Source organism: Lethenteron reissneri, chromosome 48 (genome assembly GCF_015708825.2).
Source record: "Lethenteron reissneri isolate LAM-NWPU_2019-01 chromosome 48, ASM1570882v1, whole genome shotgun sequence".
Classification (NCBI taxonomy): Eukaryota; Metazoa; Chordata; class Hyperoartia; order Petromyzontiformes; family Petromyzontidae; genus Lethenteron; species Lethenteron reissneri.
In genome coordinates, this window is record NC_083826.1 from 1,230,274 (window position 1) to 1,302,362 (window position 72,089).

General features: G+C 53.9%; 1 protein-coding gene, 1 long non-coding RNA gene and 1 pseudogene across 2 annotated transcripts; 2 read left to right on the plus strand and 1 right to left on the minus strand.

The window, feature by feature from the left end:
• Positions 1 to 1,973: 1,973 nt before the first annotated feature.
• LOC133354690 (uncharacterized) lies at positions 1,974 to 31,160 on the minus strand. The gene is made up of 3 exons (XR_009756611.1): positions 31,027 to 31,160; positions 29,791 to 30,433; positions 1,974 to 2,118 (listed from the first exon to the last, which is right to left on the minus strand). It is a non-coding gene; the product is annotated as an uncharacterized LOC133354690 (long non-coding RNA).
• LOC133354782 (U6 spliceosomal RNA) lies at positions 19,475 to 19,552 on the plus strand (annotated as a pseudogene).
• Positions 31,161 to 46,896: 15,736 nt separating the features above from the next.
• On the plus strand, positions 46,897 to 59,240 carry MYMK (myomaker, myoblast fusion factor). The gene is made up of 6 exons (XM_061571727.1): positions 46,897 to 47,041; positions 49,568 to 49,702; positions 50,548 to 50,662; positions 52,621 to 52,769; positions 53,436 to 53,552; positions 56,496 to 59,240. The coding sequence occupies exons 2-6, from the start codon at positions 49,568 to 49,570 to the stop codon at positions 56,646 to 56,648; spliced, it is 669 nt and encodes a 222-aa protein (XP_061427711.1). The 5' UTR covers positions 46,897 to 47,041; the 3' UTR covers positions 56,649 to 59,240.
• The last annotated feature ends 12,849 nt before the right edge of the window (positions 59,241 to 72,089 follow it).

The following is a 72,089-nucleotide window of genomic DNA, read 5'->3' on the forward strand; positions in this document are numbered from 1 at the left end:
ATTTTGTTCCGGGTTCTCCGGGTTTTCCCTCCACATTTAGAAACGTGCGTTTAGAGTATGTGGCCGCTATAAATGTCCACGCGATAAGCCACTTCGTTGAGCTATCATTTGCGGCCAGGTCGCTTCTGAAAAAGAGCTACATAGCTCAGTGGGCCTTACCTGGTAAAATAAAAATAGTTTTAGTTTTAGTCATCAAATACTTCACCCCCTCGCCTCTCCATGGAGTGGCAGTTGTGGAGCGAGTGACATTTTAATGCCAGGGCAGTGCGGTTATAACCATTTCTGATTTGGTAGCAGAGGTCTGACTCCAAGTCAGTCGAGCGGAATAATCTTTTCATCAGTTTGACACGTAGGCTTTCGTGACCAATATTATTCACGATATAAGTTTTGGGGTTGGATCGTGTAAATATAAATGAGTAGTTAAACAAGTGACGACGTCACATTTCTCCCTCCATTTAAATACAGATTGGAACAGGAGGAGGATTTTTCACCAACTCTGGCTGTCGCCTGATGAAGCTGGTTGTAATTACCGGCGAAACGTCAGGGTACTAGAATAATAAATGTTGTTGTGGGTTTACTCTCCAACACACCAGTGTGCTGTACTAGTCACAAATTGCAATGTTCTGTTTACGTAACAAACCTTACTATTTGGTGGCAGGTTTAACGACACATTTATATTTACACAATCTAACCCGAAAACCTCTATAATGGATCTATTCATCAGCTGCGTAACCCTGCTGTGTGGAACTACCTGGCCCATCGCTCCACAGGCAGCTCCCTGTTCTTCTCGGCCACAGTTACGCCATCCCTTATCTTGTGAAGGAACATCTGCACCAGCTTAAAACATTCAGGCTGGCCTGCCTATGACCCATCCTGGGTTTAACCAAGTTGGAGTGTGTGAGGAGCTCACAGATTCTCGACAGATCTGGACACAGTCCCATCAATGAGCTCCTCCGGCAGGCGAGGCTGCACTGGCTGGGTCACGTAGCCCGCATGCCCAGCTGCCGCACGCCCAAGCAGCTTCTGTTTGGCCGCAACGAGTGCCATTCACGGGCGCGGCACGGCCCGGGGGAGAGATGGAGAAATGTGGTATAGGAGGACGTGGAGCTGACGGGACTTGCCAATGACTGGTAGCGGCGGTGTCAAAATCGGCCTCTACGGAGGAGGGTGGAGGAGCGAAGCTCACAACAAATGAGTGGAGCGCCGGGTGGATAAAATACAGCCTTGCTGATGGGATCCTGTCATTGGGGGGGTGGGGGGGGGGTCATTTGACCCTGCTGATGAGAGCGGATGTGCGAAGGTGGGACACACATAGAGACACGGGCACATACAAGTACAGTACAACAACTGATTTTGCCGTCGGTTTTCCACAACGCGGCCCCTGGTCATGACCCAAACAAACTGGTGATGCCATCTAACCACCACCACCTGCACCACCAGCACCACCACCAGCACCACCACCAGCGCCTCCACCAGCACCACCACCGGCACCACCACTGCCACCACTACCACCGCCACCAGCACCACCACCAGTACCACCACCATCAGCACCAGCACCGCCACTCCAGTGGCAGCTGTCCTTGTGTGGCACCACGCATCGGTCTGCCATACCGGTTGGCCAACGTTCACCGCTGTACGCAATCACAATCCACTACATCTTCGCTGCGTATATATATTTTTTTCGAAATTGGCAAATGTCTAACTATGATTCCGGCACGCAAGGGCCTACTGATGACGTTAGGGGCTCTTCGATGTCCACCGTACTATCATTACGTAATAAATGAGTGTAATTATGCTTAATGCACACACACACACATCAGGGATAACCAGGACGGCCCGGCGGGTTTGAACCACGAACCTCTGCAAGAAGCTGCGAGCCACGACCCCAACGCGGCGCCTCGTGCAGCGCCCCGGCACCTCCGAGCGGCCGGCCGAGTGCGAGGCGAGAGCGGTGGCGGCGGGGGGGGGGGGGGCGACGTCGTGGTGCCTGCGGGGGGGCTGGGGGGGGGGCTGGGGGGCGAGTGGCGAGATGGGCCGAGGCCGCCGATGCCGCGTCGCGTGCAGTCACCTCGCTCGCAGTCACCTCGCTCGGCCAGCCGAGTCACATCTGGTCTGCATCTTCACAACGAGTTCAAAACACACACACACACAAAGATAAAGATCCCCCGTATAGCCTTAACAGACTGTGGGGGAAAGTGCTGTTAGTGAGCACCTATGAAGGCCGGAACGGCAAACGAGGGGGTGGGTGGCCAGCACCACGCCCAGCTGCCTTGGTCTCCCTGGTCGCAATGTTTACACATCGAACCCCGGTACTCATTTGAGGCTGAGTCGACCTAGGAGAGGCCCGGGACTGGGTTCCGACAATCGTCGCTGGTGTTGGCCATAAGCCGAAATCGATCTCGGGACGCCGAGTTCCTACATTGCTGTGCGCTACCACTACACTGCCGCTTCCCATACAGATACACACACATGCAACAACAAACAAAGACACAGATCCCCGTATAGCCTTAACAGACTGTAGGGGCAAGTGCTGTTAGCGATCACCTATGAAGGCCAGCACGGCACACGAGGGGTGGGTGGCCAGCACCACGCCCGACCGCCTTTGTTTCCCTAGTGGTGATGTTTACACACCTCACCAGGTACTCATTTGAGGCTGAGTCGACCTAGGGGAGGCCCAGGACCGGTTCAGATAATCGTCACTGGTGTTGGCCGTGAGCGGGAATCGAACTCGGGTCGCCGGGTTCATAGCGCAGCGCTAACCACTACACTACCGCTCCCCACAGGCGCATGGACACGTGAACCGGTAACCGCTGCATAGCGATCGGGACAACGACGTCGAGTTGTAGCGGGTCACCATCGCGGAGAAATTCGCTCACTCTCGAAGAGCGACGCGAAGGGCATCAGCGACGTGGCCAGCCGCCGCCACCCCACCCACCACCCCAAGCTCTGTGGTCCTCTCTTGATTAAGGTGTTTTCGGCCAATTGATGACTGTTTATCTCCGTCCATTTGTGTGCTTGAATCTCATGGAACAAACAAACTAGAGGCTCCATTATTAGACTGGCTTGACAGTTTGTCGAACAGAAATTGGCCTTTTCCCAAATGCAGATTGCTTGTGTTGCGATCGAAACGTCGTGATTTGTTTGATTTTATTTCTAGCTACGTGACTTTACCGAAAGAACAAAAGAGTAATATCAGAATTGCCAAGCCTATGGACATGAGCGGTAGGCTGTCGGCTTTTAAATTTAAAGCGTATTCACGGCACCCTGATTTTCAGAACCAAACCGCACCGCTTCGTGAGATGTTCCAAACTATTTGGTGACGCTGCGTTGGCAGAGTTGCACGAGCACAAGAGGCCGGAGGGGCACGATAAGTCCCCGTTCAATTTGCAAAAATGTTAAACCGCTGATTGGTAAAAGCACGTGCTTTGGGCTCGTTACACAACTGAAGAACTGACCCCAATCGACTGTACGATAGCATCGCGACCACCGCTACCGTCGAGCTGTACGGAAGAAAGAAAGAAAGTGGATAAAAAGGCGCACGAGCGGTTGAAATCTCACCACCCCCCCACCTCCTCCTCCTCCTAGAATAACGAAGTGCGCGCGTGTGTGCCGCGGCGTGAATGACGATCGCCGCCGCGTTGGAGTGTAAACAGTGGGGAGCGCGCCAGTTCGTGACCAGCGTACCGACGATGACCTCCACTGACCCACGGCCGCTGTCTCAGCCGCAGCAGGTCGGGATTCGTCTCCGCATTCACCCGCCTTGCTGTTTGACGCCCCGAATTGGGTGGACGCCTTCAACCCACGAAGAGAAACGGAATGCGTCGCCTGGTCTACAGGAGGTCGTGGGTTCGATCCTGACCCTGACGCCTGCTGCTGTATATTTGTAGTTTGCGTTTTTCTCTCTCTCATCATCATCACGGTGGCTAGGAGATGTTAACTACCTCGCCTGGTATACAGGAGGTCGTGGGTTCGATCCTGACCCTGACACCTGCTGTATATTTGTAGCTTGCGTGTTTCTCTTTCTCATCATCATCACGGTGGCTAGGATATGTTAACTACCTCGCCTGGTATACAGGTGGTCGTGGGTGCGATCCAGACCCTGACGCCTGCTGCTGTATATTTGGAGTTTGCGGTGTCCGTCTCCCCCGTGGTCGTGCGGATTTTTCTCCGGGTCCTCCGGTTTTCCCCTCCACGTTTAGAATCAACATCACGCGTTCAGGGTATTTGGCTGCTATACATTCCCACGTGATAAGCCACCTCGGAAAACCTATTCTCATATGTTGGTACTGGCAAAGGAGGTCCCATGATGGAGATAATCCACCTCGCTGGGCTACAGTTCACCGGGGCCTGAGCTGGTAAAGCAACCGCGGACTACGGGAGCTGAGGGGGGTTGAGACCGGAGCACACGTGGATGCATAGCAGGTGGTATAGGCTGCGCAGCTTAACGCTGTAAATCCATGCTCCCACGCGTCTGCTCCCCGCCCTTCACAGCCTCATAGTGACCAGCTCGGTGAAGTATGGTCAAGTAACCCCTCCCTCCCCCCACCCACCCACGTGGCAGTCACAGATCCACTCCCCCACCCGTGGCCAGTCGCCTGCGATGATTGCTGTGAAATTCACTTCATGTTGGTCTACCAGGCTGGACTGTTTGGTCTCGTCCTTACTGTGTTAAACCACCACACTGCAGCCCACAACAACCCTCACTCACCACACTCCAGGCCACAACAACCCTCACCCACCACACTCCAGGCCACAACAACCCTCACCCACCACACTCCAGGCCACAACAACCCTCACCCACCACACTGCAGGCCACAACATCCCTCACCCACCACACTGCAGGCCACAACATCCCTCACCCACCACACTGCAGGCCACAACAACCCTCACCCACCACACAGCAGGCCACAACAACCCCCACTCACCACACAGCAGGCCACAACAACCCTCACCCACCACACTCCAGGCCACAACAACCCTCACCCACCACACTCCAGGCCACAACAACCCTCACCCACCACACTCCAGGCCACAACAACCCTCACCCACCACACCTCAGGCCACAACAACCCTCACCCACCACACAGCAGGCCACAACAACCCCCACTCACCACACTCCAGGCCACAACACTCACTCACCACACCGCAGGCCACAACAACCCTCACCCACCACACAGCAGGCCACAACAACCCCCACTCACCACACTCCAGGCCACAACACTCACTCACCACACCGCAGGCCACAACTGCTATTATTCTGCAGCTTGGGAATTCCCTCTCGCCGCCGTCTCTTTGCTCCCAAGCTCTGACCATAAACCTGTCAACTGCCACCTATTACGTTGTGCTGTCTGTTGCTGGCCGCTGGACGTTTTGCCACTGTTTCCGCATGGTGAACTTCTTTTGCACCGTACGTAGCCAACCGTGTTTACAGCACACAGTCACTGTGCTCGAAGCAATGCCACGGGGAGGCTTTCACGCAACTCCCGATGAGCACGGTTGGCGACGTACGGTGAGAAATAAATTCAAAGACAAAGATCCCCCGTGTAGCCTCAACAGACTGTTGGGGCAAGTGCTGTTAGCGAGCGCCTATTAAGGCCGGAACGGCAGCACCACGCCCGGCCGCCTTTGTCTCCCTAGTACCGATGTTTTTACGCACCGCACCAGGTACTCATTTGAGGCTGAGTCGACCTAGGAGAGGCCCAGGACCGGTGCAGATAATCGTCACTGAGTGTTGTCCGTGAGTGGGAATCGAACTCGGCTCGTCGGATTCGTAGCGCGGCGTAGCGCTCACTGCTGCACCACCGCTCCCCGCGAAATAGATTCGACGCACGTACATACACACATGTGGCCGTGACAAAAGCGTGAAGCTGACCGTATATCTTGTGCCATGTCACACGAAGAAAGGACTCTGTTCTAGCCGCCTCCGGTTAGCTTTTGCGTGAACCCAAGCGATCACATCGCTGCTTCGATGAACCTTTTTGCGTAAAAAGTGTAACGTCATTTAGTGATGCTGCTGCGGCTGCTGTGTTGGCAGTGGTACACGAGCACAGTTAACAACAACAACAAACAAGTCAACATATTCCGTGTCAACAACAATAACTACAAATGATATTGCGCCATAACATGGCAAGCCATGACAAGGCCACTGAACAAACAACAACACCACTGAGAGTCCTCAGTCATTAAACAAATCACTTGGTGAAGCTGCTGACGATGCTGCTGCTAGACTGGTAGTGGTGCACACGCGCAATCATAGCCTTGAGGAAGGGCCATCGCCCGAACCGTCGCATATTTCTATTGATTTATTTAAAGGCCACACGGTGCGACTGAGGAATGTATCAAGTGTTCCTCGTCAGTCACTGGTCCATTGCGGCGAGAAATGCACTGTACGTTGAACTTCTTTCGCGCCGTACGTAGTCAACCATGCGAATCGGGGGGAAGGTCAACAACGAAAAGACAAACACACAACAATGGACGTGGGAGCCGCGTGTGACTACTGACGAGGCGGGGAGGTTGGAGCCAGCCTCTGATTCACAACACAGACTCGGCAACTCGGAGATTGGAGCCAGCCTCTGATTCACAACACAGACTCGGCAACTCGGAGGTTGGAGCCAGCCTCTGATTCACAACACAGACTCGGCAACTCGGAGTTTGGAGCCAGGCTCTGGTTCACAACACAAGACTCGGCAACTCGGAGATTGGAGCCAGCCTCTGATTCACAACACAGACTCGGCAACTCGGAGATTGGAGCCAGGCTCTGATTCACAACACAGACTCGGCAACTCGGAGATTGGAGCCAGGCTCTGATTCACAACACAGACTCGGCAACTCGGAGATTGGAGCCAGGCTCTGATTCACAACACAGACTCGGCAACTCGGAGGTTGGAGCCAGCCTCTGATGGGCTCTGCAGGGCTGTGGACAGAAGGTGATCACCAATGCCTGGATGCTTATTTGGAACAGGAGCATCGCTGACATTAATTGTATCATTCCTATTGTGAGTGTGTGGGAGGGATGGGGCTATTTTCTTTTCTTGAAGGATTTTCAAGTGGGGATAAAGTGGCAGCTATTTGAACTAAACAACGTGGATTGGAACCCGAGCTACGAGATGATAATCGAGTATCACGTGCGCGTGTGTCCCTCTGCCTCCATGTCAGACGTCGTCATCGCGATAGAAGCGTTGCTTGAACAACATAACACACTTTGTCAATAACAGTGCGTGTGTGTCGCCTTGAAAGGAACGTTCTGGACAATAGCCCTTGCTTATAGCGCGTAGAGAGGTCAGAGAGATGGAGTGGATGAGAGGTGGGGACTGCACTTTAACACCATGGGGCCTGATGAGAATTACATAAAAAAACACGTGTCAGTAATTAATGGTTTTAAATTGGCATACTGTTAGTTACAACTTTAGTAGCTATTGAGTAACATGGTTCATACAATATACAGGATACATTTGAATATTACTGAATGTAGGAATAAAAAGCTCGATATTTCAGCCAAGCGAAATGTTGAGTTTTACAGAGAGAGTCGTAAATATTTGTAGAATATAGAATGGTGGTTGTGTGGCCGGTGCCAGATAACAGACCCGCTTGGGTGCAGTGAGCCTTGTAACGTTCTTACCCCGTGCCCCGACTGGACATCTGTGAAAACGAGCTTTATAGCTCATCGGATTCCTCCAGGATAAATACATATTCTGATTCTCAATTGAGCTGCCCTCCCTGGTGCCAGCCGGAACACTTCCCACTCCCCCCCTCGGGTGCCAACCAACTTTGTGGCTGCCACATTCAGCGGGAGGGGAGCGTGCGCGCGACGGTGCAGGCCTGGAGCGTCTAGGAGACGTGGTGTTGCCTCGACGCAAGGCCGCAATATCTGATGTGTCGCCTGGTACGCAGGAGGTCGTGGGTTCGATCCCGTGTCTTTCGCCACGTGCTCACGTGGAATTTTTTACCGGGTCCACCTCCGATTTGCACGGTTGGCTACGTACGGTGGTGCTCAAGAAGTTCAGCGTACAGACACACATTGAACTTCTTACGTAATAACCCAGTGGAGGCCGGGGGCCTCAGGAGGACGATCCTGTGTCAGAGCCGGCACTGCTGAGATCCTGGGGTCAAATCCGGGTTCCAGCCACCAGAGATCAGACCGGCTTCTCAAGTGGAGCGTAGCGAGTTGATGGCCTCGGCCTGGCCATCAATGACGACACAACAACGACAACACAAGCAGGCTCAGCACACGGGGCGGCAGGGTGGAAGCGCAGTGGTCGCATCTCTGCCTCACAGCACGAAGGGGCCTGGGTTCGATTCTTGACTCGGATGCCTCTTTGCGGTGGAGTTTGTATTTTATCCCCCTGTTTTGTTTCCTCCGGGATCTCCGGTTTCCTCCCGCATCATTGGTGCTGGCCAAGCATCCCATTGTAGCAGCTCCCTCCTGAACACGAGACGCGGGACTTGGTGCGACTTTCCTGAGTTGACAAGTGTAGTGCAACAGCGCCGGCTGGTGGACAACAGCGGCAGCTGTGGTGGACAGACGGCGCACACGCCGGTGAGGGCGTGAGCACGGGGTGTGGGCAGAGCGGAGGAACTGGGGCAAGGGTCACGGAGGACCCCGTCTGGAGGCCCCTGGAACCTGCCGGCGGGTTCGAGAAGGAGGCGCTGGTCAGGGCGGAGCCAGGCCGCGCTGCCGGGAGCATAAAAGGAGCCGAGAGCAGGGGGCTCAGGGCTGTCGGAGGTGGGAAGTGGACTTGTCTCGTCGTCGCTAAGCGTCTCCGCTAGATATTGCGCTACGACGGAGAGGAGTTGGCTATCTCCTCTGGCTGTTGTGTACAGGCTGGGCTGAGCTACTGTGGAGAGTGTGTGGACGAGGCCGTGAATGGTGGTAAATAAAGAAAGTGCCTCCTACAAACTCTGTCTCTGAATCGTTGACACAACACTATAGTTATTAACATTTGGCTTATTTTAGCTGTGACAAGTAACGTTTTGGTTGGTCGCCATACGATGAAAAATTCTATGCGGGACATGAGAGAGGCATGTGCGAACAGTGAACCCAAGAGACTCAGAGGTAGGTCCACTGCTCACTGCAAGATTCGTGAACGGAGAAGTCTTCACGTGTGTACAATGTGCGTCGGACTTCTTTCGCACCGTACGTAGCGAACTTTGTGAATGGAAGCCGCTGGCGGCACTATTGTTCGTGAGAAGACAGCGAAATGAAGAACACGTGAAGGGGCTCCACCAGAGGCGAGGAGGGGGAGGGACGAGAAGGCGAGCGCGAGTTTGGCGAGTGGCGGAGTGGATATGGCTCACGACGTCGGCGCCTCGCTAGAGAGAGCGTGGCAGAGGCGTTTATCCAGGGCGCTACGGTGGCTAGGAGATGTTAACTCCCTCGCCTGGTATACAGGAGGTCGTGTGTTCGATCCCGACCCTGACGCCTGCTGCTGTATATTTGGAGTTAGGTGTGTCTCTCTGTCTCATCATCATCACAGGTGGCTAGGAGATGTTAACTTCCTCGCCTGGTATACAGGAGGTTCGTGGGTTCGATCCCGACCCTGACGCCTGCTGCTGTATACCTGGAGTTTGCGTGTCTCTCCTGTGGTCGCGTGGATTTCCCCCTGGGTCCTCCGGTTTTCCCCTCCACATTTGGAATCAACGTCACGCGTTTGGAGTATTTGGCTGCTTTAAATGTCCACGTGACAAGCCACTTCGTTGAGCTCTCATTTGTGGTCGGGTCGCTTCTGAGAAAGAGCTACATAGCTCAGTGGGCCTTGCCGGGCCAAATAAAAGAAAGCAGTTTAGTTGAACAAAAAAACATTATTGACAATGAGCACATGGCCCTTGCGTGAGTTTGTTGTTGTTGAGCCACGCGTGCAGCGGGTGTAGGGATGGGTCACGGGCGGTGGGTGGGGAGGGAGGGAGGGCAGCGCTTGCCCGGGGTTAGCGGGGTGAGCGACGGAGGTTGAAGGGGTGTTTCTTGCCGGGGTCTCGCTTCTTTTTTTTCTGTGCGTGTGTCGTTTTTTCGTTTTACGGTCTTGGAAGACCGTTTACAGATGTGAGGTCTGGAAAGCAAAAGAATGTGTCACGGTGCAGATCGCTTTCAGAGACCGCGTGAGGTCAGCTGGAGCGTTTCACGCTGGAGAACACAGATTGCCGCACTTGAAGCGATCGCAAGGGGGAGGGGGGGGTGGTAGGGGGGTTGGGGAGGCCGTGGGCCATCCAAAGAAAAACTCCCATCATGTGCAGAGGCGAAGACGCCGATGAGACCGAAGAGGAATGCGTCGAGGGGTCCCGCGCGAGCCCCCCCCCCCCCCCACGAGGCATTTGCTGACAAAAGCCCCCCTCCCCCCCCGTCTGGACGGATGAAGTGAATGTGGTTCCAGCCCCCCCCCCCCACCAATATATATATAAACACGCCGTGTATGTATTTAGTTATTTGCCCGGGGAAGGCCTCGCCTCGCCTCGAGATTATTTGTCGGGAGGGGTCGTGCCGCGTCCGTCGGGATGTTTCGTTGATTTCAGGCGGAGAGAGCGCGCGCACCGGAGCCCCTCCAGTCAGCCGGGGGGGCGGGGGGGCGGGGCGGGGGGGGCTCTGGTGAACGTCTCGAGAGGCGACTGCGGCCTCCGCTGGCCAGCCGACTTCAACGAGACGGAGGAGTTCCCCCAATCCGTCCGACCAGATGCGACCTGCCGATAGAATCGCTGTTTGTGTTGCGCTCGCACCCGCACCGCCGGTTAGCAGCGGTTCGCTGCGTACGATGCAAAAGGAGTTCAACATACAGACGTACTACCACTTACACTACACTATACACTACAACACACAACGCTACTCTATACTACACTGCTACTATACACTGCACCGCTATGCTAAATTGAAAACTCACTTCTTTAGAAATGCTTGTTGTGTTCAGTTTGTTGTCCTCCAATTAGCACGGTCGGCTACGTACGATGTGAAAGAAGTTCAACCCGCAGACAGACAGACATACAGACAGACAGACACACAGACAGACAGACATACAGAGAGACACACAGACAGAGAGACACACAGAAAGACAGACAGACAGAGAGACACACAGACAGGACACACAGAGAGGACAGACAGACACACAGACAGACAGACACACAGACACACAGAGAGACAGACAGACACACAGACAGACAGACACACAGACAGACAGACAGATACACAGACAGACAGACACATAGGCAGACAGAGAGACACACAGACAGACACACAGACAGACAGACACACAGACACACAGACAGACACACAGACAGACAGACACACAGACAGACAGACAGACACGGCATACCTATTCGCTCGGCTAGGCCAGGGGGTTGCCAACCTGCGCCTACGGAGTGGCGCGTGGCTCCTCCAGGATCTGCTGTCGTGACCCTTGTCCACATTTCCTTGTTATTTTCCTTTCCCGACCCCTTGCGCTGGGCGAGGCGGTGAGGGTGATCTGGGCGACTTTCGCCGTTCGTTCAACTGCCCCACCTGGACATTGAATCCGGTGAACAAGTCCAGTGCGCTGACCGTTTGGTGAATGACCTCCTCGTCCTTGTTGGACGACGTCAGGCGATCTTCGATTGTCCACCATGAAGCAGACGCTGCGTAGTTGTCTTGGATGATTGTTCACCCTTTCCTGCTCAGAGAAGTCTGCAAGTCGCAGGGTGGGTGTCCCGTTCACCGCTGAATCTCGGAACGAGCAAGCGGCTCAGCGTAAAATTTTATAGAGAGAGGCGTCGTAGCGCCGCTGTTTTTTAAAAGACATTTTAAGACTCACCGCAGAGAACTGTAGCGACACGACCACATTCTATGATAGTTGGCACCAAACTGTGCCACACGGCATCCCGTATGGTCTTGTGGTAGCCTCGTTACCAATAAAGTTAGTTTATTTTAGTTTTTCTTCCAATTCTGTTCTGATGACGCACGTATACCAGAAAGGGTTTAATACTCACCAAAGTGCAGTCCGTTCTGGGTGTTTTCACGATGCGAATTGCGTATAACGCGATTCATGTATTAGGGAACACTTGTTTTTTTTGACACGGAATGCGGAACTGCGTCGCGCGAGTAGAGTTAAGCGGTTGTGCGGCTGCCTCGGCATAGCATCGCACAAGGCGGCGGGGTACTGCTGGATGCTTCGAGATGCTACCCACGCGCCTCAGTCTTTGTTCGGCCTGCGTACGCATCTCACGTGGTATCGCGGACAGTGCTTTACCCCCGATATTATCTATTAGAACGCCATTTTCCCATAACGCGGTGTTCTTCAGGAACGCAACTGCTACTAATGGCGTTATAGGAGAACGCAGGGTATTGACCAGGGACGACCACCGGGCTGGAACCCCCTGCAGGAAGTGACAAACGCGCTGCCACGTCACTGCCACCGCCGCAACCGCCACGCGCGTCTGCACCACGGGATGACAGCTTTGTACCGCAAGACTTTGCCCACTTGTTTTGTATACTCGTAGAATCACTTATCCAACAGTGGGTCGAGATTGACATTCAGCAGCAATGGATAGAATGGCATCGGTCAGCAGGCACAGAGTGCCCGGATCGATTGCAGTAATGGTTGTGGTGGTGTTGGTGATTGGGTGACACACGAGCGCGGCGAGGTGGGTCAGGCAATCCCCACGGGTGATACGGCGTGGGGAGAGCCTTAACAGAGGGCTGCACATTCCACGTTTCTATTCGTTGTATCGCCTGTGTGCGTGTCTCTATTCCCCCAGTTTGTGTACTGCCTCCGTCACCGTCATTTCTCCAACCGCGTTCAGACACAACCCAACAAACTTAATGCATAATAGAGGTTTTGTTGGGTTAGATCGCGTGAGTATTCATGTGCCGTGAACCCAACACCACCCGACACAGCCACAGCGTCTGGCTCTCAGTACGGTTTTTTGTCACGGAAACAAAATGTGCCAAATTAAATTAATCGGGCGATTTGCCAGAATTGTAATGACCGGCGAAAAGTCGGACTCAGATTGTAAATGTTGCGGCTTTACTCTCCAACACACAACCGGCGTGCTGAAATAGCAGCATGACAAACCTTACTAATCGGCTGTGTCGGGTGGTGGTGGGTTAACGGCACATTTATTTTACGAGATCTAACCCAAAAAAACCTTTATTATGGATATTGGTCGCGAAAGGCTGCTACGTCTTAAACAAACTCAAGGTATTTGTCAATGACACTCTGGCCACGAAAGGAAAAGTATAGAACAGGTGACGGCTCATGCAATTGCTCTTCTTCATAGAACATAAATAGAGACGCGAGAGAAATCGACAATAAGAGTTGAACACGACGCTTTACACCACGGGGCCTGATGGGAATTAAATTATTAAAATAATATTTTCTGATGACCAGTTTTTAAACGGGCATGTGAATAGTTACACTGATAGTAGCAATTGAGTACCACACGAACCCTACGATAGTCAAAATGTATCACTACTTAATAAACTTCTTCAACCACAACAACTACAACAACATCAACTACAACCTTCAGAGACGCCGTACCAATGCGGCCGAGTTCCTGCGTTTGAAACTTGGGCAGCCACGTGCGATCAGTTTCTCCCGAGCTCCTCGCGACGATGCTCAGAATCAGAATCTTTACTTACACCGCAGCAGGAGGAGGACTCCGATGAGCTATGAAGCGTTTTGTTTGTTACAAAATGTCCAGTGCGGACGAGTCAGCAAGTTGCATAGACCACGATCGTGACAGCCCAGCAAGTTGGTGCCAATCATTGCCCGACACCCCCCCCCACCACTATTTACATGTTTCATCATCAACAATAATCAATCTACTGCTGGATTAAGGCCTCGATGCTAACTACATCGCCTGGGGTCTACAGGAGGCCATGGGTTCGATCCCGACCCTGATGCCTGCTGCTGTATATTTGGAGTTTGCGTGTCTCTCTTCCCGTGGTCGCAGTGGATTTTTCACCGGGTCCTCCGGTTTTTCCCCTCCACATTTAGAATGAACATCACGACGCGTTCAGAGCATTTGGCTGCCATAAATATCCACTTGATAAGCCCACCTCGTTGAGCTATCATTCGTGGCCAGGTCGCTTCTGAAATAAAATATGTATATAGCTTCGTGGTCTTTATCTGTTAAACTAAAAAAAATAGTTTAGTTCGGGTGTGGCAGAGCGAGTGGTCCCACGATGTAATAATCGACCGAATACTTGCTGAAAATCTTATTTTATCGCTCCGTCTCCCCTGTGAGTGTGCTCTCAAGAGCGTTCCATCCTTCGATACCCACTCCGTAACCTACTCTTCACCATCGGCCATCGTCCGTTCGAGACGTGACGCCTCCTGCCCCATCCCACTGCACACCCGGAATGAGATCACTCACTCACCTGCGTGTCCTCTCCAATCCACGCGCAGCCCCTTTCTGTCTCGCGATGCAATCCCCGAGGCAATCATCCCTCCATCCTGGACTCCTGATAAATGTTCCTCCAATGTTGCTTAATTCTGCCTGGGCGTTGCACGGAGAGAGCGAACGTGCATTCGTGAAATCGACTGCACGAGGTGTAACTCGCACAGCGGACTGTATGTAAAAGGAAGGAAGCAATTGCGTCTCGTGGCCGAGAGAAGCCGATTTGAAGAGAGATCAAAGGCACAGCAGTCCGACGCTGCGCTCAGCAGGCCCATGTGTCCCATGCAAGGACTCTTGCCTATTAATCGCAGCAGTGGAGGAGGAGGAGGGGTCGTGCAGAGTTTGGCGCGCTGCCATACAAAGCCAATGCCCCGAGTGCCACGTCAAACCTTGGGACAAACCCACGACCGCTTGGGGACAGGCCCGGGCGAAGATGACGTTGCCACAAGTGGAGCGTGCGGGAGCAGCCCGAGTAGCGACCGCGGCCACCGACCCAAGCGAAGATGACGATCGCCCCACGTGCTCAACTCCTGGCCTCGACAGATCCGTTACCCACGTGGCGTCATGACCACCCGCTCTGCCGCACCCGAAGCCGTTCCATCGATCGCTGACGTCGCCGTCAAACTACAACAATGGCTTCCACAGTCATAGGAAGACGACGAAGACGCCCTGAGTTCAATTCCCAGCTACGGATACAATTTCTGAAGGCGCTCCGGTGGCGAGATATTAACTACCTTGCCTGGAATGCAGGAGGTCGTGGGCCAGATCCCGACCCTGACGCCTGCTGTATAGTAGAGTTTGCGTGTGTCTCTCTCCCCATGGTCGCGTGGGTTATCCGGCTTTTCCCTCCATATATAGAATCAAAATGCATTTGGAGTATTTGGCCGCTATACATTGCACGTGATTAGCCACTTCGTTGAGCTCTGATTTGTGGCCAAGTCGCTTCTGAAAAAACGAGCTTTATAGCTTAGTGGGCATAACCTAGTAAAATAAAATAAAAATAGTTCATAGCCTCTAGCAGAGGTCCTTTGGTCAGCAGTGGCATGTGCAAGCAATTGCAGGGCTGCGCCTTGGTCTTGTACACGGGCTGCAAAGCCACGTGGAGGCGCGCCCACTTGTGGAGAGTTTTAACAATCCCCATTCAGAGTTGCAGCTCTGAGAAGAAGTCGTGCTGTGCTCATAAAGTGGACGGATGAGACCACAGGGAGAACACGCGCACTTCCAAATCGAGAGGAGTCAGGCTCGCGATCGAACCCTCTCAAAGGGAATTTGGCCGACTCCTTCCTGCCAGCCACACGTCCGTGGAAGAGGTGGGGGCACCCACACTTTGCCTCACCCCACGTGACCAGTCAATGGACGAGGACTGCGGGGAAACCCATTGCAGCAGCAGCAGCAGCAGGAGCAGCGGTGGGGAGGGTTTAAGAAAAACGTGCAACCTTGTTTCAAATGTCACCGGTGACCAGCGTTACGACCATTGCATCGTGGCAACATTTGAGATTGTGTATATTATGTAATATTTATTTTTAAATATAAGGACGGTCCCGGATTTTACGACGCCACAGCAACCCCGTCGTAAATCGGATCGTCTCCAGACAGTAGAAAAAGTAGAAACGTCATTTACTCGGCCGCATTGAAACGGCGTTCAATAGGTAAACGTTGACAATACAACACCTGAGAAGAACGAAAGCTCCACGGTGAGTCGCGTGAATCGATCCAAGGTGTCGGTATTCAAACGTCGTGAATGTGGATCGTCTTAAAATAGGACCGTTGTAATCGGGAGATAAAAAAACGCCCGTACTGCACAAAGTGACTTTTGCCTTGACGTATAAAATTCTCACGTTGGCTGAAAACATCTTAAAATAAAGACCCAAGGCAGGACCCTCCTGGAAAAGAGAGTCTTTGATGGATACATAATAGCTGTTATTAACTACCTCGCCTGGTCTACAGGAGGTTGTGGGTTCGATGTTGACCCTGACGCCTGCTGCTGCAGTGTATTTGGAGTTTGCGTGTCTCTCTCTCTCCCCGTGACCGCGTGAATTTTTTCTCCGGGTCCTCCGGTTTTTCCCTCCACATTTAGAATCAACGTCACGCGTTTCCAGCATTTTGGCTGCTGTACATTCCACACGACGAAAAGCCACTTCGTTGAGCTGTCATTTGTGGCCAGATCACCTCTGAAAAAGAGCCCAGTGGACCTTACCTTGTAAAATATTGGAAAATAATAGTTTATTAGATTAGTATATAATTGTTATTGTTGTCGTCCTTGAGTTGCTGCCTCATTTGACACATGCCTCTCGCTTGTGTCTGCCCGTGTCTCTCTCTGCACCTCTCCCGGGGCCTCGAGGTGTCTGTTGTTTCCTGCGTCTCACGCCGTGTTCCTGGTCTGCGTCCACACAGCCTCTGGCTCTCAATCCGTCCACGCGTCCCACGTCATCAAATCCGTCACTCGCATCTCACTCGACCCCGTGCATGGGCTCTCGTTGAGGCGCCATGTCTTGACTTACCGAATCTCAGTGTGTCCACGCGTCTATAAGTGGGACTACACTCTTGGTGTGTGTGTAACAATTCATGAAATGTCGAGCAAATGCACATCTACAGACAATTTGAATTGTAAATCCACTGCTGGATGAGGGCCTCCCCTACACTACGGGGGTCACCGGGGTTCCTGGAGCATGCTTCACCTCGCTGGCCCAGTGCTGGTTGGTGAAGTCGGGGCCCCGCTGAGATGGCAACCAGAGAAGGATATTACAACAGCGTCACAAGAGTGTGTCTTTCCAAACACCCCTCTTGCGATGCGCACATCAGTACAGAAAGTTCACGAATTAAATGAAGGTAAATAAACAACACGATGAATATCAACTATTAAAGATTCAGTTCTAAGTGATGTGTCCGTTAAATTGCTTTTGGCTGAGAGTTGGTGAATTTCAGTGACACCCACCCACTCACTCACCCACCAACTCACTCAACCCCGCACCCACTCACCCACCCACTAACGCAACCCCACACCCACTCACCCACCCACTAACGCAACCCCACACCCACTCACCCACCCACTAACCCCAATCCCACACCCAGTTACCAACCTACTCACCAACCCACTAACCAACGCCAGACCAAGTCACCCACCCATTCACCCATTCACCAACTCACCCACTGTCAAATGTACAAATGAACCTCATGGCGGGACCCCACGGTTTCCCGAATCAACGCAAGTCAAAATCGCAATCAATTAGCTAATTGTTGCTGGCGACTCCGTCCCACCGCGCACACGAAAGCCGCGACCCGCCTGGCGCGGGCCGTCCTGGTGTCGCGCCGTGTCCATGCGCAGCAGCAGCGGCGAGCACGAATGTGCAGAAGGAATGAAACTTTGATTAGCGCCTCGTGTGGAGCTCCTCGAGAGGAATAGGTCGCCGTGCCGTTCGCCTTCAACAGGCACAACACGACGTCGCTGCGCAGCTCACGCGAGAGCCGGGGGCTCGTGGGACCCCCCGGGGGGGTCGCGCCACGAGGTTCAACTGTCCACTCGGCGGCAGCGCGAGGCGAGGTTGTCCGTGGTTTGGGCGGCGTTCGATATCCGCAGGGAGCCGCACGCATCTTGACTCAACGACAACGTGTGCGTGTGTACGTGTGTGTGTGTGAGTGTGTATGTGTGAGTGTGTGAGTGTGTGTGAGTGAGGGTGTGAGTGCGTGTGTGTGAGTGTATGTATATGTGAGTGTGTGTATGTGTGAGTGTGTAAGTGTGTGTGAGTGAGTGTGTGAGTGCGTGTGTGTGAGTGTATGTTTGTGTGAGTGTGTGTATGTGAGTGTGTGTGAGTGTGTGTATGTGTGAGTGTGTAAGTGTGTGTGAGTGAGTGTGTATGTGAATGTGTGTGTGTGTATGTGAGAGTGTGTATGCGAGTGTGTGTGAGTGTGTGTGTATGTGTGAGTGTATGTGTGAGAGTGTGAGTGTAAGTGTGTATGTGAATGTGTGTATATGAATGTATGTGAATGTGTGTGTATGTGTGTGAGTGTGTGTATGTGAATATATGTGAATGTGTGTGTGAGTGAATGTATGTGTATGTGAATGTGTGTGTATGTGAATGTGTGTGTATGAGTGTGTGTGTGTGAGTGTGTGTGAGTGAGTGTGTGTGAGTGTGTGTGTGAGTGAGTGAATGTGTGTATGTGTGTGTGTGAGTGTGTGTGAGTGAGTGTGTGTGAGTGTGTGTGTGAGTGAGTGAATGTGTGTATGTGTGTGTGTGAGTGTGTGAGTGTGTGTGAGTGTGTGAGTGAGTGTGTGTGAGTGTGTATGTATGTGAGAGTGTGTATGTGTGAGTGAGTGTGTGTGTATGTGTGAGTGTGTGTGTGTATGTGTGAGTGAATGTATGTGTATGTGTGTGTATGTGTGAGTGAGTGTGTGTGAGTGTGTGAGTGAATGTATGTGTATGTGTGAGTGAGTGTGTGAGTGTGTGTGAGTGTCTGTGTATGTCAGGGCCAGGGCAACTCAGCTCGGAAACCCCAAACCGCGACTTCCCCCATCCCCCCCGCCCCCCGCCCCCTCGCTGCGTGATCTCAGCTCAAGCCGCTGTCGTCTTCAGCGTCATCCCCCAAACACTGCCGCACAGCAGATACGCGGGGGGGGGGGGGGGGGCCGGCGGGGAGAGGTTGAGGGGGGGGGTTGGGGGGGGGCGGTGGGAGCAAAGAAGAAAATGATGGGGGGAGGGGCGGCGGGAGGGAGAGGAGGGGTAAGAGAGTTAAATTAAACAAACACACAGAGAGAGAGAAGATGACATACCGTCTATGTTTCTGCACGTAGGCGGACGCGGGCTGCTGCTGCTGCTGCTCGCTCGCTCGGGGATGACGGGGGGGGGGGGTGCAAGAGCTCTCCCTCCCCTCTCTCTCCCCCCACTCTCCCTCCACTCTCTCTCTCCACACACTCTCTCCCTACTCTCCCCCTCTCTCTCCCTCCACTCTCCCCCCTCTCTCTCCCTCCACTATCTCTCCCCACACTCTTTCCCTCCACTCTCTCCCCTCTCTCTCCCCACACTCTCCACTCTCTCCCCCTCCACTCTCTCCCCTCTCTCTCCACCCTCTCTCTCCACTCTTTCTCTCCACTGTCTCCCCACTCTCTCCCCTCTGTCCCCTCTTGCTTCGGCAGTACAGATACTAAAATTGGAACGACACAGCGAAGATTAGCGCGGCCTCTGCGCAAGGACGACGCGCAGGTCCCCTCTCCCCTCTCTCCTCTCTCCCCTCTCTCTCTGCACGCGAGGAGGAAGAACCATCGGCACTTTCTGACGCTCGTTATATTTTAAATATACAGTCTGGGTCGAGCAAATGCCTTCCATGTGTCAGACGCCGCGGCGTGGCTATATATGGCTTCTGCGTAAGTCTCCGCTCGTTCGTCTTCGGCAGACAATGCTAACGGCGCGACACGCGTAGCGAGTGGGGGGCTGGAGCAGTGGGGGGCACACGAGCCCTCCCCCCCACCACCCCTAGGGACCCCTGGTGCCTGCACCCTGCACTTCCGCTGACCGGTGTGGTGAAGTATGGGCAAGCCACCCCCACTGTGTGTGGAGGCCTTCAGCCAGCAGTGGATGGACCATGGGCAGGCAGTGATTCGTGTTGTCTGGAGAATGGTGCTTTAACATCACGGCCTCATTCAAAGCCAGCAATGTCTATAAATGATGAAGAAACCGCCGCCATGAGCAGCACCACCAACACCACCTTTGTCTTCCCAGTGTACAAGTGCCGCGGCCGGGTACAGGAATCATTTGAGGCCGAGTCGACCTAGGGGAGGCTTAGGATGAGATCGGATGCCAATTGCATACGAGTGGATCTGACAAACGAGCAAAGTAGTGGACCCCTGCTGCCCGCGAGCACACGCGCGTCCACCCCGCGTGTGTGCAGATCATGTCAGACCACTGCGACTCGCCGACACGAGCGAGCGAGGCTGATTGGCGCAAAGTTCACGCGACATTCTGGGCGGTTTAAAGAGCTGAGATTTGGCTGCTGCCTGGCCCAAGTCGACGCTTTGGACAACAACAAAAAAGCAAACCAGTTAAATTGTCTGAATTGTGGCCCCAAAACGGATGCGTATTGGTTTCACTCATCCTGTAAGCTTCAACGCTTCGGTTCCACGCCGCTCCGTGCGATTGCTAAACACTTCAGCGCATAGGCTGCCCCCCCCCCCCCCCCCGTCAGCAGGGAAACAAAGTAACTCGGCCACCCGAGAGAGAGTGACGCCAATGCGGGCAGAGCGCGTGAGTCCATCGACAGGGTCACGTGTTGGTGGGGCAAAGTGTGGGCACTCAAACGTCTTCCCAGCGTGGAAGAGTAGGCCAACTTACCGCTGTGATAGTCTAGTCTGCAAGCGGTGGCACGAGCAAGGCACAGCAGGACTGCGCCTTTATCTGTCGACCTATCCACGTCAGCACAATCGGGGCAAGGCGGAACCACGTGGACGAATCGAGGTCTTGTGCTCGTGTGGCCACGCGGTGGCGCGCCTGCTCGCCTGCGTGCCCCGAGATTGGCCATTCCACGTCGCTATGGAACGCGGGTCTGGCTTCATCGACTGCTGAAGCATTTTACTTGTCACACAAGCGGAGGCCGTTCTCTGTTGGCAGCTGAGCACCAAAGACGAAGATCTTCCGTGAAGCCTTAACAGGCTGTAGGGGCAAGTGCGGTGGGTGGTCAGCACCACGCCCGACCGCCTTTCTCTCCCAAGATGGCGATGTCTCATTTGAGGCTGAGTCGACCTAGGGGAGACCCAAGACCAATTCAGATAATCGTCACCGATGTTGGCCGTGAGCGGGAATCGAACTCGGGTCTCCGGGTTCGTAGCTCAGCGTGCGAACCACGACGCCACGACTACTCTCGCACACACACGCGGAGAGTCCCTATGGCACTCCTTGCATGCGATAATAGTTTCATTTTCAGTGATGATCATTGAGACGGTGCTCACCTCCTATTTACAGCCCCTGAGCCTGTGGTGGAAATTCCACGTTCCCGTGGCGGGGGCGAGTCTACCCAGAGGTTTCGCTCACTTCATCCCGCACCTCCGATTAGCGCCCGCAAAGTGCACACAGCTCCACGTGTCGGCAAACACGCAGACAACGACATCGCCACCACCACCACCGCACTGCCGCTCCCCACGTCTGCACGCGCGCACACACAATATCCCACTCTGCGCTCGTCCACAGGCTTTTCAATCCGCTGCTGGATGAAGGCCTCCCAATCACGGGGGACACGGGGGGGGGGGTAGATTTCGCTCGCTGCCCATCTTAGCCGTGACCAGGAATTGAACTCGGGCCACCTGAGCTCAACGTGCAGTGCTCTCACCGCTGCTGAATCACTGCTGCATATCTCCCACGTACTGCACGCAGACAAACAAAACAAGTCGGAATTGTTGTTGTTGTTGTTGATCTACACTGCACTCACACGCTCACAGGTATACGTGAATCATAGCCGCACGCACTTAACACGACACACACACACTCCTTAGCGCTTCAATACACAAACTCCTGAAAGCTTCAATACACAAACTCATCATGCAATGCGGGTCCTCCGGTGCGCCCTTAGTAGACTAAGTCCGGCTAAGCCCGGCTGAAGTCACTGCACACGAAGTCACTGCACACGAAGTCACTGCACCCGAAGTCACTGCACATGAAGTCACTGCACACGAAGTCACTGCACCCGAAGTCACTGCACCCGAAGTCACTGCACACGAAGTCACTGCACTGCAGATCATCGTCACTGGTGTTGGCCGTGAGCGTGAATCGAACCCGGGTCGCCGGGTTCATAGGGCAGCGCGCTAACCGCTACACTACCGCACACACACACACACACGTGCACACACACGCGCGCACATACACACGCACACACACGCGCACACATACGCGCGCACGCACACGCGCACACACACGCGCACACACACGCACACACACGCGCGCGCACACACACACGCGCACACACACGCGCACGCACACACGTGCACGCGCAAGCACACACGTGCACGCACACACACGCGCGCACACACACGTGCACACACACGCGCGCGCACACACACGTGCACACACACGTGCACACACACGCGCGCGCACACACACGTGCACACACACACGTGCACACACACGCGCGCGCACACACACGTGCACACACACGCGCGTGCACACACGCGCACGCACACACGTGCACGCGCAAGCACACACGTGCACGCACACACACGCGCGCACACACACGTGCACACACACGCGCGCGCACACACACGTGCACACACACACGTGCACACACACGCGCGCGCACACACACGTGGACACACACACACGTGCACACACACACACGTGCACACGCACACACGTGCACACACACACACACGTGCACGTGCATCCCGTATAAACGCGCACACGACCAACCACGAGGACACCGCATCAGCTCACTGGATGGTGGTCAATCAAAGGGAAGCACTTTGCTGCTGCTGCTGTGTTATTACCACCACGTGTGTGTATGTGTGTGTACATGTGTGTGTATGTGTGTGTCTGTGTGTGTCTGTGTGTGTATGTGTGTATATGTGTGTGTATGTGTGTGTCTGTGTGTGTCTGTGTGTGTGTATGTGTGTGTATGTATGTGTGTATATATGTGAGTGTATGTGTGTGTATGTGTGTATATGTGTGTGTGTATATATGTGTGAGTGTATGTATGTGTGTGTATATGTGTGTATGTATGTGTATGTATGTGTGTATATATGTGAGTGTATGTGTGTGTGTGTATATGTGTGTGTGTATATGTGTGAGTGTATGTATGTGTGTGTATGTGTGTGTGTATATGTGTGTGTGTACATGTGTGAGTGTATGTATGTGTGTATGTGTGTGAGTGTGTAATTTTTCTTCTTCTTCTGCCACGAGTAGGCAGGCCATGCAAAATCGCTCATATTTGGCCGCTACCCCTGGGGGAGTGTCTGCCCCTGTGAAATGTTGAACAGATGCTGCAGGAGGGAGCCGAGTTAAAGTCCTCGCTCTCTCTCCAAAAGCGTGCAGGCAGGGGCCAGCCCATAAAACAGGTTGTCTGTCTCAACGCGAGACGCTTCAAAGGCTCCTTCCTTGAACACTCAACACCGCTCTTTTCAAACCATTATTTATGAACGACACTTTATTTGTATGATCATCTTCATCATTCTCGCGCCCCAACGCCGGAGTACGTGATTGCCGCTTTGGAGAATGTACAACAACAACGATATAAAAACAAAGAGAAATCGCTGAGCACAAATGCGGCGCATTCTTTCACCGGGAGGGAGGAGCGGTGGTGGTGGTGGTGGGGAGGGGGGCGAAATCTTTCAACGTTCGAGTCAAACGGCGCGAGAGAGCGCAAGGCAGCAGCAGCAGGAGCAGTAGCACCACCAGCAGCGGCAACGTGTGGCAGGCTCGTGTTGATGGCACGCATTGCGAGTGGCACGGTTGTTGGTGACCCGCATTGCGAGTGGCACGGTTGTTGGTGACCCGCATTGCGAGTGGCACGGTTGTTGGTGACACGTATTGCGAGTGGCACGGTTGTTGGTGACACGCATTGCGAGTGGCACGGTTGTTGGTGACACGTATTGCGAGTGGCACGGTTGTTGGTGACACGCATTGCGAGTGGCACGGTTGTTGGTGACACGTATTGCGAGTGGCACGGTTGTTGGTGACACGTATTGCGAGTGGCACGGTTGTTGGTGACACGCATTGTGAGTGGCACGGTTGTTGGTGACCCGCATTGCGAGTGGCACGGTTGTTGGTGACACGCATTGTGAGTGGCACGGTTGTTGGTGACACGTATTGCGAGTGGCACGGTTGTTGGTGACACGCATTGCGAGTGGCACGGTTCTTGGTGACACGTATTGTGAGTGGCACGGTTCTTGGTGACATGCATTGCGAGTGGCACGGCTGTTGGTGTCACGCATTGTGAGTGGCACGGATCTTACACCCGTGTGGCCACCAGTGTCCTCTCGCCTATCTCCAAGTTAGTATGGTTGGCTACGTACGGTGCGAAATAAGTTCAACATACATGCCGTTTAAATGAGTTTACGTCGCAAAAAATAATAATATAAAAAGATTAATGTATTTTCTCGAGTGAATATGATTTCATGAACGTCATTTTTCACTTTTTTCCAGAGTACATTATCAGTTGTATAAAAAAAAATATATCGATCGCCAAAAATAACTATCAATAAAATAGCATTATTGTGAGGTCTCAAGAAGTGGGGGGGGGGGGGGGGGGTGAGGATCGCCCTCATCACTGACCCATCACTCCCTTGGAGCCACCACTGCTCGCTACAGCGGTGGTGGTGAGGTGTGATGATGATGATGATGGGAGCGTGGGGCACAGTGGCCGAGGGTACTCGTGGCGAGACGGGGGGGCCGTGTTCTCTCCTGTCCAGCCGCAGCGCTGCGCCTATTGCGACAAGGGGAGCGAGCGGTGGCGTGGCGGGTTAGCGCTACGCTGCCACATGAGTTCGATTCCCCGCTCACCGCCAACGCCGGCGACGATTATCTAAACCGGTCCTGGGCATCCCCTAGCTCGACTTAGCCTCAAATTAGTACCCGGTGCGGTGTGTAAACATCGGCACGAGGGAGACAAAGGCGGTCGGGCGTGGTGCTGGCCACCCACCCCTTCATGTGCCGTGCCGGCCTTCATCGGTGCTACTCGCTAACAGCACTTGCTCCAACAGTCTGTTAAGGCTATAGGGGGATATTTGCCTATGTCTTTGCATATTGACGTACACATTGCCATAAGCACAAACAGAATATAGTCTGCAGGGTACTGAGCCTCACTTCGCCAGCACTGCTGGGAACCTGGGTTCAAACCCGGGTTTCAACCGGCTCTGATTAAACTGGCTTCTCAAATGTCACGAGCTGATGGTCTCAGCACGACCACGAATGACTGCAAAAATAAAAACCGCCATCACGTTCAATTTACTTAATGCAAGAAATATCAGCTCTGAGGATTAATTTAGTTAATTGCTATGTGTCCAATACTCTAAGCGGGTACTTTAAAATGTACACAACCCAATATGAACAATGAGATTTTGAAGGGACTTCAGAAGTAGTTCTGTAAAGCCATCCCTAGGAGCTGCACTCCGACACAGGGTGGTCCAATGCTCACTTGCTAGAGTTCCAAAAAGAGATGTAGTCATCTCATGACATGATGCCAATCGTAGAGACGCACCGTTATCAGAAAGAGAGAAGTTTATTTTTCTTGAACACCATGAGACGGATATATAAAACAAAAATCCCAGCCACCGATAATTGAATCATGTTTTTTATACTCAATTTGGCTAAATTCCATCTGTCAGAATAAAAAATAAAAAAACGTCGATGGTTACTGCCGCGCCATAAAAACCAGCCTCGTGCCAGAGTGGCAGAGTGCGGGCCCTCTCGGGCAAGACCTGGCGTCGCTTCTCCACGCGCTGCCCTGAGCACTTCCCATACGATTGTCAACTTGGGGAGCCACTGTGGCTAGGAGATGTTAACTCCCTCGCCTGGTATGCAGGAGGTCGTGGGTTCGATCCCGACCCTGACGCCTGTTGCTGTATATTTGGAGTTTGCGGTGTCTCTCTCTCCACGTGTTTTTTCCCTCCACATTTAGAATCAGCGTCACCCGTTTAGAGTATTTGGCTGCTATAAATTTCCACATGATAAGCCACTTTGCTGATTTATCCTTCGTGGCCGGGTCGCTTACGAAAAATAGCAATACAGCTGCGTGGGCCTTACCTGGTAAAATGAAACGAGTTATATCGTGTAGCTGCCTTCCTCATACAGCACGAGGTCTGTCGGAACTGTACAGTCTGCTGTAAGCAAGTTGAGCACGGCAATATCGTTGCGAGATCTCGGCACGACGTCTGCCACCCGACACACCACCTGCCAATTTCCCAAGACTGTACCAGGTCAAACCAGTGCCGGATTAAGCGAGTGCGAGGCCTGTAGCATGTGTTATAAAGGGGCCCTATATATATAAATAAACATAATTCTTAAAACACAAATGTTTGACTTGCATAGTAAAGTAATTGTATTTAAGCTATACAGCCAAATAATACGACAAATCGCTAACCTTCAACACCCGGTTGTTCATAATAGTTGAAGGCGGTATAGTACTAGAGTAATAGAGCAAGTGCAGAATCACTGAATCGTAATTGATAGCCTGGAAACATTAGGCCCTTGAAAGTGCGGGGCTCGTAGCTACATGTGATGCTTGTGCGACTGGGATCATCAGGCACAAGGTCAAACTGCGACCTGTGCCCACCCCTCCAATGACTCCAGTCACCCCCTCGCTCTCGCTCGCTCTCTGGCTCGCTCACCCCTCCGCCTGGGTGTCCCGTGCACGCTTCGCTACGACGCTCAGAGCCACTCACACCTGAGGGTCGCCATCTTCCCGCAGGACACAAAACCCGGAGACAGTCAGCACGCGCCCCATAACTCCGATCGGCAAGGTTGGCTACGTACGGCGCGAAAGAAACCCAATCTACAGACACGCTGCGCACACACACATGGCGTTCCCACTTATACTGCCAGGTCAGGGGTCGGCAAACCCTGTGGCTGTGCGTGCGGCTCGTGAAGGACTGCTTCGTGACCTTAGGGGCCGTCCATAAATGACGTCACGCGATTTTGGACGATTTTTTACCCCCTCCCCCCTCGTAACACGGCGTCACAAAAAGTCAGACCCTCCCCCTCTCAAATATGACGTCACAAAGCTCTGCCCCCCCCCCAAAAAAAACATGCTTCAAATCGCTTTAAACTCATGTCATTGTAGTGCGTATTTAATGTGGCGCTGCACTCTGATGTTGTAGGAGAAAACATTTATGAAAAAGCCAATTTAATCAAGTAGAACGTGTCGTCTATATTTATTTAAAGTTGCGCATTTAGATGTGACGTCACATTTCTCAACCCCCCCCTCCCCTCGTCACACATCGTCACAAATGTCTGAACCCCCCCTCCCCAAGGTGCGTGACGTCATTTATGGACGGCCCCTTATCCACACACGCGCACACACAGGTCAACATCGTGCACTCCTCTCCTGCAACGGAGTCCACGAGAATGACCGCCGCAAATCAGCGCGCGAATCAAACAATCGGCGCGCGCGTGGCCAACTTCCCGTGCACGTGGCACGGGCCGGTTCGCCCACGTCCAGAGCGGTGGTGGTGGTGGTGGCCTGGGACGAGTGCAGGCCACCACCACCACCAGCAGCACGAGTCTTGGGTGGGGAAAACCCGATTTCTCCAGCGGCAGGCATCGGGCTTTTATTTTGATACAATTAAACCCGATTTCGGGGAATTAAAACCTGGTTTAATGAATACGAAACTCTGATCCCCAAGGCTTAGGCTGCTTCCTCGTCGGTGCTGCTATCGTACTCGGGGGGGCCGTCGGGCACGGGGTAGTCGTAGAATGCGGCGGGCAGGTTGGTCTTGATGAACACGAGCTTCTCCTCCACAATCGTGGGCGCCAGTGAGTTCCTTCGCTTGGAATGGATGAAGCCGAGAAGTTGGCGAAGTGCGGCTCTGCAATTAGAACCAATTAAACCGGATTTCTACCAATCTCAGATGATCGGGTTTAATATAAAAAGACGATTAAACCCGATTGTAGAGAACCCGCCTGTGCCACCCCTGGCACGTGCGCAGACTCCGAGCTGGGTGATCTCAGCTGAGCCCCCCCCCCCCCCCCGAGACGCCCCGCCCCTCCACCCCCCCGAGACGCCCCGCCCCCCACCCCCCCGAGACGCCCCGCCCCCCCCCTGAGACGCCCCGCCCCTCCACCCCCCACCCCCCCTGAGACGCCCCGCCCCTCCACGGCCGTCTTCTTTGATGTCGTCAGACGCATCCCACACGCCGCCGCTGCTGCTGCTGGCGGGCTACGTCGCATGGGAATGCCCCAGGAAGAGCTAGAATCTGTGTATAGTGTAGTGTATAGCGTAGTGTATAGTAGTGTAATGTGTAGTAGTGTATAGTGTAGTGTATAGTAGTGTAATGTGTAGTAGTGTATAGTGTAGTGTATAGTAGTGTAATGTGTAGTAGTGTATAGTGTAATGTATAGTAGTGTAATGTGTAGTAGTGTATAGTGTAATGTATAGTAGTGTAGTGTATAGTAGTGTAATGTGTAGTAGTGTATAGTGTAATGTATAGTAGTGTAGTGTATAGTGTAATGTATAGTAGTGTTATGTGTAGTAGTGTATAGTGTAATGTATAGTAGTGTAGTGTATAGTAGTGTAATGTGTAGTAGTGTATAGTGTAGTGTATAGTAGTGTAATGTGTAGTAGTGTAATTTATAGTGTAGTGTATAGTGTAGTGTATTGTGTAGTGTATAGTAGTGTATAGTGTAGTAGTGTATAGTAAAGTTGTGCTGGAGTCTGTTGCCAGGGAGAGGGAGGTGTGGACCGCCACTACTCAGCATGCTGCCGCCGGCTTGACCGCGACGGCGACACGCGCGCACTGAGACGCGAACGCGTCACGATCGACGCGGAGTGGACGCAGGCACGATGAGATGCCCACAGGGGTGCAGCCTACGACTTGCAGCGCAGAGATCGCCGATTTCCCGACGCGGCAATTGAAGACAACCGTGAATCTCCACCCCCCACCCCACCGCGTCAGTCCACTCGGCAATGCCGAGGGGCACAGCGCAGTCCGCCAAGACGTCTGGCCAGCATGGAAGAGTAGGCCAAAAACACACCCTCTCTCAAGGGGATCTCTAGGAGCAGCCTCGAGCAGAGGTTTGTTCTGCCCAGCCCCGGCGCGAGCTCAGCTATTGCAGGGCTGCGCCTTCGCCTTGGAGGCGGGCGGGAAAGCCACGTGGGTGTGCGTCTCCCGGCGGCGGCGACTTTTAACAATCTCCATTCAGAGTTCGCGCTACGGCTCTTGGGAAGAATTCGCGCTCGATTCGCATCGTAGACAGATGCCTCTCTTCTGCCAATTTAAACAAAAAAAACATTTATTTGCGGTATGTTTTGGCGATTACTCATGCTGCTGCTGCTGCTCCTGCTGCTGCTGCCACTCGTCTGCCCATGAATCTGAAAACGCCTGCAGCGGCATCCTCCTCGAAACGTCGCTCGAGATTCAGCGTGGGCGAAAGTCGATGATGAGAACGATGAACACGGCGTTCCACGAGCGTATACACACATCGCGTGTGCATGCGGCACATTGGGCATCTAAAGCTTGCAAATAACCCACAGCCAATGAGATTTCCCGCTCGAATAGGCATTTCGGCGGTACTCACCTCTACATAACGGCCTTGAGCTGGTGGTGGAAATTCCGCATTCGTACGACGGGGGCGAGTCCATCCACATGACAACTGCTGTCGACTTCGCCACACCACAAAGTGGTACTTATTTAAACGACCCGGTTACGATGATGGGCTGAGTTCAACCCCCCCTCCCCGCCACACGGAACTCAGGATTTGAAGTCGCAACCTCGCCGGAGTGCGCCCCGTCGGCTCACGCCCTTACCTGCTGCCTGCCGTGCGCTCGCCTCTCCCCTTGCCGACACCTCCACTCGGGCGCGCCGAGCGAGGAGCGTCGTTCCCTCCGGGTCCCCCCTCCCTCCTCCTCCTCCTCGATTATTCTTCACTCTCCGTTTTCTCTTCGGTCGCCTGCCACCCCCCACACACCCACCCACACACCCACCCACTCTCTCTCTACCGAAGCTCCCCCCACCACCTCCACTCCCGCCTCCTCGACGTTGCACCTCGACGGCGGCCGCCGTACGAATCGCGTCTTCCGCAGCCAGGGGCCACGTGGTGCAGCGGTGAAGCAGAGGCGACCACGTGGTGCAGCGGTGAAGCAGAGGCGACCACGTGGTGCACAGGTGAAGCAGAGGCCACCACGTGGTGCAGCGGTGAAGCAGAGGCGACCACGTGGTGCACAGGTGAAGCAGAGGCGACCACGTGGTGCAGCGGTGAAGCAGAGACGACCACGTGGTGCGCAGGTGAAGCAGAGACGACCACGTGGTGCAGAGGTGAAGCAGAGACGACGAGACGGGTGCGGTGTGAGAGGGATGTGAGTTGGACGGGGATTGCCGCTCTCAAGCTCCGGCAGAGAGAGGAGGGAGCGGGAGGAGAGAGAGGGCGCGTCTCTTGGGATGCCCCTTTATCTGTTGGGAATGAAAAGAGAGAAACGTCAGTCATACATTGTCGACGGTGTTCTCGGTCGTTCGGTAAAGAGGTGAAGTCTCAGCATCAAACGTGGGAGGAATCCGATGAGCTATGCAGCGCTTTTTCACAGATGTCCAGTAAGGTGCACGAGGTCAGAACGTGGACAAGGGTGCTAAGCATAGGAGAGTGAAACACATCACTCCATAAAGTACACAAATAGAACTGAGCTATGTTTTAGCTTGCCAGGTATCTAAGCATAAACAGTCCACCGCAGTGGGACTCGTTCAAATGCACAGGTATAAGGGCATATACATTGATATATTTTTAAAAAAACATCAGTTGAATGACACTTCAAAGGCTAAAGCGATATTGTTTTACAGATAAAAATGACATTCTGAAAAATACGTGTAAAGCAAATAATCAGATAATAGGAACGTGTAACTTTATCATTTATCAAACGTACCCTTTGCAATTATTCGCGAACTTACATTTAAAAACAAACATATCTAGAGGGGTGGGGGGGTGAATGAGGAGAAGGATGCGAAAGAAAATAAACTCGCAGCCACGAGAGGCGAGACGAGAGAAGACGTACCGCGCGAATTCCACACAAAAAAAGTCAAATCCGTCGGCGAAAACCACGCCAAGGGCAGCAGCAGCAGCGGCGGTGGTGGTGGCGGTGGTGGTGGCGGCGGTGGTGGTGGCGGTGGTAGCCCTACTGAGCGCCGCTCTACCTGGAGTCTGGGCGGCTTGCGTGGCACCCTATATAGCAGCGCACTCAAACATTATGGAATGTTGGCCCTCATTGTAAGAACCGCCCTGCGATTTTTTTCTTCTTCTGCTCCTTCTTAAAGGAACACTCTCTCATATTTCGCTCTGCCTTGCCCAAGTAAATATCTTGCCTTGCGCTCTGCTCTGTGTTTGCGTCTGTTACTCTTTTGGGTTGTTGTGAAGGACGAATGCTGTGCGCACATTTTAATTTAATTCGGGTGATACAAACCTCGAAGGTCAACACACCACACATACCACACATACACACCGCACACACCACACACCACACACACCACACACACACGCCACACACGACACACACACGACACACACGACACACACCACAAACACGACACACACCACACACACACCACACACACACCCCACATACACCACACACCACTCACCACACACACCCCACACACCCCACATACACCATACACACCACACCCACGACACACACCACCCACACACACGACACACACACACACACACCACCCCACACACACACCACACACACCACACATACCACACACACACACACCACACACACACACACCACATACACCACACACACCACACATACCACACACACACACACACACACACACACACACACACCACATACACCACACACACATCATACACACACCACACACCACACATACACCACTCACCACACACACCACACCACACACCACACACACCACCCCACACACACCACACGCCACACCACACACACCACACACACAAACTGCCCGTCACGCAATCTGACCGACTCGGGCTTGCGGCGGCCCAAGCGAGTCCGCGCGCCCGAGTCGCACCGCCCGAGCTTCGTCTGCGAGTCCAGAGCAGGTGGTGGACATTCCCCATTCCTATGGCCCAGGAGCCATCTCCACATCGGCCTCCTACGTTGGGCGAGGGCTCGGGGCAGCAGCCCCGAAACCAGGCGGCTCCCATGCCACCAGGTGGTGCTCATCTAACGCCGAAGATGGGTGGGGGGTCAGGTCGACCCTGGCTCAGATTAGATTTCGTGACCTCGCTGGGAGGGGGGAGGGGCAGGGTGGCACGAGCGGTACCAGGCCTGCCACGTGCCCCAAGCACCAGGCCTGCCACGTGCCCCAAGCACCACCAGCCCTGCCACGTGCCCCAAGCACTACCAGGGCTGTCACGTGCCTCAATCACTACTAGGCCTGCCACGTGCCCCAAGCACTACCAGGCCTGTCACGTGCCCCAAGCACTACCAGCCCTGCCACGTGCCCCAAGCACTACCAGCCCTGTCACGTGCCCCAAGCACTACCAGGCCTGCCACGTGCCCCAAGCACTACCAGACCTGCCACGTGCCCCAAGCACCACCAGGCCGGCCACGTGCCCCAAGCACTACCAGGCCTGCCACGTGCCCCAAGCACTACCAGGCCTGCCACGTGCCCCTAGCACTACCAGGCCTGCCACGTGCCCCAAGCATTACCAGGCCTGCCACGTGCCCCAAGCACTACCAGGCCTGCCACGTGCCCAAGCACTACCAGGCCTGCCACGTGCCCCAAGCACTACCAGGCCTGCCACGTGCCCCAAGCACTACCAGGCCTGCCACGTGCCCCAAGCACTACCAGGCCTGCCACGTGCCCCAAGCACCACCAGCCCTGCCACGTGCCCCAAGCACTACCAGGCCTGCCACGTGCCCCAAGCACTACCAGACCTGCCACGTGCCCCAAGCACCACCAGGCCGGCCACGTGCCCCAAGCACTACCAGGCCTGCCACGTGCCCCAAGCACTACCAGGCCTGCCACGTGCCCCAAGCACCACCAGGCCTGCCACGTGCCCCAAGCACTACCAGGCCTGCCACGTGCCTCAAGCACTACCAGCCCTGTCACGTGCCCCAAGCACTACCAGGCCTGCCACGTGCCCCAAGCACTACCAGGCCTGCCACGTGCCCCAAGCACCACCAGGCCTGCCACGTGCCCCAAGCACTACCAGGCCTGCCACGTGCCCCAAGCACTACCAGGCTTGCCACGTGCACCGAGGAGCGCGAGGTGCAGTGTGGAGGCGTGCGGGGCGGAGCGGCAGCCGGGCGCGGCACTCGGTCAGAGCGACCTCGACAGTCGTGGGAGGAGAGGCTGCCCTCCTTTGCTCAATGGCGCGTTTGGTGATGCGAGCTCGTCTCCCTTGGTGGGCACACCCCCCTCTCCGAGCCGTTGGTGGAAATGTCCACGTTCCTACGACGGGAGATCAGCTTCCTCTCTCCAGCCGCTGTTGACTTCCTCCCACAAAATGGAATGCTATTTTATACCACCGCCGAGATGTGATGGGGACCTACAACCCGAGTCCTGCATTCTATCACAGCACTGTCCAGCCAGAAGCTCGTAGGAGCAGTAGTAATAATGATTCCACAAATCTCAACGCCCTTTGTCAGTAACACCGTGGCCTGAGAAGTAAAAATATATTGTAGGTGACGTTTCGGGTAGTGGCCCTTCTTCATAGCACAAAACAACGTCTCGTAATAATGTAACAGCCCTTGGTCAATCCACCGTTGGAACGAGGCAACCCCCGCGTCGTGTAAACCATGGGGGTTCTTTGACCATACTTCACCACACTCGTCAGTGTGGTTGGTCGAGTGGGGGGCACCGCTCACCGTCGACGTTTGTCGCGCCCAGGAATCAAACTTTGGCCACTGGGCTCAGAGTGAGGTTCTGAGCAAGAACATTACATATGGGTAAAGGTGTAGCTTTTACGCATTGATGCTGGCCTAACTATGAACTAAACTATGTTTTATTTGACCAGGCAAGGCCCACTGAGCTGTATCGTTTTTTTTCAGAAGCGAACTGGCCAAAAATGATAGGTCAACGAAGCGCCTTTACCGTGTGGAAATGTAAAAAACAGCCAAATGCTCTCAGCGAATGTTTCTAGAAACATCTTGGAAGCGATGGGAAGCACCCACATTATACCCCACCACGACTCACTGTGGCGTTCCAATTTCTACTGTCTGGATGGACAGAGGCAGCCCGCAGAGCGAACTGTTGACCACGACCTTAGCATCCCTGCTTTATAAACGCATTTATATATTAAAAACACTTCCTGCCAATGTATCAGGCATTGGCAGTGTGAACAAGAAGGCATTCTCTCGGGTTACACACACCAACAATAATGCCCTTTATTTTGGTCGGGAAAGGCGTGAGTCCGAATGTTGTGTTCAGGAGGGTCCTGCTACATCATCACTTACGTTTGGCACATTCAACGAACAAGTGTTTGGCTTTGTGTGGGAGGACACCGGAGAGCCCCGACCAACGCACGCACAGCAGCAGCGGGGGGTGGCAACTCCACACGGATAGAAATCAAGAACCCATTCCTCTCACGCTTTCTCCTCGCCGCCTCACACCGCGAAGCCTATAACACCTGGTATTTGTTCCAGGTGTTCAAGTACTGAGCAAGGCTCAGAATCCCGCCTAGCTTTTCAGATGCGATTGATCCTCTCGGGATGATTTTGTTAGAGACATTCATTTAGTTTTGCCGATCAACTGCGGCGATATTGGTGAGGTATGGATAGTCCATATATTTGGAGCCATCCTTTTTGTAGTGCTGGAACAGTCATTGATACCACCTCAGTGGCAACACTTTTCTTTATTACAAAGGCAATGAGAGAGAATGACTCATTAACCCACTCATTTCAAACGGGTTATCACATAATTCGCTGCTATTAGTAACACGCATACACAGCAATTGTATAACCGCTCAAGCGATGCCACCTTTATGGTGGCACCTACCAGTGACGTCGCTTCTGCTGCGTGGCCGAGTCGGCTGCCTGTGCAGTCGTAAGCAATGCGCAGACGCGTGCCACATCTCAATGACCGAGTGGCTTGCGGTGAGATTTTCAGACGAGACTTCGGCGTTTTAAAACGAACCCAAGTCGTGAACAAACAGAGGTATTATTATTACTTTGTAGAACATTCCGGCGCGCGCGCGCGCACACACACACACACAAACCTCGCACCACAGCGCTCTGTTATTCCAGGCAGCCGTGCGCTCTTGCCGAATGTTAATGCAATAATTGTTTAAGTAACCAGTCACGTTTGGCCGACGTGTGGGATTTTCACCTGGTCAGAAACCAAGAAAAAAGATATTTTAAAAAACTTCAAGAACGAGCGGCTTTGCGCGCGACCGCCAAGTCTCACTGCGGACCGCGTCGGAACAATTAGCCGGCTGGCGAGCGAGGAAGCGTCGACGATTACCCCCCCCCCCCCAGCGCTCCCGAAGCGTCGTCCGTCGCATCCGAAGCAGAGCGGCGACGATCCTTCGGAGGCCCTCTCCCACCTGTCTCCTGTTGTGGTTTTTTTTCTTTTTAGGCCGCCAACAAAAATACTTGGCGACCGCCGCCGCGTTGGCGAGCGGCCGCAGCGGGCGCAAGCGGCACGCGTCAACAGCTCAACAGGTTCGTCGACGAACGCTGCGGGTGGCCTTCAGAGGGAACGTGTGTCACAAGCGACGTCTCAGCCAATGGTTCTGCTTCGTAGCACATTAAGGGCCGCGGTGGCGAGATGTTGACTATGCAGGAGGTCGTGAGTCGGATGCCGACCCTGACGCCTGTTGCATATTTCGAGTTTGCGGCGTCTCTCTCTCTGTCTGTGATCGCGTGGTCTCTGTCTCCGGATCCTCTGGTTCGCCCCACCCTCGCCCCACATTTGGAAACAACATCGCGCGTTTAGAGTATTTGGCTGCTATAAATGTCCACGCCATTCCTAAACATGTTTGCTACATAAGGGCCATTGCTCGAAACGTCGCCGAACGGAAAAATGTTCATGTTAATGCCACCGTGATATTGTCACATGTGCTGAGTTATTTTGGGGGTTCGCTTACGCCACGACTTTGTTTTTTTTTCACCACCGACACCAACTCCACCATCTCCACCTTCACCATCTCCACCTTCACCAACTCCACCACCTCCACCTTCACCACCTCCACCCTCACTACCTTCACCACCTTCACCACCTCCACCACCTCCACCACCTCCACCACCTCCACCACCTCCACCACCTTCACCACCTCCACCAAACCAGAGACACACATCTCGCACTTTAATGTGGACATATTGAACAGAGCAAATGAACAAACATCCCCAAGCACAAATAATTATCACGCAAATAATTCCTATCGCATTCTGTGAAGCCGGGCTTCTGGGATTTAAAATAAATTTGTGCATATATTTTTATAATTCAATCACTCTGTATGTATATTGTATTATATTATCATCATAATGTGTATCGTAGGTACGGGTCAATGCAAGACATGGCTTGCGGATGACTTATAACGTAGATTTGCGGCAGGAATAACTGTAACTAACTTTTAAAAATGTATATCCAACAAATTCCTTATTTTAAAAGCTCCATCGAAACGGGAGGGCCCATTTTCATCCCCGCTTCAGCCAAGGACCGTTGTTCGCGTATAATAATAATAATTAGAAGTGTTTTCCTAACTCGCAGCATATTCCACATATTTCCTTCACAGTTTCCGCATTCTGCTTCACGGAGCTGCGGGGCATGAAATGTTGTTGATGCTTCGTGGTCAGAGCAAATGTTTGTTTTGTGGTTGTTGCTCCACTACCCCCCTCCTCCTCTCTCTCAAGTCATTTGAAAGTGAAAATGCTGCTCTGAAATGCTTCAGCAAGCCCACGCATGGCCCGCGAACACATCCTGCTGCTCCTGCTGCTGCTGTGCGATCCATAGCTCCCTGCCTCTAATACCCCCCACACTCACCCCCATCACCCCCCCCCCCCCCGCACCAGTCTTGAGAACGTGGACATTCCGTGGCAGTCGTGGCTGGGTAGGGAGAGTCACTCTCTGGTGCCTTCATCGCCACGTGGTGGCGGGTGGTCACGTGGCTGGGTGAGGAGAGTCACTCTCTGGTGCCTTCATCACCAAGTGGTGGCGGGTGATCACGTGGCTGGGTGAGGAGAGTCACTCTTGTGGTGCCGTCATCACCAAGTGGTGGCGGGTGGCCACGTGGCTGGGTGAGGAGAGTCACTCTCGTGGTGTCTTCATCGCCACGTGGTGGCGGGTGGTCACGTGGCTGGGTGAGGAGAGTCACTCTCGTGGTGTCTTCATCGCCACGTGGTGGCGGGTGGTCACGTGGCTGGGTGAGGAGAGTCACTCTCGTGGTGTCTTCATCGCCAAGTGGTGGCGGGTGGTCACGTGGCTGGGTGAGGAGAGTCACTCTCGTGGTGTCTTCATCGCCAAGTGGTGGCGGGTGGTCACGTGGCTGGGTGAGGAGAGTCACTCTCGTGGTGTCTTCATCGCCACGTGGTGGCGGGTGGTCACGTGGCTGGGTGAGGAGAGTCACTCTCGTGGTGTCTTCATCGCCACGTGGTGGCGGGTGGTCACGTGGCTGGGTGAGGAGAGTCACTCTCGTGGTGTCTTCATCGCCAAGTGGTGGCGGGTGGTCACGTGGCTGGGTGAGGAGAGTCACTCTCGTGGTGTCTTCATCGCCACGTGGTGGCGGGTGGTCACGTGGCTGGGTGAGGAGAGTCACTCTCGTGGTGTCTTCATCGCCAAGTGGTGGCGGGTGGTCACGTGGCTGGGTGAGGAGAGTCACTCTCGTGGTGTCTTCATCGCCAAGTGGTGGCGGGTGGTCACGTGGCTGGGTGAGGAGAGTCACTCTCGTGGTGTCTTCATCGCCAAGTGGTGGCGGGTGGTCACGTGGCTGGCGCACCGCTCCACGCGCACCAACCCGGCGACCCGAGGGCGATCGCCACTCGCGGCCAACCAGGTCCTGGGCCTCCCCCTAGGTTGACTCAGCCTCAAGCGAGTGCCTGATGCGGTGTAGTAGACGTAAGCGCCGGGGGAGACAAATGCGGTCAGGCGTGGTGCTGGCCACCCGGCCAGTCCCTTGCATGCCATGCCGGCCTTAATAGGTGCTCGCTAACAGCACTTCCCCACAGCAGCGTTGTGTCGGGCTACACAGGGTACGTCTGTCGTGGGGGCTTGGTAGGTCCCGGCCCAACCGAGGCACAAAGCAAACATTGTTGTTGAGGGTCCATCCCTCGCTTCGTGTCAACTCCTAGCAAGAGCTGTGGGGGAAACAAATCTTTATAGCGCATCGGAGTCCTCCAGGATAAATACATATTCTGATTCTGAAGATGACAGAGGACAGAGAGTTTTCGCGGACATACGGATGTTCTCAGTTGAAAATGCATCGGTTGAGGCATTCGTGGAAGGCGCCTTACAAATAAATGTAAATTATTATTGTTGTTGTTGTCTCCATATATTGTCATAGTGTCAAGAGGCACTGCTACGGAGGCTGTAGTGGCTGCATTATGCGACGACGGAGCGCCCCCAACAGCGTTAAATGTCCGAGACCGTGAGCGTCACGGCGACGTGGATGAGGGCGTGAGGAGCCGCGATCTCTAAAAGCCTCCTCGGTGCGAGCGCGCCAAGAGACACATCGAATATTGGGGCCCTCCACTTGAGCTGACAACGCAGTCACTACGTCACTGGTGACGCAGTCACTACGTCACTGACAACGCAGTCACTACGTCACTGACAACACAGTCACTACGCCACTGACAACGCAGTCACTACGTCACTGACAACACAGTCACTACGCCACTGACAACACAGTCACTACGTCACTGACAACGCAGTCACTACGTCACTGACAACACAGTCACTACGTCACTGACAACACAGTCACTACGTCACTGACAACGCAGTCACTACGTCACTAACAACACAGTCACTACGTCACTGACAACACAGTCACTACGTCACTGACAACGCAGTCACTACGTCACTGAAAACACAGTCACTACGCCACTGACAACACAGTCACTACGTCACTGGTAACACAGTCACTACGCCACTGACAACACAGTCACTACGTCACTGAAAACACAGTCACTACGTCACTGACAACACAGTCACTACGTCACTGACAACACAGTCACTACGCCACTGACAACACAGTCACTACGTCACTGGTAACACAGTCACTACGTCACTGGTAACACAGTCACTACGTCACTGACAACGCAGTCACTACGTCACTGACAACACAGTCACTACGTCACTGACAACACAGTCACTACACCACTGACAACGCAGTCACTACGTCACTGACAACACAGTCACTACGTCACTGACAACACAGTCACTACGTCACTGACAACGCAGTCACTACGTCACTGAAAACACAGTCACTACGCCACTGACAACACAGTCACTACGTCACTGGTCACACAGTCACTACGCCACTGACAACACAGTCACTACGTCACTGAAAACACAGTCACTACGTCACTGACAACACGGTCACTACGTCACTGACAACACAGTCACTACGCCACTGACAACACAGTCACTACGTCACTGGTAACACAGTCACTACGTCACTGGTAACACAGTCACTACGTCACTGGTACGCAGTGAATGTAAATAGCAGCAAGTTTCTAGCGACGCTTCTGGGCCATTTCCGTGGGGGTCTCTCATCGCGCGCCAGCAACGAGCGGCCCCAAGCCGCACGGTGACGCCGGGTCGGCCTTTGGCGCCGCGGTTGAGGGGCGGTGAGGGGGGGGGTGAGGGGCGGGGGGTGAGGGGCGGGGGGTGAGGGGCAGTGAGGGGTGGTGAGGGGGGGTGAGGGGTGGGGGTGGGTTGAGGAGGGGGGTGAGGGGTGGTGAGGAGGGGTGGTGAGGAGGGGTGGTGAGGAGGGGCGGTGAGCGTTCACTTGATCGAACGCAGGAGCAGCAGCGGCGGCGTCGGTCAGCAGCAACAGCAGTTTCGGATGTCGCTCGGGGCTTCGCTGAGAAGAAGCAGAGCGCGTGGTGCACGTGACCCTGTGACGTCAGAGCGTGTGGTGCACGTGGCCCTGTGACGTCAGAGCGCGTGGTGCACGTGGCCCTGTGACGTCAGAGCGTGTGGTGCACGTGACTCTGTGACGTCAGAGCACGTGGTGCACGTGACCGGTGACATCAGAGCGCGTTGGGCACGTGGCCCTGTGACATCAGAGCGTGTGGTGCACGTGACCCTTTGACGTCAGAGCGTGTGGTGCACGTGACCCTGTGACATCAGAGCACGTGGTGCACGTGACCCCGTGACGCGGGTGGCGTGCGTCTGTCCTGTGTCGGTGGAGTGGCGGTTAACTCGCTGCGCTTACGAACGAAGACGGTGGGCACCGCATGGCGCGCTTCCAGATGCGCTCCTCTGCTGCCGTCTGGAACGTTCTTCCGATATAGGGAAGCCCCTGGAGCTGTGTGCTTTTAAATCATCAACTAGATTTACAACTCATTTTTCTAGAGCTGCTATTTGTGTGAATATCTCAACCGATCCTGGGCCTCCCCTAGGTCGACTCAGCCTCAACTGAGTACCTAAACATTGCCACTAGACGAGACAAAGGCGATCGGGCGTGGTGCTGGCCACCCACCCACCCCCTGGTGCGCCACAGTGCCGGATCGCTAACAGGACTTGGCCTGACAGTCTAAACTAAAAATACACTTATTTTATCTACCAGGTGAGGCCCACTGAGCTATGTAGATCTTTTTCACACACGACCTGGCCACATATGATAGCTCAAACAAGTGGCTTATCACGTGGATAGCCATCGGTCGAGACGAATGAGTGCCAGCCAAAGAAGGGAACACACCTGAGAGAGTAAGTCTCCTGCGGAGATGGAGCGATGAAATCAGCTCGGATGCGGAAGCTGAACGGGTTGTTGAGTCGTGAGACGTGGCGATAGCTGAAGGGAGGCCTTCATCTACCAGCGGACAGATTATGGTTGATGTTGATGTTGATCTGGGATCAGAGTTCTGTAATGCCACCACGTCTCGCGATGCAAAGGCACGTGGTGCGCGTGCGATCGTGAGTTTTTTTCTTGCCGATGTCTCCGCTGGGCAAACATTGCCAATGAAAGGCATTTCAGCCATTTCAACAACGCGTCAATCTGAGTTTAAGAACAAAAGTTAAATATCCTCCATCCCATCTCACTCTGCTCCCCGCCCAATGCCCCCCCCCCCCCCACGCACTCTCCTACCTCTCCCCTCTCATCTCACCCCCCTCTACGCACTCCCCTACCTCTTTCCTCTCATCTCACTCCACTCCCCTCCACGCACTCTCCTACCTCTCCCCTCTCATCTCACTCCACTCCCCTCCACGTACTCTCCTACCTCTCCCCTCTCATCTCGCTCCACTCCTCTCCACGCACTCTCCTACCTCTCCCTCTCATCTCACTCTACTCCCCTCCACGCACTCTCCTGCCTCTCCCCTCTCATCTCACTCTACTCCCCTCCACCCACTCTCCTACCTCTCTCCTCTCATCTCACTCCACTCCCCTCCACTCACTCTCCTACCTCTCCCTCTCATCTCACTCTACTCCCCTCCACGCACTCTGCTGCCTCTCCCCTCTCATCTCACTCTACTCCCCTCCACTCACTCTCCTACCTCTCCCTCTCATCTCACTCTACTCCCCTCCACTCACTCTCCTGCCTCTCCCCTCTCAACTCACTCTACTCCCCTCCACCCACTCTCCTACCTCTCCCCTCTCATCTCACTCTACTCCCCTCCACTCACTCTCCTACCTCTTCCCTCTCATCTCACTCTACTCCCGTCCACACACTTTCCTGCCTCTCCCCTCTCATCTCACTCTACTCCCCTCCACCCACTCTCATACCTCTCCCCTCTCATCTCACTCCACTCCCCTCCACGCACTCTCCTGCCTCTCTCCTCTCATCTACTCTACTCCTGTTGAATCTCAGTGGGCTTCCTTCCCACTGCGCTATACAACGGGTGAGTTGTTAGGATCAGAGGAGTTCAGAATCTGAATGGGAATGTTTGTTTCTACTGGGGGAATCCGATGAACTGTGAAGCTCTTTTTCACAGATGTCTGACGAGGGACAGGTAATTGCCACGTGTCACTTCACCCCCATCCACAGGACGGGCTGCCCTCTAACAAGGGTAACGGTGCAGCCCTGAAATGTCGTGCTGACGCCACTGCTGGCATAAGGGGCCTCTGCTCGGGGAAGTTCAATATAGTTTCTCTGGACGGGAGTTTGGCCTACTCTTCCACACTGTAGTATTCAAGAAAGTTTAAGACCCTGACCGGGCCCCGGTGTTGTGGGGAGAGTCGAGCAGCTGACGTCGCGAGGCGCGCTGGAAGATTCCGCCCAGCGCGAGCGGGGCCCGCGAGGAGGCCCTCGACAGCTGCTGCTGCTGCTGCCAGGGCGCCCAGGCCCCCTTCCCCCCCCACCTCGCCCCCCCCCCACCTCGCCCCCCCCACCTCGCGTGGAGGCCGAGGGGAGGGGGGGGAGCAGCTGCCAGCCCTCGTCTGTCGGTCTGCAGCAACGGGGCAGGCGAGGGGGACCCCCCCCCCCCCGCTCCCTCGTGGTGCCAACTCCGGGCGAGAGTGGGCAATCTCTACCCACCCACCCAATCATCCCTACCCACCCACCTACTCATCCCTACTCACCCACCTACCCATCCCTACCCACCCACTCATCCCTACCCACCCATCCCTACCCACCCACCTACACTTCCCTACCCACCCACTTACCCATCCCGACCCACCCACCCACCCATCCCTACCCACCAACCTACCCATCCCTACCCACCCACCAACTCATCCCTACTCACCCACCTACCCATCCCTACCCACCCACCTACCCATCCCTACTCACCCACTCACTCATCCCTACCCACCCACCTACTCATCCCTACCCACCCACTCATCCCTACCCACCCACCTACCCATCCCCACCCACCTACCCATCCCTACCCACCCACCTACCCATCCCTACCCACCCACTCATCCCTACCCACCCATCCCTACCCACCCACCTACACATCCCTACCCACCCACTTACCCATCCCGACCCACCCACCCACCCATCCCTACCCACCCACCTACCCATCCCTACCCACCCACCAACTCATCCCTACTCACCCACCTACCCATCCCTACCCACCCACCTACCCATCCCTACTCACCCACCCACTCATCCCTACCCACCCACCTACTCATCCCTACCCACCCACTCATCCCTACCCACCCACCTACCCATCCCCACCCACCTACCCATCCCTACCCACCCACCTACCCATCCCTACCCACCCACCTACCCATCCCTACCCACCCATCCCTACCCACCCACCTACACATCCCTACCCACCCACTTACCCATCCCGACCCACCCACCCACCCATCCCTACCCACCCACCAACTCATCCCTACCCACCCACCTACTCATCCCTACCCACCCACTCATCCCTACCCACCCACCTACCCATCCCCACCCACCTACCCATCCCTACCCACCCACCTACCCATCCCTACCCACCCACCTACCCATCCCTACCCACCCACTCATCCCTACCCACCCATCCCTACCCACCCACCTACACATCCCTACCCACCCACTTACCCATCCCGACCCACCCACCTACCCATCCCTACCCACCCACCTACCCATCCCTACCCACCCACCAACTCATCCCTACTCACCCACCTACCCATCCCTACCCACCCACCTACCCATCCCTACTCACCCACCCACTCATCCCTACCCACCCACCTACTCATCCCTACCCACCCACTCATCCCTACCCACCCACCTACCCATCCCCACCTACCTACCCATCCCTACCCACCCACCTACCCATCCCTACCCACCCACCTACCCATCCCTACCCACCCACTCATCCCTACCCACCCATCCCTACCCACCCACCTACACATCCCTACCCACCCACTTACCCATCCCGACCCACCCACCCACCCATCCCTACCCACCCACCAACTCATCCCTACCCACCCACCTACTCATCCCTACCCACCCACTCATCCCTACCCACCCACCTACCCATCCCCACCCACCTACCCATCCCTACCCACCCACCTACCCATCCCTACCCACCCACCTACCCATCCCTACCCACCCACTCATCCCTACCCACCCATCCCTACCCACCCACCTACACATCCCTACCCACCCACTTACCCATCCCGACCCACCCACCCACCCACCCATCCCTACCCACCCACCAACTCATCCCTACCCACCCACCTACTCATCCCTACCCACCCACTCATCCCTACCCACCCACCTACCCATCCCCACCCACCTACCCATCCCTACCCACCCACCTACCCATCCCTACCCACCCACCTACACATCCCTACCCACCCACTTACCCATCCCGACCCACCCACCCACCCATCCCTACCCACCCACCAACTCATCCCTACCCACCCACCTACTCATCCCTACCCACCCACTCATCCCTACCCACCCACCTACCCATCCCCACCCACCTACCCATCCCTACCCACCCACCTACCCATCCCTACCCACCCACTCATCCCTACCCACCCATCCCTACCCACCCACCTACACATCCCTACCCACCCACTTACCCATCCCGACCCACCCACCCACCCATCCCTACCCACCCACCTACCCATCCCTACCCACCCACCAACTCATCCCTACTCACCCACCTACCCATCCCTACTCACCCACCTACCCATCCCTACCCACCCACCTACCCATCCCTACCCACCCACCTACCCATCCCTACCCACCCACCTACCCATCCCTACTCACCCACCCACTCATCCCTACCCACCCATCCCTACCCACCCACTTACCCATCCCGACCCACCCACCCACCCATCCCTACTCACCCACCCACTCATCCCTACCCACCCACCTACCCATCCCTACTCACCCACCCACTCATCCCTACCCACCCATCCCTACCCACCCACTTACCCATCCCGACCCACCCACCCACCCATCCCTACTCACCCACCCACTCATCCCTACCCACCCACCTACCCATCCCTACTCACCCACCCACTCATCCCTACCCACCCATCCCTACCCACCCACTTACCCATCCCGACCCACCCACCCACCCATCCCTACTCACCCACCCACTCATCCCTACCCACCCACCTACCCATCCCTACCCACCCACTCATCCATCCATGCCCACCGACCGACCAACAGTGGGGGAAACTCCACATTACTATGACAGGGGGGCACTAATCTGTCCGGAATCGAACCCTGAACCCTTCGCCATCGCGAGCCGCTCGCCGCTGAGCCTCCTCGCCGGTTTTACGATTACAACAACAACAATAACAACAACAATAACAACAACAATAACAACAACAATAACAACAACAATAACAACAACACCAACAACAACAACAATAACAACAACAATAACAACAACAATAACAACAACAACAACAACAATAACAACAACAATAACAACAACACCAACAACAACAACAATCATGAATGAATGATGAAACACCATTCATGATTTGCTGATACTCTCCGACGGTTCGGCTTGGGTCAGGGGATGTCAACGTGGCAGCGCCTGCGACGTTGACCGCGAGGTGAGTTGGAGCGAGGGCGGAGACCCCCCCGCTCCCCCCTCCCCCCTCCCTCCCCCCTCCCTCCCGTGACCCGTGGACCAAGCGAGGCGACTCGAGACGCGAGCGAGCTGCAGCTGAGAGCGCTCCTCGTGAGCGCTGCCGCGAGAGGCTCGCGGCGTTTGGCGCAGCGGCGGCTTCCTCGCCGGCGGCGGCGGCGAGTGAAGATCCACTGCTGGGTGAAGGCCGCCTGCTCCTCCTCCTCCTGCTCCTCCTCTTGCCCCTCCTCCTCTACCTCCTCCCTCCTCCTCTCTCATCCCTCCTCCTTCCTCCTCCTCCTTCCCCCTCCTCCTCCTCCTCCACCTCCTCATCCTCCTCCCCCTCCTCCTTCTTCCTCCTTCTCCCTCCTCCTCCCTCCTCCTCCTCCCTCCTCCCTCTTCCTCCTCCTTCCTCCTCCTTCTTCTCCTCCTCCACCTCCTTCTCCTCCTCCCTCCTCCTCCCTCCTCCTCCTCCCTCCTCCTCCACCTCCTTCTCCTCCTCACTCCTCCTCCTCTCTCCTCCTCGCCACTCGTGGGAGGCTGCTGTGGATCCACGACCCTGCGCTGTGAACTCTGGAAGCCCAAATTTGATTCGCGTGCCGATTGATTTCTGACCCTTCCCCAGGCCTCTCCCTCACCACCCAGCCCCGGCGACCAGAGTGGTGAAGTATGGTCAAACAATTCTCACCCAGCGGTGGTGAGTGACGGGAAATTGAAACTGCACGCGCTCATGTATCCGCTGTGAACGCCCGCGGAATACCAACTGCATTGCGTCTGAACGAGAGTTGCACTAACGCGTGTGGTGTCCCTCGTTGACTCCATGGCTCCCGTCATAGGAACGTGGAATCTGCACCACCGTCTCAGTGTCACCAGTAGAGTTACGCACAGCATAAAAACCTGGAGTTAGAAGTCCGATTAGCACGGTTGGCTACGTACGGTGCGAAATAAGTTCTACTTAGTGTGTACAGTGCAGTGTATACACGACGGCGTGGGTTGGCCAGCATCACGCCCGGACGCCTTTGTCTCCCGAGCGATGATGCTTACCACACACCGCACCAGGTACTCGTTTGAGGCTGAGTCGACCTAGGGGAGAACTGGTTCGGTGGCTGTCCCCCCCCACGCACACAGTCGAGTTTGGGGGGGGGGGGCTGTCACAGGCGGGGTGCGTGCATAGGCAGCTGTCCCACGAGCAACAGCTGCCACGGCCCGGCCACCTGTCACCACACCCCGTCACACACCACATCACACATCCATTCCCAGTCACCACCACACCATCACCATCACCACACCCCATACCATCACCACCACCACCATCACCATTCACCACCACCACCATCACCATTCACCACCACCACCATCACCATTCACCACCACCACCATCACCATTCACCACCACCACCATCACCATTCACCACCACGCAGTCTCCTGGCACGTGGTTCCTCACCAAGGTAAGACTCCTATCAAAGAGATTTTACAACAATTTGTTTTTTCTAAATACTGTAATTCCTCTTTAACACGTAGGCTTTCTCGACCAATAGTATTCATGACGTGGGGGTTTGGGTTAGTATTAATGTTGTGTCGTAACCCTCCACCACCCAACACCTAGTCTGGCAAATGGCCCGGAGATGCTGGGCGATGTGATGACCGGAGAAACGTCAGGGTACTCAAATTGTCAGCATCGTGGATTCACTCTCCAACACACCGGTGGGACCTGGACTTAAAGCTTTCGTGACTGCAGGAAGTCATATTGTGTGGGTCTTTCGGTAAAACCACGTAGACTGAAAAAATAAGCAAAAATATCGACGTTTCGATCGCAACACAAGCGGTTGAAACGTTGATATTTTTGGTTATTTTTTCTGTTTACGTGGCTCTACCGAAAGACCCAAAGACTATGAACACCGGAGGGATTGAAGTAGCACACCCATTGACGCGCTTCGTGGCAAAACCTTGCTGGCTGCGTCGGGTGGTGGAGGGTTACGACTCAACATTTATACTTACAGCGATCTAACCCAAACAACGTTTTTACGAACTGTAATGCCACCCTCCTTTGCATATTTGTCTCTCGCGATGTGCAACACTAAACCCGACTTGGGTATTGTGTTTGAACATTACCCGTAGGCCACACGGCCTCTTGGAAGCAAATCTTATCGCGATCATTGGGTTCGACACATTCGGTGTTGACATTCTGGGCCTCGTGATCAATCGAGTGATGGTTTGCAACGAACCCAATGCTGGCAAATTGCCCGATGTTTGTAGAACCGAGGGGTTTGTGTAAAACGTGGAGACGCAAATATGTTAAGAATGCATTATTTATTTAGATCGTGTTTTAACATTCACCAACACCATGAGCAGGCTCAGTGTTTCTGATTCAGCACTGAGCGGACTGAAGCTACAACTTGGGGCGTGCAGTCGCGAGGCAGGGCTCGGGACACGACACAAAGTTCATCGAGCGACGAGGCTTTGTGCCGTAATAAGCCGCTCGACTGTGATTATAAAGGACGCGAATGTGATCTGGGAGAGAGTTGGCGTCTGAGCGCTCCCACCGAGGGTGATAACGGCAACGTCTGTGCGGGCGTTTCGAGTATTTGGCTGATAAACATATCCACGTGATAAGCCACTTCGTTGCGCGATCGTTTGAGGCCAGGTCGCTTCTGAAAGAAAATATCAATATAGCCCAGTGGGCCTTACTTGGCGAAATAAAAAACAAGTTTATAGTTTTACAGTTTTATTCGAGTGTCCAGATTGCAACCGTGACAGCGCAGAGCGAATACAGCCGACACCAATCACCGCGAATTCTTCCCCACAGCAGAGAAATACTCACTGTGGGCAGCCGCCTCTTGTTCCAGAGCACGAATGTATGTTTAGTATAATGGTGGAGTGTAGTGTATAGTGTAGCATATGCAGTGTGGTGTATGGTGGAGTGTATGGTCGTGTATAGTGTTGAATATATGAATAATTTCTTTCGCACCGTACGTAACCTACTGTAGCCAATCGGAAGTGCGGTGGAAATACAACAAACTTAACACAAAAAGCAGTTCCAAAGAAATTAGTTTTCAATGTAGTATAGTGGTGTAGGGTATAGTAGTATAGTAGTGTATTGTAGTGTATAGTGTAGTGTATAGTGTAGTGTATATTGTAGTGTATAGTGTAGTGTATAGTGTAGTGTATAGTGTAGTGTGTCTGTATGTTGAACTTCTTTCGCTCCGTACATAGCCAACCGTGCTAATCGGACTTCCAACCGATTCAACTGCAGATCTCCACGCCGCGCGTAACTCTGCTAGTGGCCCTGAGGCGGTGGTGGAAATTCCACTTTCCTATGACGGGAGCCACGGAGTCAAATAGGAACACCACGCGCATTCTTTAACAACTCTTGTTCGTAGCCGACCGTGATCACGGGAGGTGGCGTGGTGTGTGTGTGGACAGCCGGTCCCACCCTCACTACTGCCCCCCTCCCTCCACGTGTGACTTGTCCCCAAAGAATCTCCGTGGGTCTCCGTGGGCTGACTCGACGGTCTGTGGTTGGGGTTGTAGGGCCGCAGTAGCAGGGCCGTGGCCTGCATCTTTAGAAATGTTCTGTTCGAGCAGGCGATGTGCGCATCGGTCCGTCGATGTTGCGATGCCGTGGATGGTTCCACCAGCGGCGTCTTCCGAGGTTTGCACGAGGAAAAGTGACAATAGCTCAACGCATTCACCAACAGCACTGGCCTAAAGAGGAAAACAGCTGTTACGAGAAACAACCTTTTGTGAAACAGCCGTCGGTCTATCTGCTATGGAGAAGGGGCATTGCCCGTAACGTCGCATCTTCTCTCTCTTCGTTTTAGGAGGGTACAGTTTTAGAAATACATTTTAAAAAACACAAAACGGTCCGTTGACGAATATTTTCGTCGCTAATTTGAGTGAGCGAACTGAAACACGGGGGCGGCAAGGCAGACGACACTTGAGGACGCGGTGTATGGTCCGCGTGGCACGACCAGATGGGCTCCATCCTGGTCAAGATGTTTCTGCCCACGATCAGCGGCCTCGCGTTCCTGCCCACCGTCAGCATCGCCGCCAAGCGCCGCTTCCACATCGAGGCCATGGTCTACTTCTTCACCATGTTCTTCATCACGGTGCGGGCCACCTACCCACCCACCTACACACCTACCCACCCACCTACCCACCCACCTACACACCCACCTACCCATCCACCTACCCACCCACCTACCCACCCACCTACCCAGCTACCCACCCACCTCCCCACCCACCTACCCACCCACCTACCCATCCACCTACCCACCCACCTACCCACCCACCTCCCCACGCACCTACCCACCCACCTACCTATCTACCCATCCACCTTCCCACCCACGTAGACACCCTTCCACCCACCCACCTACCCGCCTACCTGGCAGTGGCAGGGTCCAGAGTATAGTGTATAGTGTAGTGTGTGTAGTGTAGTGTGTGTAGTGTATAGTGTAGTGTGTGTAGAGTGTAGTGTGTATAGTGTAGAGTGTGTAGTGTATAGTGTAGTGTGTGTAGAGTGTAGTGTGTATAGTGTAGTGTGTGTAGTGTATAGTGTAGTGTGTGTATAGTGTAGTGTGTATAGTGTAGTGTGTGTAGTGTATAGTGTAGTGTGTGTATAGTGTAGTGTGTATAGTGTAGTGTGTGTAGTGTATAGTGTAGTGTGTGTATAGTGTAGTGTGTATAGTGTAGTGTGTGTAGTGTATAGTGTAGTGTGTGTAGAGTGTAGTGTGTATAGTGTAGTGTGTGTAGTGTATAGTGTAGTGTGTGTAGAGTGTAGTGTGTATAGTGTAGTGTGTGTAGTGTATAGTGTAGTGTGTGTAGAGTGTAGTGTAAAGTGTAGTGTAAAGTGTAGTGTATAGTGTAGTGTAGTATACGGTGCTAGTCGGCTGTGCGGGGGGGGGACAACAAACTAAACACAGCGTTTGCCCTGCTGTGCCCCCCCCCCCCCCAGTGCTACCACGTCTGCGACGGACTGGGCTTCCTCTCCATATGCATCATGCGCTCCGAGCTGCTCGAGTACTTCAGCGTGTACGGCATCGCGCTCTCCATCTGGGTCACGCTCATTGGTGGGCTCCCCCGCCCCTCCCGGCTCCCCCCCTCGGCTCCCCCCCTCCCTGCCCCCTCGCCCCCCCCCCCTACCCGGCCCCCCACCGCCTTCTCGCCCTCTCTCAGCGAACGAGACCCACACTAAAACTTAATAATGTTTATTTTCATCAGGTAAGGCCCACTGAGCCGTACAGCTTTCTTAGTTCCAGAAGCGACCTGGCCATTACAAAAGATCGCTCAACAAAGTGTGCTTGTTGTCAGTATCGTGCGGACATTTGTGGTAGCAGCCAAAGACTCTAAACGCGTGGTGATGGTGATTCTAAATGTGGAGGGAAAATCCAGAGGACCCGGAGAAAAATCCACGCGACCACGGGGAGAGAGAGACGCAAACACCACATATACAGCAGCAGACGTCAGGGTCGGGATCGAACCCACGACCTCCTGTACACCAGGCGAGGTAGTTAACATCTCATAGCCACCCCTGAACTGGTCCTGAGCCTCTCCTCCATCGCCTCGGCCTCAAGAATGAGCGCCTGGGCGCGGTGTGGCGATGTGACCACTGGGGTGACGAGGGCGCCACGGTGGCTAGGATATGTTTACTACCTCGCCTGGGACACAGGAGGTCGTGGGTTCGATCCGGACCCCGACGCCTGCTGCTGTGTATTTGAAGTCTGCGTGTCTCTCTCTCTCCCCGTGGTCGCGTGGATTTTCTTCCTCCAGATTCAGCGTCAACGTCAACGTCACGCGTTTCGAGTCTTTGGCTGCTGCACGTTGCCGCGTGCTAAGCCCACCTCGTGGCGCGATCGTTGGTGGCCAGGTCGCTTCTGAAAAAATAGCCACATAGCTCGCTGCGCCTTACCTGGTAACATTAAACATAGTTTCTAGTTTAATCGTTTTCAAGGTGCTACTCACCCAGCACCATCGCATGCCGAGCCGGCCTTCACAGGTGCTTGCTAAAGGCACTTGCCCCAAACACATTGTTCGAGGCTACACGGGGGATCTTTGTCTTTGCTATGATGCCTATGAACTCGGCGACCTGAATTTGAACCCTCGGCCACGGACGACTTCAGACCGGGTTCTGGCCTTCCCCTAAGTCGACTCGGCCCCAAATGAGTTACCTGACTTGGTGAGAAAGCAGGTGGCCACGCGGGGTGCTGATGTAACTAGAATGTAAACCCTCTGCATTGGCACAAGTTGTACGATCGTGACAATGATGATGCTGATGCTGAGATCGGGGATGGTGATGATGCCATTACTAGGATGAACCTGCTTATGCGGCTTCTGTTGTTGCTGCTGCTAGAAATAATGATAATAATGATGCTGCTGATTATAATTTACAATGATATTGTTGCTGATAATGACCACAATGATTGTGATGACGATGGACAAAAATGCTGCTGCTGATGATGATGATGTTGCTGATGATGATGATGTTGATGCTGATGATGACGTTGATAACAATGGCAAATGCTGCAGCTGATGCTGACATGATGCAGCTGATGATGATAGTCACTACAGTACTGCTATTGATCATGATGATGATGATCATATTGATGATGATGATGATGATGACAATCCAGCTGCTAACAGTGACCGGACAGCGCTGCTGATGATGATGATGATACTGACAATGTTGCTCATGATGATGATGATGATAATGATGTTACTGATGATGACGATGTTGCTGATGATAATGATGATGTTGCTGATGATAATGATGTTGCTGCTGATTATGATGATAATGATGCTGCTGCTGATGATGCTGCTGCTGCTGCTGATGATGATAATGATGATGTTGCTGCTGATGATAATGATAATAATGTTGCTGCTGCTGCTGCTGATGTTGCTGTTGCTGCTGCTGCTGATGATGTTGCTGCTGATGATGCTGCTTCTGATGTTGCTGCTGCTGCTGCTGATGATGATGATGATGCTGCTGATGATGTTGCTGCTGATGATGATGACGATGGGCACGCGCCAGCCCTAGGAGAATTCGAGGAGCCGCAGCGGCTCGCCGTGGTGATGGCGGGCGTGCTGGGCATCGCCGTGCGCGTCAGCGAGGACAGCTGGGGCACGGGCGTCTACGCGGGGCCCATCGTGGCCGCCCTGCTGCTGCTGGCACTCAAACACGTGAGGAGGCCCGCGGGGAGCCCGGGGCCAGCCAGCCATGGCAGGGCTGGGTGGGCAGGGCTGGGTGGGTCTGTGAGTGGGTGGGTGAGTTAGTGTGGGTGGGTGGGTTAGTGTGGGTGGGTGGGTTAGTGTGAGTGGGTGAGTTAGTGTGGGTGGGTTAGTGTGGGTGGGTGAGTTAGTGTGGGCGGGTGAGTTAGTGTGGGTGGGTGGGTGAGTTAGTGTGAGTGGGTGGGTGAGTTAGCGTGGGTGGGTGGATGAGTTAGTGAGTGTGTCGGTGTGTGGTGAGTGGGAGCGTGTGTGGGTAGGTGGGTGAGTGTGTGAGTGAGTGAGTGCGTGTGTGGGTGAGTGTGTGGGTGAGTGTGTGATTGAGTGGGTGAGTGAGTGGGTGAGTGGGTGAGTGTGCGAGTGAGTGAGTGGGTGAGTGTGTGAGTGCGTGCTGTGCCACGAACCTGGCGAATCGAGGTTATCTGAACCGGGCATCCCCTAGGTCGACTCGGCCTCAAATAAGTACCCTGATGCGGTCGGTCGTGGTGCTGGCCACCCTCCCCCTCGTGCGCCGTGCCGGCCTTCATAGGCGTTCGCGAACAGCTCTTGCCCCTACACTCTGACAAGGCTACGCACAGGGGTAGGTGGGGACATCTCTTGCCTTTGTCTTGTCTCCATCAGACGAGGAAGATGATCGAGCTGAGGGCGTTCCTCCCTTCCCGCAAGGTCTACACGCACCACCTGGGCCCGGGGATCTGCTTCCTCGTGCTCGCCTTCACTCTGCGCTTCTATTTCCAGGTGCGCGACAACATTTACACTCTGAGTACGACGTTTCGCCAGTAATTTAAGCTCTGTGGACCTATATCGGGATGCTTGCCCAACATGATCGCCACCATTACCATCATTGCCATGGCATAATGCTCACGATATTCGGGACATAATTGCTCACCTGACATTTTCGGGAACGCACATACCATCATCATCACGTGAACTCCTCCGGTCGTCATCCTCACAGCAGCAGCAGCAGCAGCGGCAGCTCTTGGCACAGAGGTGGTGGTCACTGCATCGCGCAGCGCTTTCAGACAAGCTTCCGCGGCCGTCTGGAACGCTCTTCCCTTCCGATATTGTGAGGCCACTGGAGCCGTGCACTTTTAAATAATCTAAATTGAAAACTAATTTCCTTAGAACAGCTCTTTGTGTTTAGGTTGTTGTCCTTCCCCCACACCTCCGATTAGCACGGTTGGCTAAGTACGGTGCAAAATAAGTTTCAACGTATGTACATACTCGACTGGCTTGGAGTGGGTATTTTCAATCAGCATGAGGCTCTATCAGCAGAGTACAAGGTAATGCTGTCCATAATAATCGTACATGATTGTACCCTCTATTGCTATAAGTAACATGAGGATAGAACAAGGTCAGATGGGTGTGTCGTGCCCAATACTGCCCAGCGGAGGATAGAACAAGGTCAGATGGGTGTGCCGTGCCCAATACTGCCCAGCGCAATGTTCCACAATTTTCTGACAGAACTCAAGTACAGTGCTATGTCGCCAGAAATATCAACATCATCATCAGCGGCATCAGCAGCATTATCACCACCAACAACAACCGCTATTCGCCAGTAATTGCCGGTGACGTCACCACGACGCTTGTGCCAGGCCATGTGCACGTTGAGGCCACGTCAAGTGTCGAACGCCCGCTGGCAGGAGGTCACGGAACAGACCCAGGTGCCATAGGTTGACTGACTGAGATGACTGGCTGATGCACCACCTGTGCCCCCTACGGTGCCAACTTGCTGTGCTTTAGCCACCCGGCGCTCCGCTCGTCGTTGTGAGCGTCGCTCCTCTGCCCCCCGCTGTTGCTCCACATCATCTTGTACCACATCACTGCATCTCTTCTCTAGCCCGTGCCGGGCCCGTTTAGCCCCCTCCATGCGGCCAAAGAAAATATGTTTAGGCATGCGGTAGCTGGGCATGCGGGCTACATGACCCAGCCAACGCAACCTTGCCTGCGGGAAGAGCTCATCGATAGGACTTGGCATTATGACGGCCACTACCATCATGATCGTCATCATCAGCATCAGCAGGATAATCATTACCAGCAGCAACAACATCATTACCGCCACATTATCATCAGCAGAGGCAGCACGTGGATCAACATTAGCTGCAACAGCAGCAGAATTATCACCACCACCACTACCATCATGATTATATTATTATTATCATCATCATCATAAAAATCACGATCATAATTATCAGCAGCATCAACACCATTATCAATCAACCCCCATTACCAACATCATCATCATCATTTTTTCAGGGGAGGGTAAAATGAGAACTGCACACCACCGTTGATTGGCAGGTCGCCTGCGTGCTGGGTAGAGTGGTGTGCACTTTCACTTACAATTTATTTAAATGTGTTTTTATTTGACCAGGTAAAGCCGACTGAGCTGCAGTTTTTTAGAAGCGAATTGGCCACAAATGATAGCTCAACCAAGTGGCTTATCAAGTGGAAATGTATAGCAGCCAAATACTCGAAACGCGCGACGTTGATTTTAAATGTGAAGGGAAAAACCGGGAGGACACGGAGAACAATCCACGCGACCACGGGGAGAGAGAGAAACACACAAACTACAACGATACAGCAGCAGGCGTCGTCAGGGTCAGAGTTCATCCGAGACACTGACCATGGTGGATGAGTAGGCCAAAAGCAACCCCTGATGGAGCGAACTCTTGGGCTGCGTGGTAGCGGAGCACCCCCCCGTCCCCTGCCCGTCAACCGGCAGCCAACAGCCGTTGCCTGGTCCGCGCCTTTACCTTTCAGTAATCGCCAGCGACGCTTTATTGTTACAGCTCACGCCATCAACTCGGTGCCGGCAACCAAATTGCGGCGGCGTCGGCGTCGTTGTTGGTTCAGGTTGAGAGCGCCGCGCAATAATTAGGCGATCTGCGAAATCCGAAACAGGTGCCCGGCCCCACCGCGGCTCCGAGCGGGAGGCCGACCGCGAGGCGCCCGCCCACTCGGCAGCGCTCGCGCGCCACATCGACAGCGACGATGACGACGACGAATACGACGAAGACGATGACGAAGCTCCCGAGACGGCACGCGCGGAGCTCCACACGCGATGCGGAGGACTACCCCCCACCGACCCCCCCACCGACCCCCCACATCCCCCCACCCACCCGGGCAGGCTGGGGAGGGAGGGGGAACGATCGAGCAATTACGGAGGGGCTCGCGAGCGGCGGCAGCGTTGCGTCGTTAATTACGCCGGTGGAGGGGGGGCTGGTGGGGGTGGGGGGCTGGAGGGGGGGCGCGTGTTGTGTCTGGCGCCGCGGGCTGAGCGGGCAGAGGTGAAACGAGGGCTCCGTAGACTCCTCACGCAGAGACCCGTAGACTCATCACACAGAGACCCATAGACGCATCACACAGAGACCCGTAGACTCATCACACAGTAACCCGTAGACTCATCACACAGAGACCCGTAGACTCATCACACAGAGACCCGTAGACTCATCACACAGAGACCCGTAGACTCATCACACAGAGACCCGTAGACTCACACAGAAACCCGTAGACTCACACAGAGACCCGTAGACTCACACAGAGACCCACAGACTCACACAAAGACCCATAGACTCACACAGAGACCCGTAGACTCACACAGAGACCCACATACTCCTCACACAGAGACCAGTAGACTCACACAGGGTGGGTGGGTGCGTGCGTGCGTGCGTGGGCGTGCAGGAGTGGGACTACCCGTACGTGCACAGCTTCTTCCACTGCTGCCTGTCTGCGGCGTGCGTCATCCTGCTGCCGCGCACCAGCAGTAGCAGCGTCGCGCAGGGCAACCAGCAGCCGGACAAGTTGAGCTGCTACACGCTCTGCTGCTGCGTGTGACGGGGCCGCGCGCGCGCCGCCGCCCTCGCTGGGGAGCAGTGGCGCAGCGGTTACTCACAAACTAGACTGTGAACTTCTTTTTAGATCAGGCAAAGCTCTCCGTGCAGCTCTTTGTCGGTGAGCGACCTGGCTATCGCCGATGATAGCTCAACGACGTGGGATTATCACCGTGTTGGACATTTATAGCGGACAAACACTCTCCGAACGCCTGATGTTGATTCTAAATGTGGAGTGAAAAAAAACCGGAGGACCCGGAGATAAAATCCACGCGGTCACGGGGAGAGAGACACTCAGACTCCACATATACAGCAGCAGGCGTCAGGGTCGGTATCGAACCCACGACCTCCTGCGCACCAGGCGAGGTAGTTAGCATCTCCAAGCCACCGTGATGATGAGAGACACGCAAACTCCACATATATAGCAGGCGTCAGGGTCGGGATCGAACCCACGACCTCCTGCGCACCAGGCGAGGTAGTTAACATCTCCTAGTCACCGTGATGATGAGAGAGAGACACGCAGACTCCACATATACAGCAGGCGTCAGGGTCGGGATCGAACCCACGACCTCTTGCGCACCAGGTGAGGTAGTTAACATCTCCAAGCCACCGCGTGACCCGAGTTCGATTTCCGCCAACACCGGTGACGAATATCTGAACCGGTCCTGGGCATCCCCTAGATCGAATCAGCCTCAAATAAACACCTGGTGCGTTGTGTAAACATCGCCACTGGGGAGACAAAGCAACGGTAATGTCACCACGGCGCTTGTGCCATGCTAGGTGCATGTTGAGGCCACGTGAAGTGTAGAAGGCTTCCTGCTGGTAGGAGGTCATAGGACAGACCCAGGTGCCATGGGTTGACTGAGACGACAAACAGAAGCACCTACTGTGCTCCCCCACTGTGCCAACCTGCTGCGTTTTAGCCGCTTGGTACTCCGCTCATTGTTGTGAGTCGCGCCCTTCACGAGCCTCCTCCATAGAGGCCGATCTTGACACCGCTGGTACCAGTCATCGGCAAGTCCACTCAGTTCCATATCCTCTTGTGCCACATCAGCCCATCTGATATGTGCCGTGTCCGTTTTGCTCCTTATATCCAGCCAAACAGAAGCTCCATGAACATGCGGTGACCGCAGGAACTCACCAATAGGACTGCGTCCAGATCTTTCAAGGGTCTGTGAGCTCCTCACACAATCCAGTCGATTAAACCTAGGATGGGTCGTAAGCAGGTCAGCCTAAATGTTTCAAACCGGCACAGATGTTCCTTTAAAGGGCTCCACCGTTCACAAGTATAGAACAAGGGAGGGCATACGTGTGGTCGAGAAGACCCGGAGTTTCAAATGGAGCGACAGGCCTGGTAGTTTCCACTGCTCCACTGATTTGGAGTGAGACCTCTGCTACCCAAACGCAGCTCATCATCAGCGCGCTCCCCAGCTACAGAAACTGGTCAACGTTGTCAACAACTGCCCCACCGCTCACGGTGAATGGAGAAGTGAAGTTTTTTATGATATAAAATTCTCAGGCAGGTGCTTTGTGTTTGTTAGGCTGATGCCATCCCCCCCCCCCCCCCCCCCCATCGCTTACCATCACACTGCTGGGTCAGCAGCAGCAGCAGCAGCAGCAGCAGCAGCAGCAGCAGCAGCAGCAGCAGCAGCAGCAGCAGCAGCAGCAGCAGCAGCAGCAGCAGCAGCAGCAGCAGCAGCAGCAGCAGCAGCAGCAGGGTCGAACAACTACTTCTCAGACTGAGCAGAAATGACCGGATAATCATATGAAAAAATAAGAATAGGTTTTAAACTTTCTGCCAATTAAACAGGAGTTGTGTTAAGATGTTAAAACACCAAATCAAGTACTGCATTAACCACACACGGTACATGTGGTGAACACGCAACACAAGTTATTTGAGTCTTTCGGTAAAGCCACGTAGAAAAAAGTGTATTATTTTAGATAGAAAAATAATATAAATAAAATTTTATTATTTGTATATCTACGTGGCTTTACCGAAAGACCCAAAGAACATGAATTCCTGCAGTCACGAAAGCTTGAAGTCAAGATGCAATGCATGTTCGGATGAATGTGTGCATTGCCTTTGAAACCGATTGGTCAACTCTGTTTGCCTTTTGGCGTTGGTCTCTGGTCTGACACCGGTGGTGAGACGAGGCCCTGAAGAAGGCGGCTGTCTCTGCTGTGGTCATTTATTACCATCAGAGCATGTGTGTGTGCATACTCACCACAAGCACTTGCGGTTAATGCAGACTTGGACATCTTAACATCCACTGTTTTATTGCCATAAAGGGTTAAACATATTCTTATTTTTTCATACTTTGATACTGGCAAAAAAGTTCAATTTTTAACCAGATCATCAGCATGCATCCCACCAGCACCACCACCCTCATCAGCATCATCAGCATCATCAATGTGAGGTGACGTTTGGTCTTCACCTCCACATGGTGTCCCATTGCATGGATATTCTAAACCGCTGTCGGCAACGTCATCCCACGTATCATGATCACGTGATTGTGTTAATTACTTATTCGACGCAATTGATGTTGTTGCAATTGCTTATGTTGATGTTGGTGTTACAATCGCCGTTATTGTTGTTGTTGTTATTGCTAGTAAATAAAGCTCGTGCTGGCTTGCTTCCGTGTAAGTACCCCGAGCTCTCTGCGCTGTTTGGGGAGCGGTGCGGTGGGCACGCTGCCCCCCCAGGGCGAGAGCAAGGCCCCAGGGTTCAATACCCGACCTGGGTGCCTTTCATCCGTGAACTCTGTCCGGTCTCTCTCTCTCGTGTATATATATGTATATGTGTACGTACGTTGATTTTCTTTCGCACCGTACGTAGCCAACCGTGGTAATCGTGGCCCCCATCCCCCCCGGATGGACAGAGCTGCGAGTTGGGGCCCCCTTTGACACCCACCGTGAGCTTTGTTTGCTACCACGGTGTGAAAGAACGCCGACTTATTTAAGACGTGGTTAAAATTTGTTTTTACAAAAATGCTTTAATTTACGTTCCACGTTTTAGTTTAATTATAACAGCAACGCGATATTGCAAAGAGCCACTATACTGCGGAGGCTGTAGAGGCTGCATGTTGCGACGACGGAGCGCCCCCAACAGCGTTAAATATCCGAGACCGTGAGCGTCACGGCGACGTGGAGCCACGATCTCTAAAAGTCTCCTCGGTGCGAGCGCGCCAAGAGACACATCGAATGTTGGGGCCCTCCGCCTGACCGACTGACGCACCCCCTGAGCTGATAACGCAGTCACTACACCACTGGTACACAGTCACTACACCACTGGTACACAGTCACTACGTCACTGACAACGCAGTCACTACGTCACTGACAACGCAGTCACTACACCACTGGTACACAGTCACTACGTCACTGACAACGCAGTCACTACGTCACTGGCAACGCAGTCACTACGTCACTGACAACGCAGTCACTACGTCACTGACAACGCAGTCACTACACCACTGGTACACAGTCACTACGCCACTGGTAACACAGTCACTACGTCACTGACAACGCAGTCACTACGTCACTGACGACGCAGTCACTACGTCACTGACGACGCAGTCACTACGTCACTGGTGACGCAGTCACTACGTCACTGTGACGCAGTCACTACGCCACTGCCGCACTCATTGCACACAAAGTGCTCGCCACAAATGGACCACAATGCCTCGCTAATCTCGTAAAGGAGCATAAACCATCATCGCGCGAACTCCGCTCATCCTTGCAGTGGCTTTTGGATCACATCGAACGCATTGAGATGCGCTTTCGCGGCCGTCTGGAACGCTCTTCCTTCCGATATTAGGGAGCCACTGGAGCTGTGCGCTTTTAAATGATCGAGATTTGAAAACGAATTTCTTTAGAGCCGCTTTTTGCATTCATTTTGTTGTCCTTCCCCCTGCACCTCCGATGAGCGTGGTGGGCTACGTACGGTGCGAAAGAAGTTCAACACACACACACACATACACACTTGAACACGCGCGAAGAGCACCAGACGAAGACGTTGGGTGGGAGGCGAACACGCCTCAAAGCGTCGAGCGTTTCGGAAAGACGAAGACGACTTCCACACAGGGAGGTGGCCATGAAAGCGGAGCACGAAGCCACCAGCAACACCCTCTTAGATCCTGGGCTCAGAGCCTGGGGGCATAACCCGCGTGGGGGGGGGGGGGTGTTAGGCTAAAGACCGCTCTCGCGTGGCACCGCTTGAATGGTCTCAGCTGATGATTGTGGAGAAGGACACACACGCAAACACCCACACGGCAGCACCCACGCCGCAGCACCCACGCCGCAGCACCCACGCCGCAGCACCCACGCCGCAGCACCCACGCCGCAACACCCACGCCGCAGCACACGTAACGCACTCGCATCGGACACGAGTCGTCCCTATTGCGGTATCCGGAGAGTTGGGGAGGTCAGGGGATGAGGGGTTGATGGACGCCTCCTGCGTGCAGCTCGCCGCGCCGAGAAAGATGATCGCGCAGCGTCCACCACTTGATTTCTGGGAGGACCCCCCACTCACCCACCTCCTACCCACCCCCACAACCAACCCACCCAACCACCCCCAAAACCCCCACCCACCTCCCCACCGACCCCCCACTCACCCACCCACCGGGTGATTTAATCATCGACGCATGGCGTTCACACAAAAAATCCGCATGTTTAGGATTAAGGTTTAGGTTTACGCGGCTAATATTGGGAAATTCGTAACCGAGTTTGGGTTAGGACGCGTAATGACCTGGCCAAATCTGTGTCGTAAGAGCCTCCACCACCCGGCAGCCAAACATGCTTTAAGAATGATTGCAGATCGTTTGATGTTCTATATCTGTCGGAGTGACGACGGGAAAGGGTACAATCTTGATTTGAAGCTTTCGTGACTGCAGGAATCCATACTCTGGTTCTTTCAGTAAAGTCACGTAGGTAGAAAATAAAAGGTACATTAGGCGACGTTTCAGGCGAGGGCCCTGTAAGTGAAGAAGGCCGTTGACCGAAACGACAATTGGTTGAAATAAAGGGTGATTAAAATAATGTTTTAACACTTCTGAGAATTGCAACAACATCACAAGAAAAGTGCCTCCGGAGCTCTGGAGACCACCTGGAGAAGATTCCAGGCCACGTGTTGACAATGATGGAGAACAAGTGGAGACAGACTCTTTGAAGCTATTAACATTATATTTGTTATCACGTTAGAGTGCATTATCCGTTCTTTTTCCATTAAAAACGATTGTCACATCTAAGTGTTAACACGTTTTGGAAGCACCCCCTGTATTTACGTTCATTATTCATACATTTAGTTATGTACACACACAAGTAGGCAAACAAGGTTGAGACCCACTTGGCGGGTCTGGTAACAACGCGAGGCGAGCTCCAGGGGATTTCGCCCGGACTGCTCGTCTCGTCTCGAGAGAGAGAGAGATCACAGAGGCCCCAACGCTCCGAGTCGCAGTGCCGAGGGAGACTGACTTTGTCCAGGAGGTGGGTGTCACGTCGTTTTGCGCCCCGTTTGATGTGCTGGGTCGTGACCGAATGGGAAAGCCAGTCAGGTAGTTTCTGGTGGCCGCATTTGAGGCCAAGTCCTGGGTTGGGATTTAAGGGGGTGCTGGGGGGGTTGGTGGTGGTGGAGGGTGGGAGGGGATCTCACTCTTAGGGGGCATTCATGAAGCGCCGAGTTTTTGTGTTTCCCACCGAGGCCAATCTAGAAACTTCTCAAGGTCCGAGGCAGAGAAAAGGGGCATATTTGAAATGTATTTTTTTTACCATTGTAAGGCCCACTGAACTATACAGCTCTTTTTCAGAACGACCTGGTCATCACAAGTGATAGCTCAACGAAGGAATGTATCACGCGGACATGCATGGCAGCCAAATATTCTGAACGCGTAACATTGATGTTAAATGTGGAGGGAAAACCTGCAGGACCTGGAGAAAAATCCACGCGACCACGGGGAGAGAGACACGGCAAGCTCCAAATATACAGCAGGCGTCATCAGACTCGAGATCGCACCCACGACCTCCTCCATACCAGGCGAGGGAGTCAAACATATTTCCCTAAATCGATGAGAACACATAAAAACAAATCCAATAGCAATGTTCGTGATCCCAAGGGGAGAGGAGGTGTTGGTCACACATGTGTCCTGGTGGGCCCGAATGTTCATTCGCCTGTAGGGACGACGACTCTTCAATACATGTTCTTTGCTCCCAAGGGAACAAGCGTCTTGTTGTCTACAGACTTACCTCGCAGAGTCTCAATCCACGGCGCGGCTTTACAATAATTATAAACCTGTACATACGATGATAGTGGTTGGCATAGGGGGTGGGGTTGTTATTAAAAGTGGTGCTGTAGCTGGTTATGGAGGGGTTGTGGTCGTGATAGGGGTCGTGATAGGGGTTGGGGTAGTGATAAGCCACTTCGTTGAGCTATCATTTGTGGCCAGGTCGTCTCTTAAAGAGAGCTATACAGCTCAATGGGCTTTACCTGGTCAAACAAAATATATTCAAAATAGTAACAGATAGGTGTAGTGGTAGTGTTATGGGTAGTGATAGGGGTTGGGGTAGGGGTTGGGGTAGGGGTTGTGATTGGGGTTGGGGTAGGGGTTGGGGTAGTGATAGGGGTAGTGATAGGGGTTGGGGTAGTGATAGGGGTTGGGGTAGTGATAGGGGTTGGGGTTGGGGTAGTGATAGGGGTAGTGGTAGGGGTAGTGCTAGAGGTTGGGGTAGGGGTAGTGCTAGGGGTAGTGGTAGGGGTAGTGATAGGGGTAGTGATAGGAGTTGGGGTAGGGGTAGTGGTAGGGGTAGTGATAGGGGTTGGGGTAGTGATAGGGGTTGGGGTAGTGATAGGGGTTGGGGTTGGGGTAGTGATAGGGGTAGTGGTAGGGGTAGTGCTAGAGGTTGGGGTAGGGGTAGTGCTAGGGGTAGTGGTAGGGGTAGTGATAGGGGTAGTGATAGGAGTTGGGGTAGGGGTAGTGGTAGGGGTAGTGATAGGGGTTGGGGTAGTGATAGGGGTTGGGGTAGTGATAGGGGTTGGGGTTGGGGTAGTGATAGGGGTAGTGGTAGGGGTAGTGCTAGAGGTTGGGGTAGGGGTAGTGCTAGGGGTAGTGGTAGGGGTAGTGATAGGAGTTGGGTTAGGCCTCTTCCTAGCTGGGGGGCGGGAGTCGCAGGAGGATGACGATGACGATGGGCGAGGGGAGACGAGCTGGGGGTTGTTTCGTGTCGCTGCGTGTGCGTGAGGACGAGATCGCTTTCTGCGCAGTGAGATCTCACGCCACTCCGCTCCATCAGCCAGGCCCAGCGGTTGATGGAGCGGCGCGTCCTGGCTGACGACCGATTTGAAACCAGGTGCCTCGAATGTAGCTACCTTTTGATGATACTACAACAACCCGGCACCACTGGTTGTCAGTAGTGAAAGTAGGTTGATGGCCATGCCGTACGAATGGCTGTATTTTACATTTCTCGAATATGGAAACACGGAACAAGCTACTCGTCAATTACTCCAGGCGAGACCCTCCTGACAAAGCCCCGAGACTAGTTGAGGCATTTCACTGTTCGCAGTGATGATCACAATTCAAGGGTCGCTTTCGATGACGAATGGATCATCGTACATGCTGGGTAGAGCGTCTGATCAGTTGTGAGCGCACTGGCCTACGAACCTGGCGACCTGCGTTCAATCCCCGGCCACGGCTAACATCGGTGGTGAGCGAACCACCCTGAACCGGTCCTGGGCTCCGATTCCCCTTCACCAATTGCGGGGAGGTATGGCGATCCCAGGGCGAGGCTTTGGGTGCAGTGGTGGACGCACGAAGGCCTGCGAGTGATTGATCCCGCGCGCAGTAACAGCCGCGCGTGCGTCACCTTCTTTGCGATTGAAAGGGCAATGTCCCAACATTCATTTTCTCCAAACTTGTATCAGTACGGGGGGGGGCATAATTGTGCCAGTTTAGGGACGCCAATGATACAATCAGTGTGCACGGTCAGCGATTTCCTCCCACACACACGGCAGCAGCAGCAGTAGTAGCCGTAGTGGTGGTGGTGGTCGTGGTGGTAATACGTGAGAACCCTTTGATGTACCTCCTACCAAAACCGGAGGAACATTTTTTTCCGTCGTATTTTTCTTAATTCGCCGCGTTCATTTTCCCATTGAGTCATTGCCTTTGTGTGTTTTTATTTTGTGTGCGTGTGTCTCGCGGCTGTAACGAGGAAGAAGAAGGAGGAGGAGAACGACGATGAACCGGGAGCCGAGCGAGCGGCGTAATTTTTCAAATGCGTCGCAGGTGAAACAGATTACGATGGGAGGGGGGGGGGTGGGGGGGGTAACGGAGTGCATCTGGAGCCCAGAGCGGGCGCGCGCCGTGGGGACAGCGAGCGGGGTTCGGGCCGGTTTTGCAGCGGCCGTCTTTTAGCCAGATTCGCAGAAAAGGATGGGGAGGAGGAGGAGGGGGGGCTGTAGGGGGAGGGGGGCAGTAGAGGCAGAAGGGGGAGGGGTGGGGGCAGTAGGGAGAGGGGGGGGGTAAAACAAAAACAACTTCAAATGAAAAGAGCGGCAGAGTTCGTGATTTCGGAACGGGGTCTCGGCGTCTCCCGCTCCCTCCCCTCGCACGCCACTCCTCTTCTACACGCGTGGAATTTTTATTTACAAAGTCACGAAAAAATTCGTCACGAATCGTGCTGCTTGATGTGCCCGGGGGCTGTGGTGGTGGTGGTGGTGTGGGGGGTGGTGGTGGTGGTGTGGGGGGGGGGTTCAATCGCTTTGCCCGAACGAGGAGATTGCACTGCAGCTGGGGGGGAGGGGGGGTCCTGGCGTCATCTCTGCGCCACGGTCTCCTGGTGGCGATGCGACCACCTCCTACAACACATCTGGTCAGCGTGGAAGAGTAGACCAATGACCCTCTAGAACTCCCTGTAATAGAGAAGCCCTTTGGATATCAGCAATGTGAGCAAGCCAGCAACTGCAGGGCCCACACCTCGCCCTTCGAACCGAGGAGCGAGCGGGCGACTTTGCCCGCTGGGACGTGGGGCACGTTCGCTCGCGAATCCAATCGGTGCACTCATCGCCAACATTGCCCCGGAGTCGGTTACCGCTTCCTCACTTCCTGAGCCGGTGGACGATTCGAAATAACTGGGGGAGGGGAATTGGGGGGGTTACCGTTTTCAAAACCTCGACGTGAAACTGACAGAGAAGCTGCCGTGCCTGATATGCAGGAGGTCGTGGGTTCGATCCCGACCCCTGCTGCTGCTGTATATTTGGAGTCTGCGTGTCTCTGTCTCATTATCAGATGTTAACTACCTCGCCAGGTATACAGGAGGTCGTGGATTCTGCTGCTGCTGTATATTCTCCTCTCTCCTCAGGCCCTGCAGGGTTTCGCCCCCCCCCCCCCCCCCCCACATTTGGAATCGGCGTCACGCATCGAGATGATTTGGCTGCTCTACATCCCCACGTGACTACGGGCCACTTTACTTTAGCTGTCATTTGTGGCCAGGTTGCTTCTGAACAAGAGCTACAGTGAGTCTTGCCTGATAATGTAATTTTTTGTATATATATACTTTATATATAATTTATGAGACTTTATGTATATACTTCATAGTTTTACTTTAACGGTCGTTCGTTCCCTACAAATCCCTAAGAGAGACTCACAATCCTCCTCGCCGTAGCGGCAGCTGTCGTGCTGTGGTGGGTGGGTCATATGTTAAACTATTAAACAGTTTTATTTTTTGTTTTTGCCAGGTACGGCCCATGAGCTGTATCGCTCTTTTTCAGAAGCGATCTGGCCACACATGACAGCTCAACGAAGTTAGCGGCGAAATACTCTTTAAACGCGTGACGTTGATTCTAAATGTGGAGGGGGAAAAACGGAAGAACCGGAGAAAAATCCACGCGTCTACGAAGAGAGAGGAGACACGCAAACTCCAAATATACAGCAGCAGGCGTCAGGGTCTGGATCGAACCCACGACCTCCTGCATACCAGGCGAGGGAGTTAACATCTCCTAGCCACCGCGGCGATAATTGTGTCGGCTGACCTATGCAGACTTCAGCGAGATGTGTCTCTCTTCTTCCTCATCTTGTTGCAGCAGCAGCAGCAGCAGCGATGAAACATGTGGTTTCCCTTCTCAATACGAAGCAATTGTGTTTGTTGTTGTTGTTGTTGTTGCAAAAACGATGACTCACGTTCATTAACGTTGGCACAGAGCGAACACTTGCAAGCGAACTTTTGCAACAAACAAGTGGGCTCGGACGTGGTTTAAAGACGATCATTACAGACCATTCAAACCCCCCGGCCAATGCGCTGCTGAACGAAGGCCGTTGCTTGCTCACGGCTGCGGGGCTGATGGGGCTCGCAGGTTACAGCCTCTAAGAGGGTCGTGTGGCCTCTGACTTCCACACTGAACAAGCGCCTTGGAAGAGGCAAGACGCCCAACACTTTACCACTGACCGTGGTGTGCAGTGCTTATTTTACCCACCCCCTGAAAAGCTGATGATGATGATAGTGGTGGTGATAATGCTGTTGCGGCAAGTGCTAATGTTGATCCACGTGCCGACTCTGACGGTGATGTGGCGGCAATGATGTTGCTGCTGCTGGTAATGATGCCCATCATTATCAGCAGCGTTAAGCGAGGACTTACCTATCTAAAAGGCGACGTTTGCGGCAATGGCCCTTCTTCAGAGCAGATGGCAAGTGCTTGCACACACATACACACACGAACGTGCACACACATACACACACGAACGTGCACACACACACATGATCATGCACACACACACACGAACGTGCTCACACACACGTGAACATGCTCACACACACACACATGAACATGCTCACACACATACATGAACATGCACACACACACACATGAACATGCACACACATACGTGAAGATGCTCACACACACACACATGAACATGCACACACACACACATGAACATGCTCACACACACACACATGAACATGCTCACACACACACATAAACACACACACACATGAACATGCTCACACACACACATGAACATGCTCACACACACACACTACCACCCCGAGCTTTGATCAATGCTCCTTCCCTACGGCGTTCTAAGTTGGCCCAGCTTGCTGTGTCCGCGAGCCTCGCAGAGGAACTGGTTTGCATTATTTACCGCTTGTCTTCAAGCCTCAATTTATCACAATTCTCCGCCTTAGTAGCAGCAGCAGCAGGCCCTGGTGCTTACACGTCTGTGAGCCTGACCTGGGCACCCGCGTGTGCGTGTGTGTGTGCGTCTGTTTCGTGAAGGAAGCCGCTGCTGCTACCGCTGCTGCTACCGCTACTGCTGTGTTGGGGAGTGTGGGAGGCAGTCGCCCTCCAGCAACAGCGGAGGGCGAGAGGAGCGACGCTCACAACAACGGGCGGAGCGCCGGGCGGATAAAACCGCAGAAAGTTGGCACATTGATGGAGCACATTTGATGCATCTGAGTCATCTCAGTCGGTCAACCACTGGCACCAGCTGGGTCTATTCCGTGACGCTTAGTGGTGAGCGACGATTGTTGTTGTTGTGTTTGTACGCATGGGGAGCGATAGTACAAACTCCGGCAAGCCGAGTTCGATTCTCGCTCACGGCCACCAATACCGGTGACGATTATCTGAACCGGTTCTGGGACTCCCATAGGTTGGCTCAGCCTCAAATGAGTATCTTGGTGCGGTGTGTAGTAGACATCGCCAACGGGGAGACAAAGACGACTGGGCGTGGTGCTGGCCACCCACCCCCTCGTGTGCCGTGCCGGCCTTCATCGGTGTTCATTATACAGCACTTGCCCCTATAGTCTGTTAAGGCTACAGGAGCATCTTTGTCTTTGGCTGTGCGGGAATAATACTGCGTGGCCGAAATATGGAAAATGTTTAACTGGCGACGTTTCGGCCAATGGCCCTTCTCCGTATCATATAAATCAAAGCAAATGAGATTTCGTCATCAAACGAGATTCCGCAATCACCTGATTACGGAAACTAACCCTCACTTTTAAAGTCGATTACTGTGCCCCGGTGACCTGCCTCGTGAAGGCGGGAAACCCCCTACAAGCCACGCCCAGCGTGACGGGGGATGCTGATGCCGAGCCACCAATCACCCCCACCACCAAGCACCACCTCCCGTCCAGCGGCACACGTGGGAACAGAAGTGAGATTTTTTTTCTTTCTCTCTCTTGCCAGCTGTTTACTCGACTAAGTCGTGCAATCGAAGCGACGCTGTGGATTGCTCAGGGAGCTGGGAAGCCGCCCGGCTCCAGCCTCGCGTCGGAGCCCCCACGCCGAGGCAATTGGGTGGTGCGAGCCGTTGATGAGAAACAGCGAACTCGGCCTCTCGGCACGTGACCCCCTCGTCACAGGAACTGCTGCCCGTCAGCTCGCCGTCACGCGGGCACGTGACGAAAAACACTGCCCCCCACCCCACCCCACTCTCCCCCAAGGTCAAATGTGTCACGGTGGGCACCCTTTAGATCAACTTGGCCTGAAATTAGCACCCCGTAAACGAGTGGTGCGGAGTGGTGGTGGGGGGGGGAGTGGTGGCACAGTGGTTAGAGCGCTAAACTTTGAACCCAGCAGATTTTTCTTCATTTCCTGACCACGGCCAAGATCGGCGTCAAGAGACATCCGAGCCGGTCCTGGGTTCCGCTCCACCCCCCCCTCCTGCCACGCTTCACCAACCCACGTTGACCGGGGTGGTGAAGTATGGTTAAAACAACCCTGCACCAAACGACGCGGCACGGCGAGGCCATCGTCCGGCTGTGGTTCGACCTGAACCAACGTCTCGCGGCTCAACGGCCGATTCACAGACGCGAGGGCGGAGGAGGAGGACGAGGAGGATGAGGTTGAGGAGGAGGCATCATCACAGCGACGACGACGCCTCATCCTCACCGCCCCTGCCACTCCTCGCGCGTTCCTCGTCTGCCTCGCCACCGCCTGTGGCTGCTGCTGCTGCTGATGCTGCGGCTGCTGCGGCTGCTGCTGCTGCGGCTGCTGTTGCTGCTGCGGTGGTGGCGGCGCGGGCAGCCGCCGTTCTGCATCGACATCAGGCGCCGCTCTGCACGAAGGGGGCGATGCTTCTTCGTGGTGTCGTTATTCGAATTTTTGTTGAAAAAACAAAAACCCTAATAAAATGGGTGAGGGGTCTGGGGGGGGAAGATCCATGGACGTCTCTAACTCCAGGGTCTCACACATGTCCCTTCGCGTGCAGAGATATTTGTAGTTTGCTTGTCTTTCTCATCATTATCACGGTGACTAGGAGATGTTAATTACCTCGCCTAGTATACAGGAGGTCGGGTGTTCCATCCCGAACCCTTGACGCCTGTTGTATATTTCGAGTTTGCGTGATGTTGTTTTATGTTCCTTGACTAGTAGCTCACAGACACTGGCTATGACTCAGCACGTAAGCCAAGGTCTCAATGCCAGTGAAAGTTATAGTCTCGGTAGAGCCACCACGATTCACTACCCAAATAAAAAAAGTGGTTCCTTACTTGGCATGCCCGTGACAGACGGTAGCAGCTTGACAAGGCTTTCATCCAGCAGTGGATCTCATTGAGTCTTGGGTGCGATTGCGTGAGTAAAATGTGTCGTAAACCCTCCTCCACCCGACACAGCCGATCAATAAAAGTTCCGCGTGAGCGACGCGTGACGCACTGTTGCTGCTTCCACACACCGCAAACCGCAACGTTTGACAATTTCATCTTCTTGGTTCTTTCGGTAAAGTCACGTAGAAGGGAAGTAATAAAATAATAAAAATAAAACAATAAAATATTATATTAATTTATTATGTTTTATTATTATTACTTCCCTTCTACGTGACTTTACCGAAAGAACCAAGAAGATGAATCCCTGCAGTCACGAAAGCTTTACATCGAAAAATTCTCACGACGTTTCGGTCACAACGCAAGCAGCCGTCCTCAGGTGAAAAACAGGTCTGTCGGAAAGGCAGCGTCAGACCTGTTCTTCACCTGAGGACGGCTGCTTGCGTTGTGGCCGAAACGTCGTGAGAATTATTTTATTATTTCCCTTCTACGTGACTTTACCGAAAGAACCAAGAAGATGAATCCCTGCAGTCACGAAAGCTTTAAATCGAAGTTTATAAATTTGTTATGGACGTTTCGCTCGTAGTTACAACCAGCATCGTCAGGCAGTGGAGACATCGTGGCAGCTGCTGATGACGACGGCGACGATGTCCACACGTCTCCCTGCCGCATCGCGCTACAGCAGATGGCGCACTTCGGCAGTGGAAAAACTCGCAGTGATCCCGTGCTCCGAGTGAGCACGGGGGCGTTGCTGAGCACTCGGCGCTTCGTCTCGCACCTGGCGTAGACACCGGCCCTGCTCATTGAGCCTCGGCTCCTGTTGACGGCCAGAGGACAGCCCCTGTCGTTCATTATTTCGTTCGTTCGTCCACCCACCCTCCCACCCACCTAATAATCACCGAACTTTTTCCTGTCTCCTTCGCTCTTTCTGGATTTGAACAAAAAAAATCACCCGTTCATTGCGGCTCGGAGATATATGTGTATATGTGTCTAAACTGTCTAGGGCATCAACTCTCCTCCCACGCAGATGACAAAGACTTTTGAATAAGTGGCGTTCTTGATTTCGCTTGCTGCAATCATCATCATCATAATTTTTTCACAAATGAGCTTTGTGTACTATTTTGTGTTCAAGCCAGCTAATAGTTGCATGATGATCTTAACACAGTATATACACACACACATTGTATTTTATTGACAATCATACAAATGGATGACAATAATAATAACGAACAGACCTTTGTCGATCCACTGATGGATTAAAGCTTCTCCATGCTGTGTCACTCACGTTGGGGGGGGGATGGTTTGACCATACTTCACCACGCTGGTCAGGGTGGATTGGTGAAGGAGAGCTCATCCCTCGCTTGCCACTGATGGTAGCCGGGTATCAAACTCAGCTCACACCCCTTGTGTATTGCCGCGTGCTAACCACTGCGCCACCTCCACACCGCGCGGCATTTGTCTAAGCGGTGAGTCTTTAATCACGAATTATATTCAAAGTAATTCCATTTAAGTGGCGTTACACATAACATTTGGACGTTTCTGATGCCTGCGGTGGACGTGACGAGTACGATGTAAGCACGGCGTGTTTTGAATCAATTATAACGCTGACAATGGTGGTTAGTTTACTGTGCTGTGAAGAAAGGCCAATCCCCCGAAACGTCGCGTATTATCAAACAAAAAGTTGCTTATAAACTTACAAGGATTTGTTTTAAATCCCTGCAAAGCCACGCGGTGCTATTGACGAATGCGTTTTTGTTATTTTTGGAAATTGAAACTTGGCTGATAGACCTCTCAAGTCATTGTCCAGCTGATCACATGGGGGACCCTCCTGCAGGAGGAGGAGGAGGAGGAGGGTGGGGGTATAAATAAATCTAATTCCATTCAATGATTCATGCGGGCAGGACCGTCCATAGGGGGTGGTGGG

Coding starts and splice junctions, on each gene's coding strand:
- MYMK (XM_061571727.1), top strand. CDS start 49,568: ATGGGCTCCATCCTGGTCAAGATGTTTCTGCCCACGATCAGCGGCCTC. Junction 50,663..52,620: donor CATCTGGGTCACGCTCATTG/GTGGGCTCCCCC, acceptor GGCACGCGCCAG/CCCTAGGAGAATTCGAGGAG. Junction 52,770..53,435: donor TGCTGCTGGCACTCAAACAC/GTGAGGAGGCCC, acceptor TGTCTCCATCAG/ACGAGGAAGATGATCGAGCT.